Below are 72,089 nucleotides of genomic sequence, written 5' to 3'. Positions count from 1 at the left end.
TTATTATTGCGCAAAGACCTATTTTCATTATTTTTTTCCTTTTATTAATCTGGCATCTGTTGACTTTCCTGTGATTCTGATATCACAATAAACTCCTAGAAACTTGGACTTCCTAAAGTCCTTTGATATTGTACTAAGTGCTAAAGGAAATGGTAGTCATGTTTTTGGCTATTTTCCTTTTCATTGTCAGATGCTTTATATAAACCTCACATGAAGCAGTTGTTTGCCAAATCTGGCCATTAACGTTCAGAAAACTTCAGGCGAGGACTGCACATTTAAGTTTTTGGCTAAATAAATTAGGTATTAGAAAATGAATAAATGTTGTGACTGTGCTAAGCTGGTAGCTAAGAACATTGTAGAACATCAGCTATGAAATCTGTGCCTTTGACAAAGATTGAAGCTAAGGTAGCTCTAGAAAATAATGGCCAATTCTAATTCCCTGGTATCAAAAAAAAATTCAACTTTTTGTTTTGTTTTGTTTTGTTTTGTTTTGTTTTTTTTGAGACAGGGTTTCTCTGTGTAGCCCTGGCTGTCCTGGAACTCACTCTGTAGACCAGGCTGGCCTCGAAATCAGAAATCCGCCTGCCTCTGCCTCCCAGAGTGCTGGGATTACAGGCGTGCGCCACCACCGCCTAGCAATAATTCAACTCTTATATCCTCATGGATTGGATGGATCGTGTACTGGCAACATGCAGAGGAATTGCTTTTCTTGGCCTGATACTTCAAGTTCACACCTGACATTGATCTACCTAAATGGTAGAAAGAGAGTGGACCCGCACAAGCTGTTCTCTAATCCTGACATGCATTCTATGGTGTGACCCCAATATCACAATAAATTAAAACATGGTAAAAAAAATTTTTTAGCCAAAGAATAAGACAACACGGTTTTTAGGGGGGATAAAACCACAAAATAACAAAAAAAACAAAACCCCCAAAACAAAACAGAAACCAACCCCTCCCAAGCCAAATCCCAAACCAATATCAATCTTCTTCACAGGACAGGAAGATACAATCATAATACTTGTGTGGAAGTAAAGTCAGTCTGCTGAAGAGCCATCTGGCTAGGAGGTGTTAGCGCATACCTTTGATCCCAGCGCAAAAGCAGGCAGAGCTCTGTAAGCTGTAGGTCAGCCTGATTTACAGAGAACATTTCTGGACAGCAAAGGACACACAGTGAAACAAACAAAAACACAAACACACACACACAAACAAACCACTTGCATTCTCTTGTTCATTATAGGATCATCACAGTAATTTAAAAAAAAAAAAAAACAAAAACCCAAAACCCCAAAACCCTCTGTTGGGGCTGGAGACATGGCCCAGCTGTTAAAAACAGCAGTGGTTACTTTTCGAAGACCAAGTTTAATTCCCAGCACCATATGGCAGTTCCAGAGACTGTGAATGGAATCCTTCAGTACCAAGAACGTATATGTCACAGGTATACATTTTTGCAAAACAAAACCAAACAAACCCAATGTGTGGCGGTTCATGTCTATATTTCAGCATTTGGGAGAAGAATGAAGGAATATTACAAATTTAGGCTTATCCTCACATAAAGATAGCAAGTTCAAATACGTCAAAACAAAAACAAATGACCAACACAAACAAACAAAAGAGTAGGGAAAAAACAAATCTTAAGAATAAAATAAATGCTGCCGGGCAGTGGAAGGATATAATATCAGAAAGTGGGAGGCAGAGGCAGGGAGGTATTTGAGAGTTTGAGGCCAGCCTGGTCTACAGAGAATTCCAGTATAGCCATGGAGAAACCCTGGCTTGAAAAAAGAACAAGAATCATAACAAAAGCTATAGATCAAAACATTACAACAAAATGAAAATTGCCTTTCATAAGCTTATTAGCACGCACACACACGCACATATTGTGAGAGAGAGACAGACAGACAGACAGACAGAGAGAGAGAGAGAGAGAGAGAGAGAGAGAGAGAGAGAAGAGATTGAAAGAGATAAGAACAACCAGAGAATATATACACATATAATGAGATAGCTAGGAAGAGAGGAGAGAAAAGCAAAAGAAATATTTTTCCAATTCATGTCAGATCCAGGAGTCTCACAAAACCCGGCACGGTTTAAAAAGGATTCAAAATACAAAATGAAATAGTAAATAAAAACATTCATTATATTCAAATTAAAGAAAGCAAAAGAAAAATCTAGAAAGAACCTTGGCTGGGGCTAGGGGACAGCTACAGAGGAGCCTCTCCTTAGCAACCCTTTCAGCAAGGACAAGATGGAGCGGCATGTTAAGTGCTCAGTGTGAGCAGGGAGTTCATGGGTGCAACAGTGAGCTAGCCTTTACCCATCCCGTGGAGACTAACCTAACAACCACAGTCTAGAGGCAAACTGTACTCAGGATTCCTGTGTAGCCTTGGCTATCCTGGAACTCACTATGTACACCAGGCTGGCCTTGAGCTCACAGCGATCTGCCTGCCTCTCTCTCCTGAGTGTTGCGATTAAAGATGAGCTACCATGCAATGCATGCATGGTTTCGGGTGTGCATGGACATTTATATGGAGCAGAAGAGCATTTCACTTTTCCGAAACCATCAAGTCCCTCACGCTGGGGCAATTGGACAGAAAGAAACTTGGGGGGGCTTGATAAGTGTCCTAGGAGGAATGCAGAATCAAAGCATTCACCACTCTCTTCAGCCTATTGACGGAGAACCTGATGAAGTCTTCAGTGACCCTTCACTCCCAGCATTAGGAGGATAGATAATGGCGAGTCAGACCACGAGGACAATGAAGAGCACAGGGGAGGAATGGCGGCTCTCAGCAGCCAAGCCTGTCCTCAGCCAGAAGTGCGGACCTCAGCTGGTAGCTGAGAGTTGAGGAAGACAGAGTGTGCATATCTCCATCTTATCCAAATTCACCTCGAGAGAACAGCAGCTGATCCCGAGCTCACCAAAGAGCAGTTTTCAGTCTACAGTGCTACGCTTGGCAGTGAGCCCGGCTTTCAGTGAATGGCATGGCCTTCCCCAGCCTCTGTTGCTCCCTGCAGATGGCGTGAAGCTGCACAGTGGGCAACTGTCTTAGGGACACGGTTCAGGCAGAGGGAGGCCCCACATGATTATGACAACGCTCCCTCAGGAGGGAAGAGAACTCGAGACACTTTCGTCATCACCTTTTCATCTCAGGGAAGCGACCTGGCACAAAACACTTAGAACGGTAATGTGGAATTGGCAAAAGACACCCGATTACATTTCCTCACAATGGAAAGGTGTGACAGACAGACGGACGGACACACACACACACACACACACACACACAGGCAGTTTGACAAATTTCAGAAAATCTTTAAAAATTTCTGTTTTCTGTGTTTGCAGACATTAGTGTAGTATGCGTGCGCAGCACATTTGTACAGCTGAATGTAAAAGTCGAAAGCTGCATCAAGATCCCTGACCGTGGAGTTCTAGATGGTTGGGAGCCACCTTGTGGGTCCTTTACAGCTCCTCGTTCTAGAAATGGTTTTAAGGCTGATTAAGGATTCTTTTTTTCCTGTGCCAAAACAAGATTACAAGAGGAGGCTGCTTCTCCAAATGGACAGTTGCCCATGGAAGGCTACAAGAAACAGTCAGGAAAAACATGAAATTATCAGAGTCACAAGTTAAACTCCCAGCACCCCCAGAGCGTGCAGGTTTATGTATTATTTACCACCTGTGAAGAATTCAGAATAGCCATCTTAAAGAAGCTCTGTCAGCTGTAGGAAGACAGAGAAAATAATGAAGTCAAGAAAATGGTCACCCGGATGACCAGTCAGACACAGTTCATCGTCAATAGAATGGCTTCCTATAAGCTGGCTGGCAGCGCACTCAGAAATTTGGATTTATAATGAATGTCATTAGCACAGGGTTTCTGAAGGCAGTGCCCACATCAGAGAACCTTGCTATGCAGCTGCAGGGAGGTGCACAGAAGCAAGCCATTTAACAGAACCTAAAATTAGTACCTTTCTGGAGGGGACTCCGAACAAATAGGCAGTTAACAGAAGGAAAATTAGCTAGGGCATCTTGACCTAGGGTTCCCGGATTAATGGTAATTTTCCATCGGATTCTCCATTGAGGATTTTGCCTTGTCATAAATCAAATGAAAAGTTCAAAATTCTGAACAGCAAATGAATTATGACAATGTTAACTGAACTGGAAACCTTCAACTGTAGGCTTGATCATTCGACTCGAACTTCAGTTGAAATTATAGTCAGAGAAGAAAAAAGAAAAAGAAAAACAAAACCCAACAACAAAACTGGAATATGGATGTAGCTCTGTGGAGACTGGAGAAAGTCTTAAGTGAATTTCCAAGTGAAATGTGCATTGTTGGCACTGAAGGTTGCCACCAAAACAGGAGACGAATGACCACAGCTTCAGACCCATGGAAAAATGACAGAGCCTTCTCTGCAGGACTTGTCTAACCATTCCAGTGTGTGCAGAAAATGTTGACCTCTATAGAGAATATTGCTATTGAGATTAGGAAAATTCATCCAAGGTGGTGGTGGCGCACACCTTTAATCCCAGCACTTGGGAGGCAGAGGCAGGCGGATTTCAAGGCTAGCCTGGTCTACAGAGTGAGTTCAGGACAGCCAGGGCTACACAGAGAAACCCCGTCTCGAAAAAAAAAAAATCCAAAAAACAAAAACAAAAGAAACAAAAATTCAGTCTGGGAGTCCATAATATCCTTGGACTGTCAGAAAACAGGATGTAGAACCTGAAGCTACAAAATATGGCTGCTGTGAATATAGTAGAACACGTTTCCATGGTGTATGGTGGGTCATCTTTTGTGTATATGCCCAGGAGCTGGGTCTTTAGGTGGAATTATTTCCAGTTTTCTGAGGAACTGCCAGATTGATTTTCCAGAGTGGTTTCACAAATTTACAACCCTACCAGTAATGAAGGTGTGTTCCCCTTCACATCGACAGCATGTGCTGCGACTTGAGTTTTTTACCTTAGCCATTCTGATTCCCATTCCCTGGTGACTACAGATGTGGATCATTTAAGTTCTCAGCCATTTGGGCTTTCTCTCTTATTAAAAAAATAACTTTTATCTGCATTTATTTTATGCTGGATTTATTCCTATGACATAAGTTTTTGATTCTTCAGTTTATTCTGTGCAACCTCGTTCTTTGCCTTTGGAACAATTCCAGTGAGGATTATCTTGTTGCAGCAGGGGAATGTCATGCATGGTGAATCCGCAATGAGCTCTGTAAGGACGTCTGTACATCTTAGGAGTTTTTGTTCACGGGCTGTGTTCAATCACTAGAGAATCTATACCTAGACCCTATGTTCAGCATTAGTATCTGCATTTTTAAGCATGTACACCAGGGAAGGGAGACTCTGGGGGCAGCGAGTTCTTGTTGAGAGCCTAACACAGGACGTGTGCTAGAAGGCCACATTTAGGTGAGCTACATAGTGAGTTTCAGGACAGCTAAGGGTGAAAAACCAACGACAACTAAAACAGCAAGAAACAAAGAGAAACAAATGAATTTTAGACAAATACTAAGGTTTTATTGCCAATTATATTAAATATAAATATTTGAGGTTACACATATTCTGAAGATGGAAAAAGATACTTGACATAAATGGTAAATAAAAGCAAGGAGTTATGTCAGCATTATCACAAGAGACAAAGAAGGAGTTAATCAGGATACAGTAAATGCCTGTACTTCCAAGAAGATATAAGCACACAATGCAAGTAGATGTCACTTTCACCAGTGGATAGGGCAGAGTCAGGAAATTAGCAAGGAAATACGAAAAGAACAAGACAAGTGCCAATGAACTGAAAGCATCCAGAATATTCCGCCAGTAAAAAGCATACACACTGTATCAAACACATACAAAAATTGTTGCAGCTCACATTCAAGACCACCCACAGTCTTGCCAAATTTTGGAAAATTGAAATAATTTAAAGTAATGCCTCTGACCTTAAAGTGATTAAATAAGAAATCATAACAGGAAGAAGTTTAGAAAACTTACAAATACAAGGAAATGACACAACATACCCCTGAACAATCACTGGGTCACAGAAGTAATCAAAAGGGAAGCTAAAACTATCTGGAGACAAATCACAATGTAAACACAACACATTTCAGGCTTTGAAACATAGGAAAAGTAATTCTAAAAGGGAAGCTTACAGCAATAAACTCCAACATCAAAAAGAGAGCAGAAGCAAACTGCAAACCTCATGGCATTAGACAAAGGAACAAACTATGTACAAATCTACTAGTTGATGGGAAATAATAAACAGAGAGCATAAATAAAAGATTTCCCTTTGACCACCAAAATTGTTTTCTCAGTAATGACTGAAATTTGACATTCTTGGGATACATACACACAGACACATAGACACAGACACACACATATTAACATTTTTAAGAAAGAGTGTCATATATTCAAGGCTTCAACTGGCTATGAACTTGAGAACGACCTGAACTGCTATTCTTTCTGCTATTCTCTGAGTGCTGGGGATACAGATTTGTACAATGATGACACATCACTGAATGCTAGACAACCACACATCCAGGGTATGTCTTCTAAATGAAGAAAAGCTCAGGACCATTTATTTTCACTGGTGAATTCTACCATATAAAAGAAAGGAATCCATCCAAGCACAGTCTGTGAATATGCAAAATACTGTCCTTGAATTAAAATACTTTTACTGTTCTCAGTATAATACTTGCAAACTAAACTCAAGACAATGAAAAGACAACAGAACATAATCAATTGTCTTCATTTAAAAGATGGTTTCATAATACAATAAATGAAATATATCACATATGTAGAATCAAGGCCATAAAAATCACACGATCATCTTAATAGATGCTGACAATGCCTTCTTTAAGAAGAATATTAGCGGTGTGGAAGCCGGCTCAGCGCTGTGGAGGTCCGCTGTCACCATGGGCCAGGGGTTTGGGAACCTGACGCAGATATGGCACGAGATCTCCTACAGCTTGTCGCCCTTTGAGCAGTGCGCCTTCCTGAGCTATTTCAGCAAAGGCATCCCCAACATTCTGCTCCGCACTCGAGAGTGCATCCTGTGCGTGGTGCCGCCATTTGTAGTGGTCTACCTGATCTATACATGGGGAAACCAGGAGTCTGAGTGGTCCAAAAGAAAGAATTCAGCCATGTACAAAAATGACAAGCGAGCGACCTGAACCTGGATGACAGTTGAAAAGACCTTTGAAAGACCCTTCTCTGGGAGAGGAATCTACACTGTAGTCTTGAAGACAATAAGCTACTTATGGACTTCCAAAAAAAAAAAGAATAATAATATCATCTCAGTATAAGTGCTATACACAATGCAGAGTCAACACAATGCTGAACGAAGTCTACCTCGAACTGTTTTCTCAGCAATGAAGAATGACATAGATAGGGCTGCCCCACCCTCATACTATTTAGTCAATATAGTTTTGAATTCTTAACTACAGAAATGAGACACATACCATTGCCACCTGCAGCTTTTCTGTAAGCAAATATTAAACACGAGAACTAAGAATTTCATGCATAAGAGATTTAAAAATATCTAACAAGTGTAAATGAATCCAACCAAGACCGCAGAAATGAAAACTGTAAACCAGATTAATACACTAGACACTGCCAACACTAAACACAGAATAAGTCATATTAATTGATGTCATCTACAAATTAAGTGAGATCCACATGAAAATTTGAATGATATCAGAAAACTAGTGTAAAATCTTACAATTCATATGAAAAGAGCCAAGGCAATCCTCAGACCAACAAGTAATACCAATAACAGATTTCAGATTAAATTACAAGGATGCAGAAAACCTTTTAAAAATATTAGCGTTATGATTGGTATTGTCTTATGCATATAGATGGTCTATCTATATGTGTTTGTCTCTACACCATGTATGTACATACTCCATGCAGAAGCCAAAACAGGGTGCTGGGATTCCAGCCAAGGGCTTATGAGCCATCTCTCCAGCCACACACCTGAATAAATGTATTAAAATAGTTGAAACAGACATCTGCAATGGTGATTCAGCCTCCACCCCTAGCTCAATACTGACAAACTACTGTGCTTGTGAATTCTCACTGGGAAACGACCATGTCTTCGGGCCTTTACCACAAGATGTTTTGCTGTTTTTTTTTTTTTTCTCCCTGATAATTCTGAGACTTGGTAGGCATGCTCACTGGCCCTATCACTCTCAGATGGTTTTCCTTTGCATCTTGAATTCGGTAAACTGCCACATTTGGTACCTATCTAGTATGTTTGAAAGCTCCCTTACCAAAGTGGGAGCCAACTTCCGAGAGTCAGGATGGGAGCCAATGGCAGAGAGCTCAGCTGTAGACATCGAGCATGTCTCCCCGCTTTCAACAAAAGTTCCCAAAGTAAAAGTAGGATGCCCACTTGCAGAATATCTCTGCCTTTCACGATATACAAATAGTGCAAAATGGATAAAAGGCCTTAAAGGAAAGAGACAAACTACAACTTGTAAAGGAAAAATGGAGAGCACTTTGAATTAAAAGCATAGGTAACAACTCCTGAGAAGGACTTCAGCAGCTTAAGAAATAATTGCGAAGTCTGACAAATAGTATCATATGAAAGTATAAAACTTCTGTGCAGCAAAGAAAGGTCTTCTGATAGAATTAATATTTGGAATGTGGGAAGAATTAAACAACAAAAGAAAAGGAAACTCACCCATGCTGGGCAGCTTACAAATGCTGTTAACATCAGGTCCAGGCGATATCTGACACCTCTAGTGTCTGGCTACTATAATCACATAAGCTCATACACAGAACTAAGGACAATTATACGTAAAAGTACCTATGAACTTTGCTCATTAACTGTTAGAAGCAGATCTCACATGTTAAATAACTAGAGAAGGTCTAATGTGCATCAGCAATTACACTTAGGAAGTGAAAGCAGCCAGACTCCAAATTCCAAACACTGTATATTAGCTATGGATATTGATATTGATTAGTTGTTCCCATGCATAGGGGTCAAAAGGGACTGAAGAGAGAAGACGTCCTACTGCTCAGCATGATGGCACATACTCGATTCCACTACACAACTCAAGAAAAGGCAGGGAGGGCAACACAGACCCTCTCCAGGAAACAAACCCCAGCTCCAAAAGCATTCTGCATGAGCTGAAGATATGCCACTCCATAGTTTTGAAAATCTAGAGAACTGCACATCAGATATTAGCAGAATGCTGTATTTCAATTGTTTAATGAAATATCCACATTTATTAAGTACAGGCTGGAAGTTGTACAAGTATATTGAGAATACCTCAACAGCACCTTTATGATATCCCAAGAATTCAAATAAAAACTATTGGTAGAAATCCTAAAGAAACAAGACATGTAAATATTAATGTACTAGGTATGTTACACTATATAAAAAAATTGGGAAAGTCCAAATTGTACAGTAATATGGTATGATCTAAATAAATCAAGTACATACTTGATGTAGATATTATATTGTACTAATCAAATGATATGACACAGAAATATACTTTTTAAAACTTGAAATTAAGATATATCCAGTATGATGGCTATTCTTCTGTGAAATTATGTTGCATCCATATTCAGATTTTATAAGTAATTATTTTGTGGCTTGTAGAACTATGCTTGTTTATAACTTTCAAAATCTTGATCATATTACTTTCACTGAGGGAAAATTTCCTGTTTCAATAGAATGAAAAAAGCCCAGTCCAATTGAATCAAGTCTTTTTAATGGTCTTCAGTCAACAGGTCGTATTCTTGTCAACTGGGTATTGGTTCTCTTGCTCCTTCAGGTATTGGACTAAGTCATGAGATGATAACATTTTAAGTTCAACATGCCTAGTGAGCTGAAAGTGGGATGAGCCTTCAGAATTACCTGAAGAGGAAGATCTATAATGTAAGTCCACAGGGAGCTTCCCTGGGCGAAACCTCTTCCATGACAAAAATTATACTCCTTCCCTGAATTAGCTCTTACTTGTCTGTTGGATATTCTACCATGTATTTTAGAAAGACAAGCATTATGTACAGATTGTCCTTTCATGCTAAGGCAGCTCTAAGGATATCTGGAGCCTTTCTGTCTACTGGATAAAAACTGTACTTTTTAACTCTTTTAATTAACACTTCTTGTGATATCCCTTGTCCTTAATTCTGATAACACCTGTATCAGAATTAAATGAAAACCTTTTTCAGGTATTTTTGACAATTGGGTAAATAGAAATCTTGAAACAAGGAGTAACATGTAAAAAGCGACAAGACTTTGAGAAGCAGTCTATGAATCCCTCCCAAAAGAAAGATATCTCATTCACTCTATTTTTCTCTCACTTTGCTTCTATGGAAAACTATCGCCCAGAACATCCGCATTTGTTATTTGGCCACAGCATTTCATAACTTCCCTCTCCATCTTCCTGGGGCGCCTCTCCTGTCCTTCCGTCCACACAGGTCCACTTCGCACACTCCCTGAGTTTTCATTCACGATGCAGCTTTTCACAGATCTGGCTCTGGGCAGGAAGAGAAGATTGCTGAAAGACATTCGGGTTGGGCAGACAGAGGTAGGCGTTAAGGAGGCCACACCAGGATGAGCAGGCAAGATGAAGGACTTGACTCAAAGATGTTCTGGGAACTTAATGGAGAACTGAACGTCAAGACTTTTCACACCTATGTTCTACCCTAGCCATCCCAAGAGCCTTAACCAAGACCGTCATGATGAGGCTGGTGTATGAGGCTTTGTGCAGCTGTAGTTAACTCACACACCATTTTCCATTTTTCTCCCTTGTCTAAGCGCCAGGGTAAGTATAGAGCAGCCCAGACATAAGAACTATGACTATTAAATCAGCGTTGAAATACTGACACCAGGGACCTTTCCCTAGCCCCTTCTCTACTGGGTCAGTAGAGAAGTAGTATGAGGACGAACTGTGAAATCCAGCCAGGCTCTGTCAGCATCTAAGACTTTCTTGTGCGTTTTACTTTCTAAAAACTCAATTCCTCTCTCCGTTGTCCCAAACAGCCAATGGAAATTCTACATGAGTCAGTAAATTGGATGTTTCCTGACCTATCAGTGATGGCGTAACAAACTAATCTTCCTTCCTCTATATATTTAATATATCTTAGATGAATTAGAAAACAGTGCAATATTTTCTAATGAACATGTGCCCATGTCTATAATCCTAATAGTTGGGAGGCAGAAGCAGGAATGCTACAAGATTGGGGCCTTCTAGATCTTTGTAGGGATTTTCTAGACAGCCAGGACTACCTAGCAAGAAACAAAAACTGAGAACCACAAGTCTTGTTCATAAGTGTTGCTTGGAGTCTATGCCAAACCTCAAATCCTTCCACAACCACTTCAAATTGTCTTCTCTGCCTGCTCCAGTGAAGAGGGAGATTCTTTCATAGAAAGCTATGTTTTATCAGGGTGTGCATTCTGCCCCCTGTGGTGGTCTGAAGGAGCAATGTGGCCCTAGCTCATGTATTTGAACACTTGTATCCCAGTGGGTGGGAATATTTGGGAATGTAATGGGACCTTTCGGCAGGAGAACGTTGCTTGAGGTATGTCACTAGGGGCAAGACTGGGATTTTCTACCCTGGCTTCACCTCCTGTTCTCGCTTAGCTTACCACACAGAGGCCATGTTACTACATTCTTCTAGAGCTATGAGCAGCAATAAAGTTTATAAATGGAGGTACAGGGAAAGCAGGTAAAGGAAGAAATGAATACCAACCATGACAGCACACCCCAGATTTTATAGATGAAGCTCCTACTCAATGATCACTGTGGTCCAACCTAGGGAGTAATTGGTAGCAATTATAACAACAACAACAACAGAGATGCAACAATTACAAGCAGGCAATTGCAAACCACAGGCATAAATACAGTATTTCATCGAAAATATTACATTTATGGCACATGAGCTACTATCCCGTCACACCCTCAGTATAGAAAAGAACTGGATTTGGAATCCTTTATATTAAACACAGTCGAGGCACACATTATCAAGCAATTAGAACTGGTTCCAAAGATCAAGTGATTACACTACACAGAACACAGGAATGAGCTTCAGAAGTAAGCACGCTGTAGAGAGCTTGGACGTCGAAGGCGACTGGCAGGAACGAGCTGAGCCCATGGAGATCACAGAGCAGGCGCCCAATTAATGTCTGTTGATGATTCATTTTTTCATTCAACAAACATTTAATGAGGCCTACAATGTGCACCGGCTTAGGCACTGTGAACAGAGTCAGCATCCTCCACCTTAAGGATGAGTCTGATTGACGAGAGCCACAACCTCGGACGATGATAATACAACCTGCTAAGTGCTGGGACACTTAGCAGGTTGTATTATATCCACCCGAGTAGGATTTCTTCAGAGGAACACCACTCCAGGTTGCTGCTGGGTCCATGAGGTTCTCCTGAGCACCAAGGCCAGCTGTTGTTGCGTGCTCTCCTGGGTTGACGGTCGCAAGAATGAACGAATTAACATAGCTAGCTACCGGTTAGAATTCAGCTTCAGGTCAGCTGTGACCACTCACTTCCCAAACAGCCTTTCCTGTGTTTGTACAAAAACTTTTATTCAGCTATAACACAACTTTTCAACAGCTTTTAACTTAGAACAAAGAATAAAGGCAATAGATTACTAATCAAGAGCATGAACAGAAGAATCATCATCGAGTTTCCTACATGGACTGATGTCGTGTTAGTGAATCACTGAAAACATACCGTCCCACAACACCACTGATCATTCAAAAGGCATAATAGCAATTATCTCTCTTCTTTTAATTCTTGGCATTACCAGCTCAATCATTAACAGCAACAATAACTAAGTGAGCATTTAGTGGAAGCAATCACCAAACAGGCCACCTAATGCCAAGGCCCAAACCCCAGAGTCACTGTGAGCATGCACACTTCAGAGCTTCCTTTCCAAAATCTTCCTGTAATGTCCTCCAAGTTACTTAAATAAAATTCTCCTCACTATAAATGCATTATTTGAATAGTTAAGATCAATACTATAGGTTTAAATAGAAAACATGTTCATGGATTTTATTGTGTGTTACAGTCAGGGACTTGTTTTGAAACACAGACTGCCCTCAAAGTCAAGATGGTTTTCCTGTAAAAGGACCCTGAATGCTGGGATTCTAGGCATGTGCCGACATGCCCTGCATTATAATGCTTGGCGATCAGAAACACAAGAATGGATATAATACATACTTGATGTTTCCAAGTAAAGTAATGAATATTTCAAGTCTCTAAATACTTCAAAAGTCACTTCAAAAGTGTTATTTCGAAGAAAAATAAAGTCCAGGAGAAAGTCAGCCTGTGAAAGAAGGATATTTCGGATAAGAAGGATAGGGCCATAGCAGTGCTGCTACCTCAGTGTCTCACTGAGGATCGGCATGTCCTAGATATGGCTCTTCAAGAACTGAATGTCTTCTATTGAGAAGCAACTAAACATACATCTAGGGAACGAGAGGATGGCAGCCATCCGTGACAGAAAAATCCTTCCCTGTGAAACTCTCCTCCACTATATATCCCATTTCAAGCCTCTTAATGAGCAAATAGTCAGCCGTCAAGGTTTATCACATAGACCTGGTCATCTGTCATCTCCAGGAAACGATTTTCCTCTAAACCATAAAGCATTTTATACATATCGTCCTTCAAGAGTATATAAATCAAATTTCTGTAAATATCTATTTAAATGCTGATCTAGGACTAATTCAATATCCCAACTACTGAAAGAACTAAATAATAACAATAATAAATGACTTCATTTGTAGAAAAACATTTAGGTCAACATGAGAAAGTGATTTGAGAGGGAAAGAGACTCTTAAAAAAAAGCCCCTTGCAGCCCAACCAAAAGTTACTCATGCATTAAAAGCCAGTTGTTGGCGGCATTATCAATAATCTCAGGCTGGGGTTTTAGATTATAGGGTAATAAGTAACTTGAAATAGAAGACCCAGCCGGGCGGTGGTGGTGCACCCCTTTAATCCCAGCACTTGGGAGGCAGAGGCAGGTGGATTTGTGAGTTCGAGGCCAGCCTGGTCTACAGAGTGAGCTCCAGGACAGCCAGGGCTACACAGAGAAACTCTGTCTCCAAAAAACCAAATCCAAAAAAAAAAAAAAAAAAAAAAAAAAAAAGACACTTCAGGTCTATCTATACTGAAAACTTAAACCTTCAGAACCATTAACGTTTGCAAAAATGATATATTACTTAACATAATAAGAGAGTATCAATATCTTTCCTTCATTCTTTTTTTTTCCCTGTTGAGTCATGGTTGCTCTGTGTACCCTTGACTGTTCAAGAACTGGCTTTGTAGACAAGGCTGGCCTTAGATTATTTCAAGGTAGACAAAGGGAATGTATCCCTGATTTGATCTTCTCATTATATAGATTATGTTTATAAAATACTGGTTGTAATTTTCATAGTCAGCTGTTCTAAAAACAAAATGTTCAGGTATGAGTGAACAATATTTTTTTTGTGTGCTATGTAATGATTAAGTCCTGTGCAATCACACATGGGGAAATGGTCTACTACTGAGTACACTACAGGAACAGCCTCCAGAATTCTTTGCCCCATATACCCAGGGTTCCTGAGCTTGTTTTCTACATATAAATTAGATATACAGTGGTAGAGTATAGTCTTCCTGATGCACCAAATTCTTATAACTCTGCTTTGCTGTTAGATAATTGCCTATGAAACAAACCCAGTCTGGGGTGCCTCCGAAGGCTGTGGTGATGATCATTAAAAGGGAACATGCCAAGTAGGGAAACAAAGTTTCACTAGCTAACTGGGACGACGATCGAAGAGGTTAGTGAGTAAAGGTGAGTTTTAAGATAGGGTGTGCAAGAACAGGACTTGCCAGCATGTGCAATGTCCTGGGTTAAAAACTGAGCACGTTAAACCACAAAACACTCAAGGCAGATGAAAAAACCGCACTGCACTATGTATTCATTGACTCGAAGATGCTCAAATGGAAAATCTTCAACATCAATTATGACAAAAAGACAATTATTGGTGAAATATAGGTTATAATCCAACATACATAGCAAATAACACTCGTAATAAGTCTTAAGCATTGTATAAAAAATGAAGGTGTCTTAGAAGACTACTATAGTTAGGATACATAATAATGGAAGTCCCAAAAGGAGAGCAAATGGGAAAGCTTAAAAACAAGAAGTCAACCCATGAATGAACAACGTATGGCAAAACAAGTTAAACTCTGACATCCAAATCTACTTATGACAGTAAGGTGACACAGTCTAAGATATTGAAAATATAATCCTACAAAAAATGCAATGAGCAACAAGTTATTTTTGATGGGTTTTCAATAAGATAATGAGCTGATTCTCATGACACATCACACACACTACAAAAGTAGGATAAACCGATTCAGGACACGACAGAGCAATAGAAAGACACATGAAGGATAAAAAGCATCAGCGAAATGCATAACATCAGTATCACAGACTAAATTAATTGCCTTATCATGGTTCATTCAAGTACAACTGCTTAATGGAATTAACTGAAATCCCATGTGCCTAGTATATACAGACGGTTTTTTTGCTTTTTGGTTTTGTTTATGAGACAGCATTTCCCTGTTCAGCCCAGGCTGTCCTAGAAGAAGCCCTGTAGATCAGGCTGCCCTTGAACTCACAGATCCACCAGCCACTGCCTTTAGAGTGATGGGATTAAAGGCAGGCGCCACAACTTCAGGTGGATGTTTTTGAGTAGCAAGATAAGAAGTCACGCGTCCTCCTTTATCACACCCCAGACCCCAAAGGCATGAAGCTCCCTTTCCAAGCAGGAAGTAGAGACAAAAAATGATGCCCACACCCTTTATATACAAAGATATTGAACCAAACACTGCAATCCCCAAAACTAAGCTCAAAGTTCTAGGAAGGCAGGTATCTGGAATAATAATGTAGTTTCCCCTTACCAAGACATCTGGTGGTTACAAAGAGACAACAGACACCGCCATGTTGGCTTGGGTAAAGAAATTACCCATTTGGTTCCTAATAAAATTCCACTCACTATCCTGAGAGGGAAACAAAACAAAACAAAACAAAACAAAAAAACTAACAAAAACAAAAACCCCAATTTAACAAACAACTAAAGGAAAACAATCAGTTTGAAGCAGGTAATCAGCACTCTCTAGCAATTTGTTCACTAAGTATCTGGATCTTGTAACCTGTTCAGTGTTCCTAGAAATCTCTACAGCACAGATCTGGCATTAAATAAAGCCTGCTGGAGCTGTGTGAGACTGTCTAAATCTCCAATTTTATTACTCCTATAAAGTTAATTCTTCCATATCCTGAAAATATTGCTAGTGAATACAAGCAAAACTAACACTGTTTACCAATTCATAAAAAAAAACATTTTGGATTCAAAGGCTAGCAATACACAGGCCCATTGAGAAAGCAGAGCACATGAACAGTATATTGTGATCATTTGCTTTTTGTATGAAACCTAAATTTCAAAGACTTTAAGATATCCTTATACCATGAACAAGAAAAGCAGTTCCACAATTACCATCAAAGGGTTTTGGTACTAACACCTATTAAAGCAGTCAAATTAATCCAATGCCATTAATGAGAAACTACTAAAAAAGCTTAGCTGTACATTGGAACTCTATTTAACTACATGTTCAAAGCTTGATAGTACAATTCAATATATCATTATAAGACCTTACACCATAAACTAATGGGCAAAATAAAACATAGCTTATTACTGGAAGTGTACCACCTGTTGACTAATGCAAATGATGCTGGTTTTACAGCTATTACTAACCTCACCTTGATCATTTGTAAAAGATAAGAGGACCTTGAGACTTATCAATGGAGGAACTGGTACTTGCAAAAGGTCAAGGACACTGCATATCAAAGAGAATTTTATCTGACTTTCCTAGATAACAACAAACCCCTAAAAGATAGGCAGGGCCCAAAATTTTAAGGACTGTTTTGCATTTTGTGATAAAATGATAAGGCTTTTTTTTTGCTGTCTACTTGACCTTTGTCCAACTTTACATATCATTAGACAATTCTGATTGCTCATTGGTTGTAATCGAAAAATATTCTGTGTAAAAATGGGGGACTTACATATTACGGAGGCAATATTTCATGTGCTAGAATTAAAATTAAGAAGGCAGCAACCCACTGGCCTCAGTGACTTGAATGCAGAGGTAATGGGAATGTTCCATTTATTAATTATTAATCTGACTGTGTGGTATCTGAATGCATATGCACACACACCACAATTAGGATGTGAGCCAGAGGAAAACTTGGAGGAATCAGATTTTTCCTTCCTCCACACATTGTTACTTCTGAATCTCAAATGCAAACAAATCACTCTTTTTGTGAATGCTTTTTATATGCAGTGATACTGGGATTTGAGTAAGTACAAAGAAAGCATTCAGGACAATAAAAAATTGGCATATCTAAGTACCTCATGTCCAAGGTCAAAATTGAATATTGTGTGCAGCCATTATACATGACAGCTAGAAAAAACGTCGTCAACCTTTCACGGTAGACAAAGAACACTACTACATTCAGGTTCATCCCTCCTCCTGATGACAAGGTTTTCTTTTCATTACAAGTCTTTCAACATTCTTGGGGTTAAGCTGCTTGCTGGCAACAAAGCCTGCATTATCACAGTATTATGTCCATAAATGAAGGCAAAGCTCAAACCCTGGCTGCATACTAGAACACTAATTTAAAAGGCAGAAGACAGGCAGTCTTGAAAAGAAACAGCTAACAGCATCTACATGGACACCTCTGGTCTTACTCTAGTGAAAATGACAGCAAAGCAGAGGGACCTTCTGTAGTTTCTTAGTAAGAAAACTGTAATGTCACTAGGACCCAGAGGTACTAATGAGTTTCATTACATAGCACTTTACTCCCAAGGAACAAGTAAAGTACTAGTTTTGCTAGCATTCAAATTTTCTCTGGAGAAAACCGGATTCCTTGGCAAGGGGAGTATAGACCTGATATCAAGGAAACCCTTCATACATCAACTTTTGAAAATGATATCCTTAAGTGTAAAGAGAAAGAAAATAAGTGCTTAGTCATGTTGCTAGGCTGTGAGTGATGGCTACCAAGTTTAATCCCAACACTTCACAAGTGGGCCTGTGCTAAATGACTTCTGGAATAGTCTAGGTTTGGCTACTTTTTCTTAAAGTTGCTGAAGCAGATGGTTTCTAATGGCTGCATTTATATCTGTTGTTTAAATGTTCTATATTTTAAACACTCAGGAGGGAGAAGCATAAAAAATTTAGGTCAGACTGATCTACATAGTTCCAGGTCAAAAGGAAAGAAAAAAAATGATCAGAATCCGCTGATAAGACATAAGCTGGTCAGGTTGGGGATTTAGCTCAGTGGTAGAGCGCTTGCCTAGCAAGCGCAAGGCCCTGGGTTCGGTCCTCAGCTCTGGAAAAAAAAAGGCATAAGCTGGTAAACCCCAATATGGCACTAACAGCTGCAGACATGATAGAAAACAAACAAATAAACAATAATGCTGGCTAACATAATATGTTAAGACTTATGTATAAAAAGGTCTTCTTTTTAAAAAAAATTGGGGCAGTGTGCTCTGAGAATTGAATCTCAAAAAGGGAAGGGGGTAATAAAAAGAGGAGGGCCCATAAGTGTGCTAAACAGGCTACAAGTTAAAGAAACAGGGAGATTGCACAGTTTTGGTTAGTGAGGAAGTCATTTTTATCAATTACTACAGTGGCTAGAGAGATGACCTATAAATTTTTCAAACACCCACGATACCTGGGCAACTTGGGTTACAAAACCATTTTCCTACTCATGTTAAGAGAATGTTTGAAGCGAGGTGTGGCACACACACCTTTAATCAGGAGGCACGGCAAGGCAGAAGCTTGTAGATTTTAGGAGAGCCAAAGCCACACATGGAAAACCTGGCTTAACAAAAAAATTCTTGGGGCTGGTGAGATGGCTCAGTGCTTAAGAGCACTTGGGAAGGTTCTGAGTTCAAATCCCAACAACCACATGGTGGCTCACAACCATCTGTAATGAGATCTGATGCCCTCTTCTGGGGTGTCTGAAGACAGCTGCAGTGTACTTACATATATAATAAATAAATTAAAAAAAATTCATTGGTCTAGGCCCCGTGAAAGCATAGGCTTAGGCCACAGAAAAACTTTTCAGCATTGTTCAGGGGTTCAAGGGATTCTCTTGCAACACTTAAATTCAGCCTTAAAATATGTAGGACACACAATAATTCCAAATAGGAGGAGCCAGAATTCGAGTGAGCTGGGGAGCAGGTAAAGCATTGTGCCGTCAGTAAACTGAAACAGACCTGGTGTTATTACCAACTTACAAACATGCTCTCTGGACTGCTAGCACCCGGAAGGACTATGCAGCGTTAAAAAAAATATATCAACAGGTCAGGCTGATCTACATAGTTCTAGACCAAAAGGAAAGATGTTCTTTCATTCTTGTCCTAAACCAACACATATATCTGTATCACCCATATCCATCCAACATTTCCTATTACACTCCTAGGATTTCCATTACTCCTTAATAACAAGACAAGCTAGAGGGGGGTCATGCACTTCCCTTTAGTTTTGAATCAGCTCACTACCCTACAGAAGGAGCCTCAATAACACATTTTAATGCTCACATATAAAAATCAACAGGGCCTAATCAGTGAACCTTTAATATAAGGATCTGTATTCCTCATCTTAAATGACTTACCCTAAGACTCTGAGGGATAGCAGCAGGCATAAAGGATACCGATTTTCTAATGAGCCAGCATACCTTCCAAAGAGACAGCAGGTCACCTTTGCAAATCTAATTCCAAGTGGACATTTGTACCTTGTAATTAAAGGAATCTCTTAGATTCTGCTCAAGTTTTCCTGTGGGAGCACATTAAAACAATCAAACGGAAGAGTGAAAATGATCATAAGTCTTATATTTCGAATGGCTCAGGGGCCAGGTTAATCCAAGTGACCTTAGGGACATAATAACTTCCATAAGGTTCCATAGAGCAGTGGCTCTCAACCTTCCCAATGCTGTGACCCTTTAAGACAGCTTCTCATATTGTGGTGAGCCCCCAACCATAAAATTATTCTCATTGCTACTTCATATGTGTAATTTTCTACTGGTATGAATATATTGTCACAGACAACTGCTGAAGGGGTCAAGACTCACAGGTTGAGATCTACCGCCATAAGGAAAGTTGGGACCTGAAAGAGATAAATGGAGGTTGAAAACCTCGAGCTTGAGCTACAGAGCACTAGGCCTGGGGAGACCAAGCGGCGGAGGGCAGGACTGATAGTACCTGCCTCCCAGGAGCCTTTGCTCATCTTTATAGTTCTGTAAAGGACCAAAGGGCAATCCCCGACAAAGAAAAAGCGATCTACCCAAAAGCAAGGAGCAAGGCTCTCTCCCTCATGACGGCTGAAACACAAGGGATCGGGCCACAGAAGTCAGTAACCGAAGGGAATGGTCATATTTTTAAAAATACTGGGCTGGTAAGATAGTTCATTATGTAAAGATGAGTACTGCCAAGTTTGACCCAGTTTGGTGGAGAGAACTGAGAGCTGTCAACTCTGACTCTGATGTACATGCTCCCTATGCACAAACAAATAATTCTAATTGTTTAAATGTATAAGGAAACAACTTGTTCTCTAGAAATGCTTGGCTCTTTGCAAAGGAGAGTTCTCTATTTGGAAATAAATATACTACTTTGGAAAGAGTACCATTTTTAAGTGTGGTAGAATGTAAGTTATTAAGAAAGACTGAGACTGATCACAGGGAAAAAAATACCAAAAACATCAAGACTATCTATGAAGTTAAAAAAGACAATACTAGAAAATATGCAATACCACTAGCATGGTAGGCTACTGTTCGGTTAGATTCCGAGAAGGTACTTTTTGAGCAAATTTTCAGCTTCACTAGTTGGATGACTTGTCTATAAAGTATAATGAAAATAGTAGTAGAAATGTTACAGCAGTAGTATAGAAGGCACATTAAGGAAGTCTGTTATCTACCAGCAGGAAGAACGGAATTTACCTCTGGGTGCAGGCATGCCATTGTCTCCTCCCTTACAAATTAATCCAGTTGGGCTGAGTGAGTCATGTGTTTGGCTAAGGGACAATCGCTCAGGAAGGTGGGCTCAACTTAAGCCACACTAAAGTGATAGTGATGGGAGTAATAATTAGTCCTTTAAGAAGATAGCATAATTATCTTTTGCAGAGTCTGTACTCCCTAGGGTTGTCCCAAGTCCTCATGAGGTTTTGTTGAATCTGCCTGCTGTTGTGGGGCATATTCAGTTTCTCTATTAGACAGGTACAGCAGCATATCTTTTTGTTGTTGTTGTTTGTTTGTTTGTTTTTTTGAGACAAGGTTTCTCTGTGTAGCCTTGGCTGTCCTGGAACTCACTCTGTAGACCAGGCTGGCCTTGAACTCAGAAATCTGCCTGCCTCTGCCTCCCAAGTGCTGGGATTACAGGCGTGCGCCGCCGCCACCACCACCACCTGGCTACAGCAGCATATCTTAACAGCACATTGTAGTTTTCCATCCTTCTTTTACTAATATCCCAAAAATGTCCACTGGACCTCACTATTATTTCCAGTTTTACCATGAGTAACAAGAATAAGACTGTCGGGCTGGAGAGCTGGCTCAGTGGTTAAGAGCACTGACTGCTCTTCCTGAAGTTCTGAGTTCAAATCCCAGCAACCACATGGTGGCTCACAACCATCTGTGATGGGATCTGATGCCCTCTTCTGGTGTGTCTGAAGTCAGGTGCAGTGCACTCATATACATTAAATAAATAAATCTTTGAAAAAAAAGAAAAGAAAGAAAAGGTTTAAAAAAACTTAAGACTGTCCTTTACTCTGGGATATTTGAGAGTAATAATTCTGAGTATCACTAATCAATTGCCAAATTAGAATAAGCTATATTACAATTTAGTTTCTAAAGGCTATAAGACGCTCTGACCATAGGTGAATAATATACCACAAAAAATGTTACCCACTACTGTTTTAGAAATACTGTATACCTATTGCTGAAGACAATCATTTAAACAAATCAAAGATTTTCACAAGTGCTCAGGTTACAGTCTCTCTGTGAGTTGGAGGGCAGCCTGGGCTACAGTGAGCTCTAGGACACCAGAGCTACATGAGACTCTTTCCTTCACCCTAATGTTCTAAAACTTCTGTTAAATTTATAGAAACCAGCATATATACTTCTATAACTTTATAATTTCTACATACTAAATTTAAAATGATTTTATATAATCCTCAACAGGAAATATTTTTTAAAGAAGAGAAAAAGGAAAGCATATTTGTGAAGTGGAGGACCAACTGAACTGCAAACGAAGCCCAATCCTGCCTGTACCTTCATATTTAAGAGTCGACTGGAAGGACTTTACAGTAAGATGTAAAGAATCCTGTCAAGCATTCCTGTACCTTCCTATAGCGAAAAGCCATGAGCACACTCCCGAGTGCCCGCTCGCTGTACACAGCCCAAGAACAAGATGTAGTAGCGTAAAGAGTTAAAGGAACGAAATGAATGGGCCTGCAAAATGGCATGTGCATACAATGCAATACTGCTCAAACACACAAAAGCAAGATGCATGGACATGAATCTGTGCTAAGTGAAGTATGCCAGACACAAAAGGAAAATATTGCATAATTACAACTATAACACAGATTTAAGCCTACAAAAATGTCACAAATTACTATACTGAAAAACCTGAGTGTCACAAATACACTATACCAAAACCACCTAATATATGCTAATATTTAGAGAATGATGAACTTGTTTATTATAGCAAGTGTTCTTCTGTCGACAATATCCCAGGTAGGAAAGCAGATAAGAAATGACTGCACTATAAATTAAGACAACGTTGGTGAGGAACATGGCGGGGCACACGTGTCAACTGAGGACCCAGGAGGCTGGAACAGGAGAGCTGCTGTGAGTTTCAGGCCAGGTTAGTTAGTTTCAGGTCAATTAGGAATACGTAAGAGAAACCTAACTTAGTACTTCTTAGAATAGCAATGTAGAGGACATTTTGAAAAATTGTACAAAGAGTTGAGATCATCCTTGGCTATATTTTAATTTGAGGCAGAGAAGGTGTACATTAGGATTAGACCCTGTCTAAAAAACACAACAAACAGACTAAACTAATAAAATACATAAACAAATGTGGTAAGCCAGATAGTTGAATTCAGATATATGAAAATGGCAGACTGAGAAGATAGACACATACCTTTTCTTACAAAAAATTTTATTTTCATTTATGAGTGTGTGTCTGCTTGTCTACAGGTTCACCAATGCAAAATAAATTCTAATATATGTACTCTAATGAAAGAGCATAGTTGTTTTTCGTTTGTTTTAATAACAATCACTTAGAATTTCTTTTGCTAAAAAGCCATGGCTCCTCTCCTTAGCTAGGTCTTCAAGGTCACTCCTCTCCTTACCAAGGTCTACAAGGTCACTCCTCTCCTTACCAAGGTCTACAAGGTCACTCCTCTCCTTACCTAGGCCTATAAGGTCACTCCTCTCCTTACCAAGGTCTACAAGGTCACTGAAACAAGGACAAAAGCCTAAAACATCTGCCTTTAGTTTCGGGTTACTTCTTTTGGATCAGAGGCCGGATGTTAATTATTCAAGGTCTATCTACCTAAAAACTGCAGATGCCTAAGCTATCTTATCTTCTGGGCTGAAAGCACAAAGATAAACCTAAGGAATTTCATTGTCACCTTTTACAATGCTCTTTGCCAGACCCCACATTGGTGCCAGAAAGTCTGCCTCAGGTCTTTTATCCTAGGATCCAGAAGGCAGGTGACCTCCAGCCATCTCGTAAGAGGCAACTCAAGGAATCAGCAGTCCCTCCAAACATTTGACGGTTAAGAAATCCAAGGACTCATAAGGCCTTCGGAGACACCCAGCAGAACCAGGACTAAGATTAAGATCAGCAGGATCCCACACGATTTGATCCACAGGCATGGTAGGAATGAAGGTATTTAGAGACATTCTTTCCTTCAGACTATGAAACTATCCACAAGCCCAAAGAATATAAATTTTATTACAATCTCATGCTGAGGTACCTGTGCTAGACCACCGGAAGGGATCTCACAGCTATGACAAAATTTCCATCAATATATGCACATTCTATAATCTTTGTTTTATCCTTTCTTTATGGCTTTTTTTTTTTTTGAGACATGGTCTCAGGTATTAATAGTAGGCCTACGTTGGTAAGCTAGGCTTGCCCCCTTGGACTTCCACATGGACTGAGTGCTGGTATTACAAAGCCCAACCCCAGGGCTCTACCAAGTGAGCTATTGTTCTCAGCCTTTGCTTGTTTTTTTTTTTCCTATAAAATTGTATCATTACTATAGAATAGAGGAGGATTAGTACCAGCCCGTCTCTCCCTGCTCTGGCCAAACTTTAAATACATTCATTTCCCCCTACTGATTTCTTCCTAATTTCTTTAAAGATCACTAATCAAAAGCAAAAACAATACATGGGTGAAAATTGTATAACAAAAACCAATACTTTGTATGTTAATTAGAAAAATCTAATTTAAAAAAGATATGGCAGCTTCTGGCTTTAGGAATTTAAGTGCTGTCTAAAAACAGTCTACCCCAAACTGAGTACATGAGACCCATCCTTTTGATGTCAGAATTTAAATATAGGAAGAAATAGCAATAAAACCTAAATTACTACTACCTTGAATGGCCAGTTTTATCAAAATCCCATCCTTCCTTTCCAAGCTACTTTTTGGGGGGGGCTGGGGTAGAGGGTTGGGGGTGTTGGGGGGGAGTGAAATTTGAAAAGGTAGGACCAAAGTAGTCAGGCCTATATAGCCTAGAACTTGGTTTATATTTTCACTCCTAACCATCTTATGAATACAGTAGTATTAAAATATATCCATGTGGCCAACTGGTGGCCACAAGGTAAAGGCATGTGGATCTCTGTGAGTTCAAGGCCAATCTGGTCTATCTATAGAGCTTCTAGGATGGCCCCTAAAAATCCACAAAGAAACCCTATCTTGAAAATAATAAAAACAAACCAAAACCCAAAAATGATTGCTATACAACCATTCTGCAGAATGTTTTTCACTTTGTAAACCTGGTAAACACTAAACATCCAGTAACAACTTACCATTTCCCCTTCCCTGCGCCTGTAGAGAATGATATTCTACCAGTGTTTATGAGTTGCTGTCATCCACCTCTCCTACATAATTTCTCCAGATGTCAAATGCTTTGGAAAGTCAAGTGTTACACACTTTTTTATGAATTTAGACTAAGTTGGAGATTCTATATGCAAAATCAGCACTATCAAATGTAGGTTTAGGTTATTTATGACACACACAGGATCTCTCTTTCGATGTCTCTCTCTCTCTCTCTCTCTCTCTCTCTCTCTCTCTCTCTCTCTCTCTCTCTCTCTCTCTCTGTCTTTCTCTCTCCGGCCATCAACCTTTTGTTTTTTGGAGGCAGGGTCTCTCTACTGATGCCCAGGCTGGCCTCAAACTCACAGATACAGCCAGCCTCTGCTGAGTGCTGGGATTAAAGGCCTGCACCACTATGCCCATCTTTTAAAAAACAAACAAAAATCTTATTTCAAAATTGTCCTACTCAGTACATAAGCCACAGAAGGCATTTCTTTCAGCACAAGCTCAAACAAAAACATGGAGTAAGCATATCATATAACCTGAAGTGAGTATCTAAGCAGAAATCAGTGAGGTAAATGAAGGGTTTCGGTTTTTTGTTTTTCTCATTCCCAGGAAATCTGAAGCAGAAAACAAAGAATCATGCTTACCAAAGCCATGTGGAAAAGTTTTCTTAAAAGGCATAAGTGATTTAGGGCCAAACTGCTTAGAAGCAGAAACTAGTCAAAACCATTAGAAGAAGGTAGAAAAAAAGATAAGATGAATGAAATCTGATCACTGGCAAAGATCTAAAGTTTTTTATCCAGAACAGTTAAAATCCTTAGCTGATACTGTAAAATGTCTCATGCAAGGACTTGATAAACAAGAAAAAGGAACAAGAATTTGTCAATGAGTTTTAACTCATAAAAACTCCTTAGAATTTGATATAAAATTCTCAAAGGTATAAAATAAGTAAACCAACTCAAATACTTTTGTTAAAAATTAAACATGAGAGTGTGAGAATCAACTATTGACATTCAGAGGGAATGCAGCCAGAGAAATACACTATCAGTGTTCAGTATAAAGAGAAATCAGGTCTTCGGTGCATAACAAAGAACAATTAGACACCAAGCAATGTGGAAAGCTCAGGGCGAGAAGCAGCTAAAACAGTTTAGGACCTCTACCACAAGACTTCAACAGCATGGCAACTTCGAAATCTTCTGAAAACACTGAGCCCCAAATCAGTGGCCGCATACAATGGACTTAGAGAAAACTTTTTGAGGGAGGGTAAAGACTTGAGGAACTTCTCAAACTTCCCTATCTTTTTCTATCTGTGAGACAACTGATGGTCAACTTCTAGTTAAACTCTTGTAAAATAGCATGCACTTAAAATTACTGAATTGATTTAGCCTTAGCAAACCTATACTCCTATTTTTCTGAATGAGACCACATGACTGTGTTCTACGCTAGCCTGAGCTACACAATTTGAGCCTAGCTTGTCTCAATAAAAAGGACTGGGGAGTGAACTGATAGTGTAGGCCAATGATTCTAGCTACTCAGATGGCTGAAGCAGGAACATAAAAGCCACCACAGAAGAAAATTAAAGGGCATGGCTCAAAGATAGAGCACTTACCCAGAATATCCAGTGGCGCTCAATGCACGTAGCTCAGTCAATAGTAGAATGTTTTTGTCTAGCACTCACATGTTCCTGGGTTCCATTCCTAGCACCGCAAGAGGGGACAAAAAACACGCCCCCTCCCACCCCCAAACAACAAACGGGTCCCAGTAACATGGCTCAGAAGGTAAATGCACCAGCCACAATGCTGATACCTCGAGTTCAACCACAAGGACAGAGATGGTAGAGAGAACAGACTCTAGTGCCCTCTGACCTCCAGGAGACTGCTGCGGCCTTCCACACGTGCTCACACAGAACAGTACTTCCATATCTCTCACTGCATCCTCTCCTTCTCTCCTTTCTACTAAATAAATGGAGGGCGATGGTAACTTGGGGCTCAAGAGATGGCTCAGTTAGCTAAGTATCTACTGGTAAAATGTAAGCACCCAGGTTAGGGTCCCCAGCACAGGCTGAATGCCAGTGAGGGTGGACATGACCACCGATTTGCAATCCCTATGCTTAAAAGCTGGAAACAGGGATTCTCCAGAGCAAGCTGTCTCACTGAGAGACTCTGCTTCAGTATGTAAGTTGTTAATTACCGGAGGAAAACAACTAGTCATCAATAAACATCCCACACCCCACAGACACACACAGACATAAAGACACACACCAAAGAAAAAGTTAAAAGCTCTAAATAGCTGGGTAAGTAACATTAAAAAGTCAAACAGCTTAGCATACAATGTGGTAAATTCTAAATGTTCTCTTAAAATGGCGCCGCTTTGGCTCGGTCTCAGTAGAAGTGGCCTGTAAGACGTACCTTTTCTAGCTTACTCCACATCCTCTACTGTCTTGAAATGACCCAAGGCAAAATATAGTGGCCAAATACTCAACTAATTGAAACAGTTCTCTGGAAATTTAGACCTGCTTTCTGATAGTTCAGAAGAACATTAAAAAACAAAAAACAGCCTGGCAGTGGTGGCGCACGCCTTTAATCCCAGCACTTGGGAGGCAGAGGCAGGCGGATTTCTGAGTTTGAGGCTGGCCTAGTCTACAGAGTGAGTTCCAGGACAGCCAGGGCTACACAGAGAAACCCTGTCTTGAAAAACAAAAAACAACAAACAAACAAACCCCAAGATTCTGCCAGGCATAATGGCTAATGCATATAATCCCAGCTCTCCATCCCTAAACAGACAAACCAGCATTTTTCTTTGCTACTGTTTCTGCTTTTCTATATGTATAAAAACCTATTTTTTCCTAGATTATTTCATCCTAAGTTACATAGATAGATGTATCCACATTGTGGTCCAGTTCTAAACTCTGCCCAAAGGAAAGTAGCAGGGCTGATCTAAGTAGAACAGAAGTGTCCCACATACCCTTGGTTAAAAGCAAAAGAACACAGTTAACGTCACAGTAATACAACTGCAAATAGACAGAGACTGTAAGATTATTAAAGCATTTATGGACATACTCTTCTATTGTGTGAGGTATGAAAAGCAATAAAAACTTTGAAGCTCCTCAAGTTTCCCTTGTAGTGAACCAGAAGTCCTGGCAATCCTGGATTTACCTTTCCAGACAATTAGCAGCAGCCAAGTAGTAGCCTTTCTCTTAGATGCATTGTGCATATTAAACTGGTCAGGGTCTCAAATACTCTCCCATCCCCTTAGATCCATCACTTGTCGAGAGAGAGAGGGAAAGAGGAAGAGAGGGAGGGGGAGAGAGAGAGAGAATATGAAAGAGAGAGAATATGAAAATACCAGGAACCATCTCACACATGTACCCCATCAGGATCCTGCAGGCATTTGCACCTGAAACCCCTGAAACAGAGGATGGAAGAAGTCAGTTGTTAACTATACATTTTAACTGTGCATTAGAAACCATAAGAAATAAGCAGAGCAAAAGCACAGGCAGCGTCATAATAACCGAAAGGCGTAACACCAAAGATCTCCAAAGTGTTCTCACTGATCTAGAACGGGACAGGTCTAGCAATGAATTCTCAATTACTGGAATGGGGTTAATCATAGGAAGCAGTAAAGGGAGGTAAAGGAGAAAGATACATGGAAAGCCAACACGCAAAACAAAGATGAGGTTATGAGGGCTGAAACTAAGAGGAAAGCATAAGCAAGCAAAACTTAAGGGAAAGATGAAGCAATACAAAAGCTATCTAAATATGTGAACTAGAAAAAAAGGCAAAGCTGGTACCTAACAGAGGATGAAAAGCACAAACACTAAGTACGGAGACAAGGTAGCTGGGCTAGGTAATCTATGCATGGCACAGGCCATAGCATCAACATATACTTCTGCTACTCCATTTCGTACAGTGTCTCCAGTCCAAATTACCAATCGTAAGTGATGCTACCATATCCAGCTCCCTTTACACCTGGAACTACATGTCATCACAGCCACCATTACCTCCCTACAGCAGGGGGGCCAAAACCATGCAGTTTATATTATTATCTTATATTATTGAGGTTATTATAGGAATCCATGGAAGAAGAATAGCAAGGGCTCGTAGTGGCTCGTGTCTAATCCCAACACTGAGGAGTCAGAAGCAGCTGTATTAATTATCCTCAGTTTCAGATCAGCCCAAGTGATAGAGTAAGACTCCAACAAACAAATCAAAGATAAACAAAGCACAGCAGCCTCCCAGTGGGAGCAGGGTTTAAAGAAGTGGATAAAGAAAGCATCCTCTTTTTTTCTGACAATTTGGTAAGCCACAGCCACGAAGGTGTGCACGGTGTCATAGATGTATAATCCCAGCTCCCAGAGAGCAGGGGCAGCATGATTGAGAGGTGGAGGCCAGCAGGATGTAGGGAGTTAAGTTCCAGGCCAAACAGAGACATGCCAACGAGGCCTTAGAAAGAGAAAAAGAAAACAAGAGGAAAAGGAAAGAAAAAATGGCAAGAGGCAAAGCAAAGGAGAAGACACACCGTCTAAAACATTCATGCCCTGCCTTGTGCCACCCTGTAAGCCCAACAGCGATGGATTCCTCGGAGGTCTTCACAGAGACCAGGCAAGTGCTCTACCAGCTGAGCTACAGTCCTTCTCAGCAAAAAAGTAGGACTCATTCTCTGATATTTCTAAAGAACATTTAAAGAAGAAGAAAAAAAAACACCCTAGATTTTGTCAGGGGAGAAGGGGAACCAAGGAAGTCAATGGGGTTAGCATTACTTATCGGGAGCCCAGAGAGGACTTATAGTCAACTGGAAGTCTGCATTCTGCTGGGTCTCTACCCAAGTTTTTGGGCACCCCGGGACAGTGAGAGTCCAGAGTACAAGGTTTCTGAAGGTTAAAAAAAAACCCCCAATATATCCAGGCATTTTAATTGGCAGTTGGGGGAAGCGGAATCACAAGAAGAAAACCCTTTAACATAACAGACACTTAGATGAGCAGTTACCTGGAGGGTGTTCTGCATTTGCAGGCAGCTTAAGAGAAACTGAGATAAGTTAGCAGGAGGGGCTCCTGCACAAAGAGGCAACTTACCAGAAGTTAAGGTAAGTTAGGTAGGACATTCTGACCTTGGGTTCCAAGAATTCTCATAAGATTCTCTATTGTGGAGAGGAAATTCTAGCTAAACATGCAATGGCCTTGGTAAGACTATAAGATGGAGGAAGCGCTGCATGGCCTTGTCCTGTAACACATGGTGGTACAGGTCTATGACGGCAGCATCCCAGCACTCAGGAGACCAAGGCTAGCTAAGACTTTAGCTAGGGGGAAAAAAACCAAACTATATTCCAAACAAAACAAGCAACAACTTCCGCCCACTAGAATGTAAATCTTTGAGAGACTTGAAAGTTACTGCAATGTAAAGTTTTAATTCAGTCTAATCAGTTTTAAGTCAATTCAAAATTTAAAAAAAAAAATAGTATCTGTGCTCCCCATGTCCAATATCTAAGGAAACTTGAAAAAACAATAAAATATTCTTGCGTCTAAGTATGTATCCTCCCAAGCCAGGGTCAGGTTGTCCCACTACCAGCAGCACCACACACAACAAAAAGATCAGAATCAAGGACATGGATCCATAAGTGGGTCAAGCTCTAAGACTTGTTTTGCCGCAAAAGTTTTCCTCAAACAAGGGCAAAGTGAAAAATTCTATATAATTTAAAATATCAAACAAAACACAGCGAGTTGGACTATAGCTCCAGGATAACACATGCCTACTGTGAGTGAGACCCTAGGTTCAATCCCCAGTACCCATTAAATAAATACAAACAAAGTAGGTATGGTGACGTATACATGTAATCTCATATTTGGGAGGCAGAGATATCATGGTTAAAATGGAAGACTAGCCTCACCTACTATAGGAACTTTGATGCCAGCTACAGGATGCTACCTTTCAAAAATAAAATAGAAAAAAAACAACAAAGAAACAAAAATCAGCGAATGGGGTAAATGGAAATATGAAAATACTATAGTCCGTAGAATAAGCAAAAGAGCTAAAATCAAGTTGTGAACCAATGTGCAAAGGAATGACTCAAGAGCCATGAACGAACAGAACCCTTCATCCACGGTAGGTAGGCAGGATGGGGGAAGTCCGTTAGCAGCAGGGAGAAAGCAAGACGATGCTAAGAGAACGGGGTTTCAGAATTACCTGTGTGATGGGCAAGGTCCAAAGCTAGTTGGATATGATACCACTCCAGGGCTGAGTTGCTTTTAGGGTTTTACAGTAACTGAATAATCGCGATTATATTTACATTAGCTGATTGTTTGGAGCTGAAGCAATTTGGACTTTATGTATTACATAAAGAGAAAATCCATTCACATATAATGAGCAATAGTAGAAAATGTCCTAGGACCTGACAAATAGGATCTGCTACACCTACGTTCACAGGAATATAACAAGCCAAGAGGAATGAGATTTAACAACTAGTGACACTAGAGAGCAATGAGAGCTACAGCACAGTTTGTATAGAGAAAGGTGCAGGGAGCAAGAAGGCCATGCCCACAGAGCACAAACGCTTAAGGGAGGAGTGAAACAAAGACTGAAGTCAATAGGAGGTAAAGGCTACATTATGAGGACACCCATATCCAGCAGAAGCAAGGTGACATGCACAGAGACCCAGATAGAAGCTGAAGCAGTCACGATACTCTAGAGACAAGCTCCAGGCACGTAAGCCTATTCCTATAATGAAATATGGTTCAAGAGGAACACCCTCTCAAATGGTGACAGCTAATTTCGCTTTGTATCATACCTGGGAAGGGAAAAACCTCAACTGAAGAATTGTCTCCATTATAATGACCTGTGCTTAGTGCCACTTCTCAGCAGGAGGGCCTGGGCTGTGTGACAAAGATAGCTTGAGCAATGCAGGGGGACAAGGCAGTCAGCATGGTTTATGCTCTCTTCATTTCCTACCTCCAGGTTCATGACTTGGCTTCCCTCTGACATATAAGTTAGATCAGCGCTTTCCTTCCCCACGTGTTTTCGGTCAGTGTTTTATCACTGTAAGCTAGAATAAAAGGAAGGCAGCTACTTGGAATTATACTAACGTAACAAAACACTTTTATAACCCAGCTAATGAAAGAGGAAGCCCCTACGTTAGCTAAGTTTGTTCTTTGAAAAAAACAAAACAAAACAAAGCCTGTTAAGGAAACCCGTTATCAGCAAAAAACTGGAGTGAACCAGCTGAATCGATAGATAGCCATTCCAGTCGACTGTAGTAGCACCTCTAGGTCCAGTCGAGTCATGAGGATCACTGTAGGTAGGAAGCTAAACTGAGCTACACAGTGAGTTCCAGGCCTGGACTACAGAGCCAGAGCCTCAGAAAAGAAAACAAGCAACAATTAAAACACACACACACACACACACACACACACACACACACACAAACTTCCAGTAATTTACAAAGGAGGGGCTGGAGACATGGCTCAGCAGTTAGGAGCACCTCCTGTTCTTAGAGAGGACCCAGGTTCTGTAACTCTGGTTCTCAGCATCTAACACCCATCTTCTAACATCTGTGGGTACTGTCGGCATGGGATGCACTTACACACACAAGATTATAGCAGAGGATCAGATGCACGGACATTGGAAATATAAATACAAAGGGTACAAGGTGCAAACTGTAACAAAGCAGGTACTGGTCACAAATACAGCTCACACACTTTTTATCAAATCGTTTTCCTGGAACACAAACGAACTTGTGTCTATGCATTGACTATATTTGTCTACATGCTACAACTGCAGAACCCATATGGCCCATGAAACCTAATCTACTGTCGTTCCCTATATGAAAACTCAAAGATCTCTATGAGAGCATAAAGCCTGTGTTAGTTAGCAAAGCTGAGCTGATATCAGAGAGGGACGTTCTTTTCCATCAGGTTAGAAGCGAACACTGGAAACTCAGTACTAGATCTTCAGTGTTAGCACACCCCCAGGTTGAATGTGCTGACATGAACACTAGCTACAGTGGGGGCAAGAGCACTGGCAAGCAGAGGCCATCCCCAGCATCCACGCGGAGGCTCACAACCATCTATAGCTACAGTCGCAAGGATCCAATGCCCTTGTCAGATCTTCATAGGTACCAGGCATACATGAGGTCTACAAACATACTCAGGCAGGCAAGCCACTCATACATATAAATTGAAAATATACATATTGTATGCAAGAAATAAGTCACAAATCATGGCGCACATTTATAACTGCAGGCATTGGGGTGTGGAATTGAGTCTAAGTCAGGAGGATCACAAGTTCGAGACTGCGCAGGCTATAGAGGAGTGAGTTGAGTTTAATTATTGCCTGGGCAACTCAGTGAGATCTAAAAATAAAATGTTAAAAAATAGAGAAGGAAATGATACAGCTCAGTGGTACACTGCTACTTACTTTGGTAGCATGTACAAGCCCAGAGTTCACGGAAGACAAGCTATGATAAGAACTTTGTGAAGGCTAGGGATATACCTAAGTAGGTAGCATGTTTGCCTAGTGTATACTGAGGCTCTGTTGATAAAAATATCATTAAAAATAATTCAAAACAAAAATATATAATAAGTGCATTATAAACTATGGGAAATTATACTTATGCTCATCTCATGAAAAATAAATACAAATTAGGCATATTGGTGACATGTGCCAGTAATCCTAGTCCCTAGAGGTTATGATAAGGATTCTGAATTTGAGGCTGGACTTGACTATACAACAAAACACTGTGTCAACGAAAAACAAAAAGAAACAAAAAACTATTGTCACAAAGAATGCTTAAGCTACAAAAATAGTTGTAGGCTAGGCCAGACAAACTATCTGAAACATAAGATAAAAGCTAATGATTCAAGCTTTAACCCTAAAACAAAAGAACTTCTGAGTTTGTGACTAGCCTGGAATACATAATTAGATTCAAGTCACCCTAACCCTAGGCTATGCACCCTGTCTCTAAAAACAACCAAAGAAACCAAATCGAAACAATTATCTCCGAAAGTGATCTTTTCCATCCATTAAACCCCAATAAAAGTCAAATTCACAAAAGTATATTAACCAAACAAACAGAATATCGACTCAGAATTTGAATTCTAATTGCCTTACACTTGAGACTATACACTGCACAGGAGGTGAAGAAAGCTGGGGAGATGGCTCAGCGGGAAGGGGCTAATCATGTAAAAAGATGGATTTTACCGGTCCAAGCCACCTGTAACCCAGCACCCCTACAGAACTAACTGCTTTGAAGCTCCCAGGCAAACTAGCCTCGAGTGCAGCGGTAAAAATGAGGACCAGCAATCTTGGAGCATGAACAGTGTAGCTGGAGAAGAAGACACACTCTCAATGAGACAGGAGAAAGGCAGTTCTCGAAAGATGCTCTGCTGTCTCCACACGTGGGCACTTGCACTCAGTCATTCACAGATACAAACAATAATGTTGTAAAAAATCAAATGGAGGAAAGCTCAAAATCAAGAGCCAAGAAACACTTTGGCCTGTTTTATTTAATTAGGAATCAAGGAAACACAAAGTAAAACACTAAAGGAGATCATGTTCCGCTTTCACAACTAGTGAAGCGACATTGCTCTTTCCTTGAATTTGCATTTTGGATCATAGGATCAGACAGGGTAGTATGCTAGCCTCCATTTTGTAGCATCAGCCTTCCAAATGCAGGGATTACAGATATGAGCCCCTACATTCAGCTTGCAATCTGTGAGTGTTAAAAAAATCTTAATAAAGTCTCCAGGTATCAACGTAGAAATATGGCTGCTCTCACATCCAATTTAAGAAATAATTACTGTATGTTGCTTTATGTAAATACATTGAAGAGCAGTTTGGACTGGGGTGCAGCGCAGTGCAAGTATCTTGCCTAGCTGGTAAGTCTTGAATTCTGTCTCCAGGTCATGAGAACAGAGGTATAGAAGGGAGAACCGCAACTGTGATGAGTGTAAATAGAAATGCAAATTAATGTCCTCTAACCATGGGGGGGGGGATACTGTGCATCAGTTCTAAAATTATGCCACTAAATGATATTTAATGACACGATGTATGTTTGAGATCTCCTTAGTTTGAAACAGGCAAGAACCATTAATGATTTCATCCAAAAAATGACAAACTGTCAATCATTTCCCACTGTATTTCAATTTGAACATAGAAATAGCCGGGCGGTGGACGCCTGTAAGCCCAGCACTTGGGAGGCAGACGCAGGCAGATTTCTGAGTTCGAGGCCAGCCTGGTCTACAGAGTGAGTTCCAGGACAGCCAGAGCTACACAGAGAAACCCTGTCTCAAAAAAAAAAAAAAAAAAAAAACAGAGAGAGAAAGAAAGAGAGAGAGAGAACACTAATGATATAAACAACAACAAAAAAAACAAGTTAAAAAAAAAACAGCAAAGTTAACAAATTGAATTCAGAATCCCTGGGAAGTAGGGAGCTTTTCTGGAAATGTAAGGCTGGCTCAGGCTTAGAAAAGCAAATAAGTACAACAAATGCCATACAACCAACAGCCAAAAAAAAAAAAAAAGGTAAGTTTGCTTGCCCTTTCTTTTCTAGTGAAAAGTCTTGCTATGCAACCCTGCCTGGGTCCTCCTGGCTCATCGTCAAGGGGTGGCGGTACAGGCATGAACCACACGACACCAGTAAATGATTCCAGCCATAGGCATCAGTCACTCACCTGCAGGAGTGAGCTACCTGTTCCTTTGTCCACCTCTCCTTCCGAGATAGTCATGGAAACATTAACTCCTCAGATTCCTGAAAGTTAAATGGAAAGACTGACATAGCAAATCATCCGGAACTTAATTATTGGGACAGTGTTATAAACAAAAAAAACCCGGTGATTTGGTGAGAGTGATGATGTCTATGGAATCTTTGGGACTTATATAGTGAAAGAAGAAAACCAACTCACACATTTGCTTACATACAAATTAAATAAAAAATAACATAAAAAAACCCTCCTCCCTTAAAAGTGTTTCTGTCATATAGTATCAAAGGGGTAAAACAAAGCAAGCAGTAAGGAAACTCAAAACTTTAAGGCCAGCCTGGGCTACTGAAAAACTGCCTCAAAACCAAAAAGCAACATAGGTCTGGGAATGAGGCTGTGGATTCAATCCCTAATACCAAGAGAGTGGGATGGGATCAGGAAACAAAATCTTATCTTTACAGAAAAATTAAGCAAGTACATTTAGGGCTAGAAAAATGGCTCAGCGGTTCAAACCACTTGCTAGTCTAAAGGACCCAGTTTAGAATCTCAACACTCACATGGCAGCCACCAACCATCTGTAAACAGAGTTCAGGAGATCTAAGGCCATCTTCAGGTCTCATCACGCACTGCATACATGTGGTACACAGCTAATGCATGCAGGCAAAACACCCATAAACATAAAGTAAAAAGGAAGATAGACAGACAGGAAGGAAGGAAAGAAGGAAGGGAGGGAGGTAAGGAGGAAGGGAGGGAGGGAGGAAGGAAAGAAGGGAGGAAGGGAGGGAGGAAGGGAGGAAGGGAGGGAGGGAGGGAGGGAGGAAGGGAAGCAAGCAGAGGAAAACTCACAGGGCCCCAACCCTACAGAAAGAACTGCAAGCATCTAAGGGGATCCCTCAAGTGGGAGTTAAGTCTTCACTAGGGAAGGACACACTAACTGGTTATCTAAGACCAAATGGTCAGTTCTGAAAACATCCATGAGCCTGTGGTATTTAGGAACACACACACACACACACACACACACACACACACACACAGTAACAAAAAAGCCAGGCATTACAGAGCATAGGTGTGTCTATAATTCTCACACTGGGGAGATGAAGGCCTGATGATGATGAGTTAAAGCCAGCCTACGACATAGAGTAAGACACTGTCTTTAAAAAAAAAAAAAAAGAAAAGAAAAGAAAAGGTCTGGAGAGATGGCTCAGTGGTTAAGAGCACTGGCTGCTCTTCCAGAGGTCCTGAGTTCAAATCCCAGCAACCACATGGTGACTCACAACCATCTGTAATGAGATCTGACACCTTCTTCTGGAGTGTCTGAAGACAGCTACAGTGTACTCACATATAATAAATAAATAAATCTTTAAAAAAAACTCTTTGGGGGTCACCAAAGACCAATAAAAAACATTAAAAATAATGGGGTCTCAAAGTCCATCTGGCTACATTATATAGTTAGACAATGTCTTAAGCAAACCAAAAAGGTGAGAATCCCAAAGACAACAAGGACTCTCATTATATTTTCTTGAGGCAAGATATAGTTCCATGTATCCACTTGCCTTAAGTACAAGCACCGACTGTACTCTTTCAGTTGAAAAAGCCAATGCTGAGTATTATCCCTGATGTTAAATAAGGGTATCTCAATCAAGAAAGCTATGTGGGGCTGGAGAGATGGCTCAGCAGTTAAGTGCACAGCTGCTCTTCTAGAGGACCCGAGTTCAATTCCCAGCAACCACATGGTGGCTCACAACCATCTATAACAGGATCAGATGTCCTCTTCTGCTGTGTCTGAAGACAGCTACACTGTACTCATATACATAAAATAAATAAAACTTAAAAAAAATAAAAATAAAAGAAAGCTATGCAGGCCTAACATGGTGGCTTAAACAAATAATCCCAGCACTTGGAAAGCTGATCCAGAGCTGGGTGGTGGTGGCACATACCTGTAATCCCAGCACTTGGGAGGCAGAGGCAGGCAGATTTCAGAGTTCGAGGCCAGCCTGGTCTACAGAGTGAGTTCCAGGACAGCCAGGGCTATACAGAGAAACCCTGTCTTGGAAAAAACAAAACAAAACAACAACAAAACAAAAACAAAAACAAAATACAAAAACAAAGAAAAGAAAAGAAAAAAGCTGAGCCAGAAAGATAAGAGCAGGGCTAGGGCGATGGCTTGGTGGTAAAAGCGCTCGCTGGGCAAGCATGAGCACCTGAGTCTGAATCCCAGGTCCCCAGTACAAAGTGGGCACATCTATCTGTAAGCCAGTGCCCCTATGAGGAGACGGACATAGAGGCAGAACCATTCCTGGAAGCTGAACGCTCAGTTAGCTTGGTGTATTGTATACAGTGGTATACAAAAAAGAGATCTGGTCTCAAACAAGGTAGAAGACGGCACTCCATATTGACCTCTGACCTCCATGTATGCACACATGGACACATAGAAAACATAACAGTGAGGGAAACGCAATTCTAGAGATGGGGTAAGAAGAGAGGATTTAAAATCATTTTCTAGCAAGAGGCTGAGGCAATGTGGGTAAGTTTGAGGCCAATCTGATCAACAGTGAAACTCTATTTCTCACCAAGCTACAAAATCAAATATACAAATGAAAAGTTTTGCAAAGACTCAGATAGCTAACTTTTTTTTTTAATAATCCAAAAACCTGCAAGTAGTCTTAAAAGTTCTTCCAGTGCCATGCTTGTCTTAAACCTATAAGGTATTCTTCTTTTACAAGGCCTTTTTATGACTCATTTCTTGATAGGAGGCTACGCTTCAACAGTCTCAAATTATATTTTCTTGTATCAGTGGGTGTCCCATGTGCTGCAGTGTGGCGGATGGCAAAAGATAACTTGTGGAAGCCGGCTTTCTCCTTCAGTTGGGTAGTTTTCAGGGGCTTGAACCCAGCTTGTCACTTTGTTGGGTGACAAGCACCATCACCCACTGACTCACCCTATGGGAGGCCATTGAATTTTAAGATCTTGCTAGGGAGAAAACAGTCACACCCAGTGCAAGGGCACAATGGCTTCTACCCTTACACTGGCATACTGTCAGTGAAAAGTCCTCTCTCTACTTTTTCGAGACAGGGTTTCTCTGTATAACCCTGGCTGTCCTGTAACTCACTCTGTAGACCAGGCTGGCCTTGAACTCAGAAATCCGCCTGCCTCTGCCTCCCAGAGTGCTGGGATTACAGGTGTGCGTCACCACCACCCGGCTTCTACGGCTATTTTTAAGACAAGGTCTTACTTTGGCTCTCCAGCTGGCCTGGAAATTGCTATGTAAAGCAGACTCAAATTCAGAGCTCCACCTGCCTCTGATCTCCAGTACAGGGTCTAAAGGTGTGTGCCACCAGGTCTAGGCAGTAATGACTGTTGACTAGTTCTCGTCTGGTACTTACTCTCACCTCACTTCCAAACGTCAGAGGCATGTACCCATAGGCCCAGTTAACCGGAAAACCAAAGCAGTAGGATTGCTTCAGGCTAACGATTCAAGGCTAACCTATGCAATAAACCTGCACCCCCCCAATCTAAAATGTGAACAGAACTTTCAAAATTTCCTACAATTGAATACCAGTCATCCTAATACTATTAGCTATTAAAATAATACCTAATAGCTAATACCTAATAGCTATTAAAACAAAAACAGAAAATAGGATAAGAAGGGGAAATATTCTTTTTTTTAAAAAAAAGATTTATTTATTTATTTTATGTAAGTACACTGTAGCTGTCTTCAGATACATGAGAAGAGGGTGTCTCATTAAACATAGTTGTGAGCCACCATGTGATTACTGGGATTTGAACTCAGGACCTCTGAAACTCAGGACTTCCAAAAGAGCAGTCAGTGTTCTTAACAGCTGAGCCATCTCTCCAGCCCGGGGTAGTGGTGGGACAGTCCTAATCTGTTCTGTTTGTGCATAAATATGTTTTTGTTGTTTTTTTTGTTTTTGTTTTCGAGATAGGGTTTCGCTGAGTAGCCCTGGCTATCCTGGAACTTACTCTATAGACCAGGCTGGCCTGTTCCCTATCTTCAGAAGATTAGGATAGGGAGCTGGAGCATTGGCTCAGCTAGTAAAGGCACTTAGTGCTTTTCCCTGAAAACCTAGGTTCAATGCCCCAGACCTATGTGCCTGCTTACAACTGCCTGCAAGCTGTTTCAGGGGATTTGACATCCTCTGCTAACCTCCTTGGAAATAAGGCACATGCACAGCACATACACATACCTACATGCAGGCAAAACACTCATGCACATAAAGCTAAATAAATAACTCTTTGAAAAGAGAGGAAAGATAAGGAAAGGAAGAAAAGTATTAGGAAGTGTGTACATAGCTGCCCTCGACAGAAAGTACTACAGAGGAGAAAATGCTATGAACGATGGTAGCTACAACATCACCGGGTTCATCACTTCTGTTCACTGAGACTATGGAAGGGATAGTCATTCCGACAGACAGACAGACAGACAGATGGATGGATGGATGGACGGATGGGTGGACAGACAGACAGACAGACAGATAGCATGATATGCCTGGGAAGAACAAAGGTAGTTAGATAGGAGCATATCAAAATTGGCTTTCTCATTCCAGTTAGCAGCTATGGATTTCTGAATAATTCAATTTTGCTACACACACACACACACACACACACACACACACACACACACACGCGCGCGCGCGCATATATATATATGTATGTATGTAATGTACCTACACATATATGCATTCATGGGAACGTTTGTGTAGAGGCCAGAGGACCAAGAGCCCTACTCTATCACTACCTACTTAATTCTTGTGACACAGGGTCTCTTACTGAACCTGGAGCTAGACTTAGTGGCAGCAAGGCCCAATGCTCCTCATGTCTCTCAGCTACCTCCCTGGGGTTACATGTACTCGTGCTCATGCCAGGCTTTGATTTTTAGGGTTTCAGTTGATGTGTATCCGTGTGGGTGAGTCCATGGAGGCCAGATCCTACTGGATCCCCTGGAGCTGGAGTTCTAGGGAACTTGACCTGAACTCTTACCCACTGCCTGAGCAGCAGGCCTTTTTTATTCTGCTGAGCCGTCTTTGTAGTCTTTGTACCTTTTGTGTAGGTGTTGAAACTGAAACTGAGGTCCTCATGTTTGCATAACAAGTGCCCTGACCCACTAGGTTTTTAAAAATTAACAATAGGGTTGGTGTCCAGGGGTAGACTGCTGGTCCCTAAGGTCCTAGGTCCCTATGCCAGCAGTGTCAAGCCTGGTAACAAAGGCTCGTAATTGCCTGTAATTCCAGCTACTTGGGAGGCCGAGGCAGGAAAAACAAAAATATAAGGTTGCCTGAACTACAGAGTGGATTCAATGGCAGCCCGGGCAGATGGGTGGGGGAGCAGCAGGAGAGTATTTGCTTAGCATGCAGAAGACCCCACGGTCAATCTCTAACACCACAAAACACTCCCCCAAACTTCTACTATATCTTCCTCTTCTTTTTTTGTTTTTTGTTTTGTTTTGTTTTTGTTTGTTTGTTTTTTGGATTTGGTTTTTTGAGACAGGGTTTCTCTGTATAGCCCTTGTTGTCCTGGAACTCACTCTGTAGACCAGGCTGGCCTCGAACTCAGAAATCTGCCTGCCTCTGCCTCCCAAGTGCTGGGATTAAAGGCATCCGCCACCACCACCCAGCTTCTTCTAGATTTATTTATTTTATGTATATGAGTACACTGTCACTGTCTTCAGACACACCAGAAGAGGGCATCAGATCCCATTACAGATGGTTGTGAGCCCCCATGTGGTTGCTGGGATTTGAACTCAGGACCTCTGGAAGAGCAGTCAGTGCTCCTAACTGCTGAGCCATCTTTCCAGCCCCCACTCAAAAACTTCAAATAGTTACATAAAAAATGTAGCAGAGCGGGGGTGGTGTTGCTGGAAAGATGGCTCAGTACTTAAGAGCACTGTCCATTCCTCCTGGGGACTTTTTTCCCTCCTCTGGACTCTACTATCCATGCATGTGATGCAGACATCAATATAGGCAAAATACACACACACACATAAAATAACAACTTAAAAATGTTTTTAAAGAAACGAGAGGCTAGAGCTCACTGGTTAAGCATGCACAAGGACATTCTGGGATGGTAGAGTGGGCTTTGAACATTTGCCTAGCGTGTGTGGCACCCTAGGTTCAACTTGTAGAATGGCAGGTGCGAAAGCGGCTGTGGACATAGGTCAGTGTTAAGAGCAAGCTGCTTACTAGGACGTCCCGTGTTAAATCAGCATGGGAGTGAAGGGAAGAGAGAAAGCGGCAATTTTAATTATGCTTTTACCATCTAATGGTACCCCTTATGGGGTATGCTTCTACCCGTAACTAGAAACCTCGCTATGGCTAGCAACCTTACTGTCTCTATGACAATTTCCCAGAGACAAACAGCTTAAAAGGAGGTGAATTTTCCTTTGACTCACAGTTTCAAAAGTTTCAGTCCATGGACAACTGGCTCTGTTCCTTTCAACCTACAGCAAAAAGAAATAATCATGGCAAAGAAAACAAGGCAGAGAGCTGCTCGTGAAGAAAACAGGGGGATGGGGGTCACAGCCACAGTGCCCCCTTCAAGGCTACTTCCTCAACTTCCTAGCCAAACTAAATAAATAAATAAGTAAAAAATAAATAAAAAATAAAATAAAAGAAGAAAAAAGCCATCTCCAAAGGATCCCTGTGTCACAGAAGGAAAAAAAGCCTCAAATAAATGAACTTTCAAAGGAAAAATAATAGGAATGGAATTTTTATCCCACAAGAGGCATAGGTAGGCAGAGCTCTGTGAATCCAGTGCCAGCCTGTTCTACACAGTGAGGTCTGAGATAGGCAGGATGAGAAATAGAAAGAAACCACCTCTCAAAAGAAACAAAACAACAATAAAAATTTCATTCCTATTATTCCAGTGTTGTACACTAAAAGCCACAATAACTTGAACTCAGGAATTTAAGACCAGTCTGGACAATATAGCACAATATCATCGGAAGATTAAAACCAAGAGGAAAAAGAAAGAAAGAAAGAAAGAAAGAAAGAAAGAAAGAAAGAAAGAAAGAAAGAAAGAAAGAAAGAAAGAAAAAGAAAATCCAAACCTTATAGCAGTGGTTTAGGGTAAAGTTATGTATGTTTGAAAAACTCATTTTGGAGAATGGAAGTGGCAACTCTTCCAGGTTTTGGTCAAATTTCAGAAGAGTTACATGTCAGCTGGGCGGTGGTGGCGCATGCCTTTAATCCCAGCACTTGGGAGGCAGAGGCAGGCGGATTTCTGAGTTCGAGGCCAGCCTGGTTTACAGAGTGAGTTCCAGGACAACCGGGGCTGTACAGAGAAACCCTGTCTCGAGAAAAAACAAACAAACAAACAAACAAACAAACAAACAAACAAACAGAAGAGTTACATGTCTAAGTCTTATAGTAGATGCTTGATAAATGGCACCGAGTAATAAAAAGCTCAACTATCACATTACATGTCCATGTACACACGTTACAGTAATTTCTTAATTCTTTTAAAAACCACATAAGGCTGTGTGTGATGGTGCACACGTGTAATCCTGGCACTCAGGTGGCAAGAGGGAGGCGAATCTCTGAGACTAGACAGTTTACATAGCAAATTGCAGTCAGCTAAGGCTATGTAATATAACAAGGTCTCAAAACCAAAAGCACACAAACAAGAACTGGATTTTCAGCCGGGCGGTGGTGGCGCACAGCTGTAATCCCAGCACTCCGGGAGGCAGAGGCAGGTGGATTTCTAAGTTCGAGGCCAGCCTGGTCTACAGTGTGAGTTCCAGGACAGCCAGGGCTACACAGAGAAGCCCTGTCTCAAAAAACCAAAATAACTGGATTTTCAAAGGCATCTATGAAAAGATAAAAGAAAGGGGAGAGCCATTTAGAACAAATTACTTGGCTACCAGGAGCATAGAAAAGAGCTCCTTCTGTTTTCACAGTCAGTCTGAAAAGGACTTTGCATTTTTTTTCAGATTGTCTCATGTTACTGAGGCCTTGTTCTCCTGCTCTTCAGGATGTCAGTCCCCAAATGCTGAGATCACAGGAGGGCACCACCAGAGCCTGCTGTGTCAATATACACCCCCCTTTCTTGTAAAGAGTTCTTTATTTGATTTTACTTTGTATATAGTGCTGTGCCATCATGTATGCCTGCATGCCAGAATAGGGCACCAGATCTCCTTATAGATGGTTGTGAGCCACCATGTGGTTGCTGGGATTTGAACTCAGGACCACTGAAAGAGCAGTCACTGCTCTTAACCACTGAGCCAGCTCTCCAGCCCCCAAAGTACAATCTTAATCTTCATTTTTCCGGGAAGAAATTCAGGAAGAAACTGATTTCAATTTGTAGAATCAGTTACAATGGCAAATACCATGGGAATAAAATAAAATGGGAAAAGGACTTAACTTACCCTGGCAATGGCCAAACGTCCTAAAAAGGCCAAATGGTAATACTTGAGGCTCTACAGGCCACATAGCTGGTACAACCACTCAGTTATGCAGTAGCACAGGTGGCGCACGCCTGTAATCCCAGCACTCTGGAAGGCAGAGGCAGGCGGATTTCTGAGTTCGAGGCCAGCCTAGTCTACAGAGTGCGTTCCAGGACAGCCAGGACTACACAGAGAAACCCTGTCTCGACAAAATCAAATCCAAAAAAAAAAAAAAAAGAAAGAGAGAGAGAAAATGACTGAAATGAAATGAAAATGGGGGCTTGTGGGATAACTCAATGACAGAGCACAAACAGGAACTAGGTACACCCTCAACTCAAAAGCAAAACAACCCAGGAGCTTCCTGCACCCAGCTTATTTTCCTTGGGAGTCATTTTAGCTCTTGTGGCCCTGAGCTTGGTGATCAGGTTGGGAAGCATGCGATCTACCCAAACCATCTGAGAAGGATATATGTAGTGTCAGATGACTTGTGCTTAGAGATGGCCCTTCTAAGAGTCTCCCCGAGAAAAAGGGAGGTCAACATTAGCCTGGATTTTCCTACTTACCTTGCTGACTGGGTTACCGATTCCATTGAGGAGTACCCTCCTCTTATCGTTTGAGGTCCCTCACTCATAGGATCTGGCAAACTCTAAACCATTTTTCCAAAGTATCTTCCCTAAAGCCAGAGATACAGTTCAGGGGTAGAGGAATTGTTTAGTATGTCCAAAACCCTGTGTAGCACACACAAAAAAAAAAAAGCTGTTTGTAGTCTACTCAAAAGAGGGACAACGAAAAGATGTCTTTAGACCACCACCTGTTCTTTTCCCACTCACCTAGGTCAGCCATCATTTCGTGAGGAGGCGACAGTAGCTGCTATTAGTGGCAGAGATGAGCATGTTGGTGCATACGTGTGGTCCCAGTACTCAGGAGCTGTGCTGGCAGGAAATGACCGACTTTGTGAACATGCTGCACTAATGCTCCAGGCTACAAGGACAGTGAAGTCTAAAAAATAAACAGAAACCATAGTAGAAAGAAGAGAGGAAAACAGAAGACACTGCTTCAGTTATTAACTCAGGTGTCTGCTGCTGTTGTTTTGAGACAGGAGATTACTATGTAGACTATGATAGCCTCAAACTGATAACCTTCCTACTTCAGGCATGAGCCACTATGCTTGGCTAACTCTATGCGGTGTAATTTTTCATATCATAAAGGGGAAAACAATATGTATATATGTATATATACACACACATATATACATATATATAACATATATATTATATATATATAATATAGCATATACATATATATGGTAATCATACACTTAGTATTTATCTCTTTTTTTCACCCCACAAAAAAGAAAAGTTCCATAAGGGCACGGTTTTCTTTTTCTTTTTTAAAGATTTATTTATTTATTTATTTATTTATTTATTTATTTATTTATTTAATGTATACGAGTACTCTGTCTGCATGTACACCTGTGTGCTGGAAGATGGCATCAGATCGCTTATATATAGATGGTTGTGAGCCACCATATGGTTGCTAGGAATTAAACTGAGGACGTCTGGACGAACAGCCAGTGGTCTTAACCGCTGAGCCATCTCTCCAGCCCCATGAGCAGGGCTTTCTTAACACCTAAAATAATCTCAAGTAAGCACATACTATGTATTGAAGAAGGCTGGAAATGCCACATGTGACCACTTTCCTTTAGTTACAGAGTAAGAAACCTCAACCCAGAGTATTAACAGCTTACCCAGGCTTTCAACTGCCTCCAAGGGTGGCCATGGAAACAATGATTATCCTGGCGTGTTGCTGAATCTGAGCAGAAAGTCACAGTGTAAGTAAGGAACAGACTTGACAAATGACAAAATTCTGACTTCCCAGCAATCTGTGTATTGAAAAAGCATCCTAGATGACATGTTATGTAATAAATAATATTTTATACAACGGTAATTACCATCATCAGGAAAAGTATGTTCTCAGAATCTATTATACTCCAAGAGTGTTAGGTCATGCTTTTACCAGGGATAAGGAGACCGAGGCAGAAGGACTGCTATGTCTTAGACCAGCCTGCGCTACATATTGATATCCTAACACACACACACACACACACACACACACACACACACACACACAATCTTTAATAAAAAAATCTTTTAGCAGGGAATGCATCATTTCTAGATTAAATTCAAATCTATCTTCTACTAGACAATTTCCAATTTCAACACCTCTAAACACGGAAGGTGAGGAAAGGGCAGTCAAGGTATTTCAGTGTGTTTTCAACAGTGAGTAACTGGAGTAACTGATGCTTAGTTAAGATCAACTTTCTGGTCTGCTCTCATTACCTGAGCAAGCCAAGTAGAGTCACTGAGTCACTTACCAAGATTTTACTGTGATTTGAAAATTATATTGTTTAATAAGCTCACAGAATCAAAAGGGTTCAGTTTATATCTTCACAAGCAGCATGACTTCTGACAGCATCATCTGGAGCAAGGGAAAAGAAACAAATTGATAAGAATAGTCAAGGTTGAAACCCAGTGTTAGTTGCACAAGACATAAATAAATCTAAGGTTTAAAACTAAAAGCAGTATTTTTACTTTAAAAAATGATTTATTTGTGCACGGGTACACTGTAACTGTCTTCAGACACACCAGAAGAGGGTGTCGGATCTTATTACAGATGGTTGTGAGTCACCATGTGGTTGCTGGGATTTGAACTCAGGACCTTTGGAAGAGCTCTTAACCGCTGAGCCATCTCTCCAGGCCCGCATTTTTGCTGTCATTATCCCAAGTTTCTCATTAAAAAATTGTATCTTTTGCCATTTTCATGCATATATAGAATAATTTTGATCACATTCTTCAATGACCTTTTCATCTCTTCTATAGTCCCTGTACTCCTTCCCAGAGCAGCCCTTCCTCCTTTCATGTTTGTTTGTATTGTAGAGAGTATTTTGAATAGGCAAGGTGGCATAGGCCTACAATCCCAGCACTCCAGAGACTGAAGCAGGACTGTGTAGGCCAGGATGACCTACGATGTAATGCTGTCTTAATAATAATGATGATGATGATAATTTTTAAAGCCCCAAAGGCCAGAGTACTTGAGATCAGGGTAGACTGCTTACCAAGCACATGTAAGTCTTGAGCTTGACCCCCGGCACTATAAAAAGATAAAATAAGGAGTTAATTTGGGTAGAGAAGTACAAAGTAACTACACCAAACTGTCAAATGTCTCCGGACTCTAATCTTTCCTTGGAGGCTTCATTAGCCCTGTCTTTGAACAGGAGACAAGTATGAGTCCTTGGTGAGCGTTCTATAAATCTATATTCATGATGAAAACAGACCAACCACAGAACATAAAATGGTATATACATACAATTTTAATCACAGAAGACTGAGGCTCAAGGACTCAAAGTTCGAAGGCCAGCCTAAGCAACCTTATCTCAGGAACAAAAAGACTCCCTACAAGGTAATCAAACCTTCATTTTGTTATCATTAGACAGTTTGTGATTCACAAGACAGGGCTCTGGACCACGTACTACCATTCACAAGTCCATCACCTTGGCAGTTATAGAGTAAGTGGGAAACCAGCAGCTGCTGCTATCAACAGTGGCTAGGAGCCTACGTCTGTGACTGCTGATGGAATAACTGGAAGGTGAGACATCACAGGAAAAGCCAAAGAACCTCACACGTACCCATGAGTCTATGAAGGCATCATATTGTTTGTATGTTTACAGCAGCTTTTCAGCAGCTTAACATAAAAAGTAACCCGCAAATCCAGCAATTCAACAATGACCCAAGCAGCGTGGTGGTGGCGACGCACGCCTGTAATCCCAGCACACTGAGAGGCAGAGGAGGCGGATTTCTGAGTTCGAGGTCAGCCTGGTCTACAGAGTGAGTTCCAGGACTGCCAGGGCTACACAGAGAAACCTTGTCTCGAAAAAACAAAAAACAACAACAACAACAAAAAAAAATCAAACAAACAACAACAAAAAAATCAAAACAAAACAATGATCCAAACCCCAGGCTATTAACCTGCTATAGCTGTTGGTAGCACCAGCTGAAACTGCTAGGTTTTCTTTTTCTCCATGAGAGGAAAGCTATTCTCAGCTTAAACCTCGGGAAGGACAAGAAGCAGATTCCCAGGGCTGAAGCTGCCATGCGCCATCCACCATTCACCCCACACATAGCTAGCTGCTCTCTAATCTACTAGTGGGAACCAAAGCTCAAGTCAAAGCTCTCTCACCATAGGCAGAGAAAGTCTGGAGCTTATTTACAAGAGCAGGGTCTATGTAGCTCAAGCAGCTGCTGCCACCCCTGTCCCTGTTTAATCTGGACAGCCAAGGGTGAGAGAAAGAATGTGGACATGACCTCACAGGGCAATGAATGTTAAGTATAAACTGTAGTCTGTAAAATGCCCACCCTTGCCTACTGGGCAGTGCCTGTCTCTGAAAGCTTCTTTCCACCACTCCCTTCTGTCATGCGCAGAGCCAGCTCTTTTCCAAACTAATTTTGTCAGCTTCTAGGTTCCGCCATCACCTCTGTTTACTCCACTTCTGTTGAGGTCTCTGCATTGAAGACTAAGAGCCTTAAGTTAGATACAAGAATGCTAAAGTCTTAACCACTGCCTCATGGTACAGATCTGTATACTTGAGTCCCCCAGAGTGCAGGGCCCCCAGTTAAGAAGATACCTAGTACCATCCTACCAAATCATAATAAAACCTCACCGCAGTGGGAGTATTATCTGAGGACCTGGGTCAGAGTACCATGCTGAAGGTATATAGAGTCTTGCTCAAGTCCTTGTAAAATATGACAAAATAGATCACAACTCTATTAATAAAGGACAAAACCAAAGCCATCCAAAAAGTCCACATCATGGAGCATATTTTTCCTAACTACTTTCATGTATAAGTACAGATAGGAGCTCTGATTCTATAAAAATTATATAAACTCTGTTTATTAGTCTATAGTCATTTCCTTAAATTACTAGAATGTAATCTATGTCACTATTCGTCTATGAGACATTTCCTTTGTTTGGACATGGTCTTAGGGAACCCAGATTAGCCTTAAACTCCGTGTGTAGCTGCGTTCCCACCCCGCCAGAGCTGGGATCCCAGGCGTGGGCCGCCGGGCTCTGATTGCCCTTGTTAATCTATTTTGTTATAGAAATAACACCCTTTTCTCAGTGAGAGATCACTTCATATACTTTGAGGAAAAGCTCTTTAATACCACGTGTGTGGTTCTGACTAATGCTCAAAAAGAAGGACATCGGTACAGGGAGGAAGTTTCTGAACAAAACACCAATAGCGTATGCTCTAAGATCAAGAACTGACAAATGGGACCTCATAAAATTACATAGTTTCTATAAGGCAAAGGACACCATCAAGAGGACAAATCGGTAACCAACAAATTGGGAAAAGATCTTCACCAATCCTACATCAGATAGAGGGCTAATATCCAATATATATAAAGAACTCAAGAAGTTAGACTCCAGAAAACCAAACAACCCTATTAAAATGGGGTACAGAGTTAAAAAAAGAATTCTCACCTGAAGAACTTCGGATGGCGGAGAAGCATCTTAAAAAATGCTCAACTTCATTAGTCATTAGGGAAATGCAAATCAAAACAACCCTGAGATTTCATCTTACACCAGTCAGAATGGCTAAGATTAAAAATTCAGGAGACAGCAGGTGTTGGAGAGGGTGTGGAGAAAGAGGAACACTCCTCCACTGCTGGTGGGGTTGCAAATTGGTACAACCACTCTGGAAATCAGTCTGGCGGTTCCTCCGAAAACTGGGCACCTCACTTCCAGAAGATCCTGCTATACCACTCCTGGGCATATACCCAGAGGATTACCCACCATGTAATAAGGATACATGCTCTACTATGTTCATAGCAGCCCTATTTATAATTGCCAGATGCTGGAAAGAACCCAGGTATCCCTCAACAGAAGAGTGGATGCAAAAAATGTGGTATATCTACACAATGGAGTACTATTCAGCCATTAGAAACAATGAATTCATGAAATTCTTAGGCAAATGGATGGAGCTGGAGAACATCATACTAAGTGAGGTAACCCAGACTCAAAAGGTGAATCATGGTATGCACTCACTAATAAGTGGATATTAACCTAGAAAACTGGAATACCCAAAACATAATCCACACATCAAATGAGGTACAAGAAGAAAGGAGGAGTGGCCCCTGGTTCTGGAAAGACTCAGTGAAACAGTATTCGGCAAAACCAGAACGGGGAAGTGGGAAGGGGTGGGTGGGAGGACAGGGGAAGAGAAGGGGGCTTACGGGACTTTTGGGGAGTGGGGGGCTAGAAAAGGGGAAATCATTTGAAATGTAAATAAAAAATTATATCGAATAAAAAAGAAAAAAAATTAAAAAAAAAGAAAAGAAAAAGGTATAGCCACCTCAAACTTTTTATGTTCCAGAGGCCAGGTCATACTTTGAACAATAATCAGAAACTGGACTTTCAATCTGGCCACTGCAATAGATGAGAGATTTTTTACAAAGCAACGACAGCGCCAGAATTATTTCTGGTTTTTTGTTTGTTTTTTCCTTCTTTTGGTTTCGTTCAGGCTGGCCTCAAACTCAAGAGATCCGCATGCCTTGCCTCCTCAGTGCTGGGATTTAAGCCATGTGCCACCACGACCAGGCTAGCCAAAATTATTTAAGCACACCAGTGCTGTTCTTTTCAAATAGCTGTTACCCAGGGCGATCTTCTCATCTGGCATGATTATGCTCCTTTTCCCTGCCCCCAAGAAACCGAAGAACTTTATAGCAAGCCAGGACTTAACATTGGTTGCGATCCTGGACTGCCCCCTTGGAGTGGCTAGAGGAATATTCCCTGGAAATGGGCTTGATGGCTGTTTTTAAGACAATGTTGTCTCCTTTTGTTATGTGAATGGTCCTAAAGGGGGGTCAATCGTGGCGGATAAACATTTACACCCCAACATTCTAAATGCTTATTTCTAAATGGCCCACGCAGAGCTTTAGAAGCGACCTCCGTTCGCTAATTCTACTTTTTGTGATGAGATGTCCCCTAAGCAAATCTAACAGCAAACCCTTTATAACATTAGCTTTATTGATTTTAGATTTTCTCCCCCCTCCTCTTTCATTTTTGAGACAGAGTCTCACTAATATAGTCTGGATCTTGCTACATAGGCCGCACTGGCCTTGACCTTCTAAAGATTTATCTGCTTCTGCCTCCCGAGTGTTGGGAATTTTTTATTTTCAGTGGCTTTTTATTGTGCACGAATACACAAGTTTTACTTAATAGATTTCCTTCCTACTCGTGAACAGATTTTTGCATTATTTACTGCTATCAAAACTGTGAACATGCATATCCTTAAAACTTTTTATAGCCGGGTGGTGGTGGCATACGCCTGTAATTCCAGCACTTGGGAGGCAGAGGCAGGCGGATTTCTGAGTTTGAGGCCAGCCTGGTCTACAGAGTGAGTTCCAGGACAGCCAGGGCTACAGACAAACCTTGTCTCAAAAAACAAACAAACAAACAAACAAACAAACCCCTCCCCCAAAAAAGCTTTTTATATATTCCCAAATGTATGCTTTGGCATATATACCCAGCAATGAAAATAAATGTTTATTGCTAAGGGAAATAAAGACGGGACTATGACATGGTTTCTGCCCTTCCATGTAAATTAAGGTAACACAGAGGTAACCAGAGTTCAAGATAAAAATAGTGGTCTTCCTTGTGCTTTGTTTGTGCTTCTCTGGGTAGCCCCAAACCATTCTGCCTGGAAAGCCCATGGTGACCCCCTACCTGGGTGTAAAGAGGCCACCACCCTGATTTTGTCCTTTTCTAACTTATCCAATTGTTTAAAGGGAAAATACTAGCAGTGTGAATTTAATGTCCCATCAGTAGAATTTCAAAGTTATGCTAATGCTAATTCTACCTTCATTAGCATTTCAACATTTCCTTTTGTTGTAGACACTTACACAGCACAAAGTACTGAGGCAGAGAGAGGCCTGCCTTGTGCAAAGTACTAGGCCTGGCTTTACACTTTCCCTTCCTCTTAGGATTTTCCGCAAATAATGTGCAGAAATCCTTCTTTCTTTTTTTTGTTGTTGTTTTTTGTTTGTTTTTTCTTTTTGGTTTTCCGAGACAGAGTTTCTCTGTGTAGCCCTGGCTGGCCTCCAGAAACCCGACTGCTTCTGCCTCCCAAGTACTGGGATTAAAGGCATGTGCCACCACAGCCTGGCTCAAAAGTTATTCTTTCAAAAGCTAAGTGGTTGCTTACCACCATTCCTTCCTGGGTGAATTTGCTTATGTTTTTAGCTAGGCTGTGTTAATTAGTATTCATCTCGGTGTGGAAAATACACGAGAAAGAATAAAAAAGCTATTTTTCTGCACCCTGATAAATCACGTACAAACGAAATTAAAATAAAACTTGTTTTTAAAAGCTCAACAATCAGGAATGAATAAGATAAAGCAAAATAGTAAAATTACCCCTAAAAATCTAGGAATTAGGAATTCTACATGGGTACTTAAAGCTTGAAAAATAAAACTGGGGCTGGAGAGATGGCTCAGTGGTTAAGAGCACTGACTGCTCTTCTAGAGGTCCTGAGTTCAAATCCCAGCAACCACATGGTGGCTCACAACCATCTGTAATGAGATCTGATACCTCTTTTCTTTTGTCTCAAGAGAGCAACAGTGTACTTATATACATAAAATAAATAAATACATCTTTAAAAAAAAGGAAAGAAAAATAAAACTGTAAGGTCCGTCCCATTTCATCTGCAGAATGAGCTCATCCCGTAAGTAAGGCTAAGCAATGCCCCTCCATTTTAGGTTTCTCTTGGTGCAGGGAATGAGATTATGGCCCTTAAGCTAACGCTGGCCCAGATCTTAGCTCCAAACCCCATTAGGGTGGGGTTTTGTTGGTTCTAATGCTTGCTTTGGTGATAGGGTAGGCAACAAACTATGGACCTTGGACTGTACTCTGAGTTTTATCTTATTTCATTTTTTAAAAACCTTTCTTGCGTCTTTACTTTTCAGTGTAGTAAAATGAATCACAACAAACTCTTAGATTGACTACAAAACAGTGCTTTTGCTCTTGGGTCAGGGGTGGACTCTGAAGTCTTAGTACTATTCCAGCTGGCTAGCAGAATAAATCTGAGTAAATGAGTAACTTCATACTCCTGCTTTCTCTGGTTAAAAATTAGAAGCTTTGATCAGGCCTTCTCCTAACATACCAGCTCCGGTCTCTCTTCCGTCTCCTAACTGCTGCCTCCACTTCCAGAGAGCTCCAACTGCTCCTGGGCCACAGATGAATCCTGTTCTTGCACCAGCTCCTCCACAACCATTTCTAAAACATGCAACTGCCATTAAATGTTGACTTGATTTAAAAAGAAATTAGTGCATTAAAAAAGTTAGGGGCAGCCAGACAGCGGTGGCGCACGCCTTTAATCCCAGCACTTAGGAGGCAGAGGCAGGCAGATTTCTGAGTTTGAGGCCAGCCTGGTCTACAGAGTGAATTCCAGGACAGCCAGGGCTACACAAAGAAAACATCACAAAGCAAAACAAAATTCAAAAAGTTAGGAGCTGGAGAGATAGATGGCTTTGGCAGTTAGGAGCAGTGGCTGCTCTTCCCAGCACAGACATAGTGGCTCATAACCTACTTAACTCCAGTTCCAGGGGATTCCGTATATTTTCTGGTGTCATCAGGCACTTCACAAACACAGCTATAGGCAGAACACCAGTACACATAAAAATAAAGGTTAAAAAAACAACATTAGTATTAATTAATTAGTAGTAATTAATGGCCCATGTCTGCAATCCCAGCACCTTAGATTCCCAAGCTGAGACAGGAGGATCAGGAGTTTGATTCAAAGGCAGACTGGCCTCCATCAGACACTAGCTCAAAAAAGTAAATTCTTTTTTAAAAGGGAGCGGAGAGTGATAACGTAGGAGTAGGTAAACTGTTCATTTAACATTCAGGAAGCACTAGATTGCATCCGTGGCACTAAGGTCTGATCTGAAGAGTGAGTTCCAGAACAGCCGAGGCTACACAGAGAAACCGTGTCTGGAAAAAAAAACCAAACAACAACAACAAAACCCTTTCAAAAATAATAAGGAGCTTCTTTCTTTTTCCTTTTGGATAGGGGGTGGGAGGTGTGGATGGACGGTTTACTCTATGTATCCCAGGCTAGCTTCAAACCCATGGTGATCCTCCAGCTTCAACTTTCCAGTGCTGATTACCCTATGCTGCTTCAAAAGTTTCTAAATGGTAAAAGGATCCCTGGTTAATGAAGTGAGTGAATGCAAAAGTTTTGCCAAAGCAGTCTGAGACGAAAATGTTAAGGAATGAGATTAGCTGTATTATAACAGAAAAGTAGTTACAAAAATAAGGGTCCCTGGGGGCTAAATGGCTTTATATATTTAAAGGGTGGCTCCAGTAGTGGTGGAGGTGGCATAGGTTGAATAAGAAATAAAAACAACGAAAAAGAGCCATATGGCAAACACTGGGCCGTGAGGATGAGTTGAGATCTAGCTTCTAGGCCCCATCATGAAAGTAAATGTTGTTCAACACTAGCCGGTAGGAACTTCACGCGCGGGGTGTAGCACGACCGGGGAGGCAAGGAGGGCAGCAGGTGCGCTGCGAGGCCTAGCGGCGCTGCGAGGCCTAACTGCGCTCCAAAGCCTATCTGCGCTGCGAGGTCTAGCTGCGCTCCGAGGTCTAGCTGCGCTCCGAAGCCTATCTGCGCTGCGAGGCCTAGCTGAGCTCCGAGGCCTAGCTGCGCTCGGAGGTCTAGCTGCGCTGCGAGGCCTAGCTGCGCTCCAAAGCCTATCTGCGCTGCGAGGCCTAGCTGCGCTCCAAAGCCTATCTGCGCTGCGAGGCTTATCTGCGCTCCAAAGCCTAGCTGCGCTGCGAGACCTAGCTGCGCTCCAAAGCCTATCTGCGCTGCGAGGTCTAGCTGCGCTCCGAGGTCTAGCTGCGCTCCAAAGCCTATCTGCGCTGCGAGGCCTAGCTGAGCTCCGAGGCCTAGCTGCGCTCGGAGGTCTAGCTGCGCTGCGAGGCCTAGCTGCGCTCCAAAGCCTATCTGCGCTGCGAGGCTTATCTGCGCTCCAAAGCCTAGCTGCGCTGCGAGGTCTAGCTGCACTCCGAGGTCTAGCTGCGCTCCAAAGCCTATCTGCGCTGCGAGGCCTAGCTGAGCTCCGAGGCCTAGCTGCGCTCGGAGGTCTAGCTGCGCTGTGAGGCCTAGCTGCGCTCCAAAGCCTATCTGCGCTGCGAGGCTTATCTGCGCTCCAAAGCCTAGCTGCGCTGCGAGACCTAGCTGCGCTCCAAAGCCTAGCTGCGCTGTGAGGTCTAGCTGCGCTCCAAAGCCTAGCTGCGCTGTGGGGTCTTGCTGCGCTGCGAGGTCTAGCTGCGCTGCGAGGCTTAGCTGCGCTCGGAGGTCTAGCTGCGCTGCGAGGCCTATCTGCGCTCCGAAGCCTATCTGAGCTCCGAGGCCTATCTGCGCTCGGAGGTCTAGCTGCGCTGCGAAGCCTATCTGAGCTCCGAGGCCTATCTGAGCTCGGAGGTCTAGCTGCGCTGCGAGGCCTATCTGCGCTGCAAGGCCTAGCTGCGTTGCAAGGCCTAGCTGCGCTCCGAGGCCTAGCTGCGCTCCAAAGCCTAGCTGAGCTCCGAGGTCTAGCTGCGCTGCGAGGCCTAGGTGCGTTGCAAGACCTAGCTGCGCTGCGAGGTCTAGGTGCGCTGCGAGGCCTAGCTGCGCTCGGAGGTCTAGCTGCGCTGCGAGGCCTAGCTGCACTCCGAAGCCTAGCTGCGCTGCAAGGAGTAGCTGCGCTCCGAGGCCTAGCTGCACTGCGAGGTCTAGCTGCGCTCATGATGCGCGGACTGCAGTTCCCCGTGGACTGCGTTCACAGATTGCTGTGCATGGGCAATTGCGAAGAGCGCATGGGCACGGAAGCGCCTGCGTACCTGGCCGCGGCGCAGGTACTGATGCAGGGATCTTGGAGCTACTGGGCAATGCGGCGTGTGAAAAGAAGATGCGCATCAGCCCGTGCCACCTGCAGGTGCCCATCCACCTCAAGGAGGAGTTCAAGAAGACGCTGGGTGTGTTTGGAGCCAATAAAATCCGTGAAAAGTGAGTTTAAAAAAAAGAAGAAAAGAAAACGAAAGTGAATGTGGGGCGGTGGTGGCACACGCCTGTAATCCCAGCACTCTGGGAGGCAGGGGCAGATGGATTTCTGAGTTCCGAGGCCAGCCTGGTCTACAGAGTGAGTTCCAGGTCAGCTAGGGCTACACAGAGAAACCCTGTCTTGAAACAAACAAACAAACAAACAAACAAACAAACAGAAAGAAAGAAAGTAGATGTTACCCGTACCAACAATGGAAGTGCGCAAACACCAAGGCCAGAGATTCAGACACGAAAACAGAATTGTCTCTTGAAAATCCCCGACAAAATAAATAACTAGAAAGAAGTGGAAAGTGTCTGACCATTTTGAATAGACCATTGACATTCAAGAACCTGTAGAGGTGACTTTACCAGGCACCCAGATGCTTGCTGATTGACTAATTACTCATGCAATAAAGATTTACTGAGGTCAACTAATATACCAGAATGCGCATTGGAAATGAAACTTTCCCTGCCCTACTGCCCAGACAAAAGACAGGCCGACTAAATGCAGACTCTATTATACTGGCTGATTTCTCCCCGGGCTGTAACAATTGGAGACAGGAAAAAATAAAGGGTTAAATGCTTTTTAAAATTTTTTTAAAAGCCACTTCAAATTATTCCAAATTTCCCTTAATTTTGGGTCTCCTAGTTATATTGAAGATGCAGATGCTAGCGTGGGATGCTTAAGACAAGCACAGAGCTCAAAAAAAAAAAAAAAAAAAAAAAAAAAAAAAAAAGCCGGGCATGGTGGCGCATGCCTCTAATCCCAGCACTTGGGAGGGAGAGGCAGGCGGATTTCTGAGTTCGAGGCCAGCCTGGTCTACAGAGTGAGTTCCAGGACAGCCAGGACTACACAGAGAAACCCTGACTCAAAAAACCAAAAAAAAAAAAAAAAAAAAAAAAAGCTTTCCATCAATAAAAAGCATGGCCCCACCCCAGTTGCTCAGTATATCCAAGCCCACTCCACACAAGCCTCATTTAATACTGTCTGCAGCTAGAGAAATACTGAAAAATAGGAAGAAGGTACAGCTAACTAGGTTAAAGGCAGTGTAAGGATGTAGTTGAAAGCAGCTAAACTCACCTGGCACCTTTAACCCCCCAAATGTACAGCCTACTTCGATTTTTAAAAAGGTCCATTTGCTAGGTCTATAATCCTAGTATGTGGGAATCTGAGGCAGAACGATCCCCACAACTGGCAGCAAGCCTGCAGTAACTAGGACATCCGAGCAGCCTAAGCCAGGTTAAGTGAGACTGAGAAATATGTAAAAGCAGGGGGAAAAAAAATCTGATGTAGCAATGCCACGCTCAATCCCAGCACTGGAGAAGTGGAGACAGTGGGAGCAGACATCGGTCATGTTAAACTGCGTAAAATAAGGCGCGCGCGCGCACGCACACACACACACACACACACACACACACACACACACACACGGACGGACGGACGGACGGACATAAGGCGCGCGCGCACAAGGAGAAAGACTAAGAAATACAAAATAGATTAAGCATACAACATACGGAATAAAAATAAGTTAGACCACTGTATGTAGTAAACCTAGCTAAACAAAGCGTATATGGATCAGGAGCAACTACTTTCAGGAGTCAAAGAATACTGGTCGCCCTTCCCACAAACTCTGAGACCATCTGATTCACTTGCATTTTAAAAACCAGAATGAAACAAGCAAGTAACACATTTTCACTCCCTTTTCAAAACTGGGCATCAGTAATAGTCTCTTTAAGGACAGATTACCACTGTAAAAAGTTATTTGTGAGTCCCAACATCTGGCACAGCCACAGGAGCATGTGCTGCAAGGAGCGCCCCAGCTCCGGGAGGCCCCCCCTGCTCCAAGTCCCGGCCTTACCGCGGTGCGTCACTTCCTTCTCTGCCACCCGCGCTCGCGCGATGCGCGGGAAAAGAAGCTTCCTCCAGGCGGCGGCGGCGGCTGGGGGAGGGCGCGGGGGGGGGGCATGCTGGCTCAGCCCGCGTACTACCCGACACTACATTTCCCGAGAGGCCGTAGATGCGATGTCACCCGGAAATGGATCCTAGCCCTTGCACGCGCGTGTGAGGCCAACAAAATGGTTGAGCACCCCACCAGAGGAGTTCTTTAGGGCCAATCAGAGTTTGCTAGTAGAGCAAGTTTCCGACTTTAAACCAGAATCAAATGAGCACAGCATTTAAGATGCGAAAACCTTAAGATCAAGCTTTGTCCTAGCGTGCATAGGAAGAGGGATGTCAGCCCCGGAGACTTCAGCAGCCCTACCCTTATAACCTCAAAGGAGAGCGCGCGCCCGCGCGGGGGGGGGGGGAGGGAGGGGGGGGAGAGGCCAGAGAACAAAGCGTTACTTTCACGTGGTTCACTTACTGACCCTCAGAATTCCATCTTTGGGGAAGAAACTTTAAACTTGAACCGATCCAGAATAACTAGTGGCAGCATCTGACATGTATTTCCGGACCAAATTTGTCTATTTTAATATAGACAAGTTGAGGGTTATATTTAAGCATTTTGAAAGATCAGCAGTATTGCACACCCATAGCTCTGCAGTTTTTTAAAAAATGCTCCTAACCCAGAGGATCCATCCGCAAAAAGATGTATCATCTAGACTTTTGCACAACTTTTAAAGCAATGGCTCTGCTTTTATTGAATTTACTAACTTTGCCTATCGTGGTTTAAGGATAAAACATCGTCAATAAAGGAAATTGTCAGGGATGATGGGTCGTTCACTTTGGGATGTTTGTTGTTGAGGGGAAAGGTACTTTGTAATTGTTCGGCCTCCTTTCTTCCCTATCTGGTGCTCTAGTTGTGTGCTTTAAAAGCATTCCACCAGGTCTTTACAGTATTCTCTCTGTGGGCAGCTCAAAGTACGGAATAGTGCAGACAGAAGCAAGTATGACTCCAACTGGAATATTAAACGCCATAGCCTTTACTGTCAAGTGCAGATTCCTCCCTTCAAAAACAACCAAAATCTGGTAATGATTCTGGACAACTTGTCTGAAACAGCAAATCTTTTGTAGTCATTTTTTTTGTTATTCTGAAACAAACAAACAAAAAAGTTTTCTGTGTCCCACAGAGAGGTTTTTTTTTTTGGGGGGGGGTCTTTTTTGTTGTTTTTATGAGACAAGGTTTTCCTCACACAGCAACCCTCTTGCCTCTCGTTCTCTAGAGTGCTAGGGTTAGAGGCACCTGACACCACGCTTCATTGCAGCACTCTTTCTTTTAAGGAAGGAGTGCATGCACTTCAAGTTAGGCTTAAATGAATTATGTAGTCAAGCATGGTCTTGAACTCCTAATCCTTACGTTTGCTTCCTGGATGATGAGACTACAATCATTTGTACCATATCTGACTTTATGCTGTGCTGGGGAGTGAACCCTTCCTTCGCTTTGCTCAGACTAGGCAAGTACTCCTCCAATTGAGTGAGCTGTCTTCCCACCCTCCACACCACTTTTTATTATCACTGTTGCATTTATTTGTGTGCATGTAGGTAGGTGGGTGCATGTGGAGATCGGAATCTCAGGAGTTGGCTCTCATCCAGCCCTGTGGAGCTAGCTTTGAACTCAAGTGCTCAGGCTTTAGCTCCTGAGCACCTTTAGCTACTGAGCTGAAGGTCTAGGCTTGTTCTAACAGACAACAATAATAGATTGCAGGCAGTTTAACCCACCGAGACCCGGGTTTGGGGACCCACTCTATCTATTAGTTCATTATTTCATTTTAAAACAAGAACTGGGACTAGTGGTATACATTTCTAATGAAAGAGGAAGGTATGGAGATCAGTATTTTATATCATCCTCACCTACATTATCCATATGATGCCAGCCCCAGTATATGTAAGACCCTGTGTCCAAACAAAATACATACATTTTTTTCCAAAATATTTTTTACATAACATTCTTTTACATATTAAGTGAAAAAAATTAAGTACTTAAATGATTAGGGGCAAAATATGACATAATTTTCTGGAAATTATCACCAATATTTATTGCAACCTTTAATGAGTAATTCTAATTCTGGACCTTGATGAAGAAAGAGAAAAAAACAGGGCAAACTTAATCAGGCAAAGGTGCCTGCCACACAACACAGGCCTAGTGACCAACCTGAGTTCAGTTCCTGGCACCCGCATAGTGGCGTAAGACACCAGCTTCAATATTGACATATGACCGCCAAGTATCTTGGCACATATGCCCCACCCCAGAAGCAGAAATAAAAGGTGAATAAAAACTAAAAGACTTTCATTAAATAATTTACTAAAAATTGCATAAAATACACATATGAAACCATTGAATGACAAATGTGGAAATATGCACATAATGTTAAACAGAAAATATAATATGAAATACATCAACTATACAGAAGAGTAAAAAAACAGAAAACTAGTGAACAATCTAGTTTAGGTAACAAAGCCACAGTGAGTATTTAATTGGAGACCTATTCGAATGTGAAGAAAGAAAAAAAAAAACTGACACATGGTATCAAATCTGCATTACCCCAAAATGTAAAAAGATGAGATGTCAAATAATAATAACATGTAGTTATTTATCCATGTTATAGAAATCTGCATAGTAAAACACTAAGGGGCAATAAACAATAAAAGTTAAGACTTCAACAGATATTGATATGAAATATCATATGAATAAAAATAAAACTGGGAAAAATACAAAGAAATTTATTTTCACCAATTAAAAACAAGGAAAAAAAGATGCTTCTTTTTGTTTTGTTTTGTTTTGTTTTTTACACAATTTATCTAAAGCCATCAGGCAGTCCTTCTGGCAACACTGGCACAAGCTTTTGGGGAAGAATTTGGCAATTATTTTTGATCAAGTGATAAAATGTTCAATAATTTTAACTAGCAGTTTTCTTATATTATCAACAAAAGCAATCTTTACCATTAGACGAATCGACATAAGACATTATCAATAAGAGATTTAAAAAAAAATCTGTGTGCAGCAAATGTGATTGCCTTAATGCCTTGGACTATATTACAAATCAAGCAAAAACAAGAGTGTGTCGTCCAGCATCCTGCAGTCAGCCATTTTATACCCTCTGCAAAACCAAAAAATATAGAAAAGAACTGTGCATTAAGGAGAACCACCCTCCACAGGATCTATATTAGTAATTCACTTTTTATCTCCCATTTGGCTAACCAAATTCCCTACTACGCACTGAGGTAAAAGCAGTAAACAATCTCCTTTCTTAATGCTTTTGATAAGGTTTATTATGGTTTGAGATAAAAATAGAAATAACTCTTAACTATGTCTCTTCAATATAAGGGATAAGGCATGTTTAAGAACACAGAATTATGGAGCAATAAAACCCTGGAGAAATACTCAGCCTCAGCCATTCAATTGACTATAAAACCTTAGACAAATTAATCTGTCTACCTCAAAGCTCTCATCTGTAATAAAATGAGTAATACTTTAGCTATTCCATAGGATTATAGAGGTACGAAATAAATTAATGTTAGCACATTATGTAAAACCTTTATATTGGTCTCTTGTGCTAGTAAGTAGTATAGTACCTGTACATGAATTATTTGATAAACGGGCCCAGAGAATGAAACTGGACAGGAAAAGATTGGCAGGATTAATAGAAAAGACATTTTAAACTTCTGTACCCTTTCCTATATCTAAATGCTAAATTACTAGTTTTAAGCAATTAATTAACTATTGTGGATTTTCACTAGCGATCCTCAAAGGCACAACAGCAGCCAAACAAACCAAACAATCTCCAATCTCCAAGACCTCAGACCAAATCATGCAGAAAGTTCTACAGAAGAGGCGGGAAGTGCGGGGGCGACACAGGTAAGCCCTGGACACTTTCATATCACCACTGCCTTTACTTTTCAGTATGACAATGACATGACTCTGCATGTCTGAGTTTCAGGAGGTGGTTTGCTCAGATCTTAGGTTTCAACCAATATAATAAGCACTTAGAAACACAGCGAAATCCTCTCCCCTATGCTCTGTAGGGGAGAAAACCCCAAGTGCTTGGGACAGGCATACAGTAGCAATGTACTTCACTGTGGTCACTGCCGTTCTGCTACTGTGGTGAGATGAGTCTGTGGAGAGCCGAGATCGGCCAGGATCGTTCAGGAGTCTTTTTGTCTGAATGTGGTCGGACTCTAAGCGCAACGTACTGCGGAAGCAACGTTTCATAGTCTATCTCCTCTGCATTTTAAAATTCCCATTATCAGACTGACAAGGGAGAGAGAGACTAAGATTCTGGAGTGATTTTTTTTTTCAGTGCGTTTGGCCACACCCTGCACTCAGACTAGAATGGTAGAATTGCTTCTCTACAGGTCCTCCCAGCCTAAAATGGCGATTTGGGCGAAGAGCAACTTACCGAACCCCTCGCTATTTCGCAATCATAATTACCAGAACGTTCGGCGCCTCCCTCCCTCCCAGCCAAGCCACTGGCAGCACGCACGCGCAGTTTTCAATCGCTACTGTAAAACTCAAACCGGCAACACGCTTCCATTTGCGCGTGCGCATTTTGATTCCCGCGCAGAAGACTTTTGGCTTGCAGTGAGCATGCGTGATTTCACCTTCTCCCTTCGCTGCCCCACCCTCGCCTAAGGGTCCACGATCTCCCGTGCTAGCGGAGCCCGACCCTTCATATCACGCCTTCTCAAGAGTACTTGAGCGCCACCACCTGGTGGTATGGTTCCTCTTTTGGGATCTACGCAAAGCGCGCCGATCTTTACTATCTCTCCTCCCGTGTACGATACATGTTTATATAAACCTCTGTGGCCACTGCATTCTGCTATTCTGGTGAGATGAGTCTGTGAAAAACATATATACACATATGCATATATATATATATATATACACACACACACACAGATATTCATGCCAGGTGAGTCTGCACGTGGTGTTTCTTGCCAAAGTTGTGCTCCGGAGTCTAAGCCATATCGTTAACAACATTCCTTAAAAAGATTAACCTTAAAAAGATTAACTAAGTTACATATGGGATTAAAATGATGTCGTAGGTGATAAAGCATATCCCAAATCCAGATGGAATCTGTCAGCAACCTAAGGGAGCAGCTACATGGTACACGGATTTCTTAATACAGTTAAAACCCCTCCAACCTTAAACCACGGAATCAGAGCTCGCCGTGGTGACTTAGGCCTGTAATCCCAGCTTTAGCAGGAGAACCACCGCGAGTTCGAGGCCTGCTGCCGGCACTCTCAAAACTACATTCACTCACCCCCAAGGTAAACAAAAAGAGCATGAAGTCTAATCCTAAAGACTCATCCTTTAAATTCACGCCTAGCAAATGATGAGGAACTCGAAAGGTTTTTTGATTTGTTTTAAATGGGAAATGTCAAATAAAACAGTGATGCTCAGGTGCCTTAAGCCTGCTTACAGAGTCTAAAAATCTTTCATAGTATTAAGGAATTGTCAGCATCCTTTTTGGAGGGCTGGGGATTCGTATTGGCCTCCAGTTCTCCCTCCCCTCAAAGGAGAAAATGCACAAATTAAGGATCTCCCTGACCCAAGTTCCCTCCTCCGCCCTCCATGTTACATTTTTTTGCCCTTCGTCGTTCCTTTACCTCCTGCTGAAGCGAGTGTCGTAGCAAAAAATTCGTAGGGCCGGCCGTGCCGAGAGGGCGGAGGGAGCGGCGGGACCGAGAGCCGTGCCTGGGTGGCAGCAGCGATGACTTATACGGCGATGAACCCCAGGTAGGAAACCTGCTATACTTGCGGCCGCGGCGCGGATGCCACGAACCCACAGCCTCTCCAGGAGCGCCGCACGGTGCTGCAACGCATGCGCCGCGCTCCTCCCTCTCCCCAGAGCGCCCCTCTACAGCCTACTGCAGCCCACTGAGCCCCCTTCACCGTTTGCCCAGAACTCAGGTCCCTAGCCCACCCTGTTCCGACCTCTGCTCACACCAGCGTCCACCAGCCCCCTCCTCAGCCCCTTCTGTCATCAATACGACCCCATCCTTTTTCCTTCACCGTCAAGTCTCACTACTGTTCTTACTCCCTTTCTGGTCCGCCCCACAATTCTTGGCCTTCTCTGAGTCTCTGGAGCTCTGCTAGGCCTCTTCGTGTTTCCTGTTGTACCTAATATTCTAACTGTTTTGAAAACAAAACAAAACAAAAACAAAAACAAACAACAGCAACAACAAACCCACTGGCATGGTGATGAGTACCTGTAATTCCAGCGATTTATAGACAGCCTCACCTACATGACGAATTCTAGGCCAACATGGGCCACAAAAGATTCTGGAGGGGGAATAAAAAGTCTCTGGGTGAGGGGGGGCGGCGGGATGGAAATATATGTATGTAAACTTAATTGTGGGCCCAAGTAACAGAGCCTAAGGAATAAGTCTTTTTCTAATTCCTGGAACCAGAGCTTTCGGGGCAGGCTATTTTCACTGCCAGCCGTGTTGTTTCCTGTGGGGAATCTTGGTTTTTAAGGGTCTCCTTATAAGATCCACACCCTCTTCTTATTCATCCCTGGATCTTGACAGATCATCCGACTGGCGCCTGTCGATCTATCACTACATTGAAATATGGATTTTCATGTAGCGTACAAAAAGCATATAAGTAAAAAAGGAGCGGGGGGGGGCAGGGAGGAGGAGAGGAGGAGAAGGAAGAAAGACGAGAAGGAGGAGGAGGAAGAGGAAGAGGAAGAAGGGGGGGAGGAAAGGAAAAGCAGTCGCATACCTGCCTCTGAATGAAACAAATTTGAGCAGAATAGAAGTCGAAGGCAGGGTCATTAAATATCTTGCGCCACCTAGTGGGCAGATAGGTAACATGCATTAAAAAAACTCCTCTGATGTTTCAGCTTTAGTAAGACATCTCCACTTTGACAATTCCCTCCCTTGTTTCTGAAAGAGCTTTTTCTTTGAGTGGGAGGGGAGTGTGATGGAAAAGCTCTTTTGAGCCACATTTGAGCAATAGAAGAAGCCTTTAAGCTAAGTTTACCTGGAGTCCACTGCAAAAGTGTTAGCTAGCATCTCAGAACAAAAGTTGTCCTCACGCAGAATAAACAGACTTTTACAAAAGTTCCAACTAGGGCTGGAGAGATGGTTCAGAGGTTAAGAGCATTGACTGCTCTTCCAGAGGTCCTGAGTTTGATTCCCAGCAACCACGTAGTGGTTGTGGTGGAATCCGATGCACTCTTCTGGTGTGTGTCTGAAGACAGACAGCTACAGTGTACTCATGTAGGTGACAGTAACAAAGTTCAAACTCAAATTTTCTTCTAAAACTAGCTTAGTTCTGTCTCAAGATTCCATGTAAGAGAATTTTTCTTGATTGCCATGAGAGGAAACAACATATTTTCACACCTGACAAACTGTAAACATAAATAGAAATGTTAGAAATCATCTCTAAATTGCCAAGATATCGCTTTCCTAGATTTTAATTTCTCTGATATTTTTAATTATAAGGGATTTGAACAATTGTAGTTTAGGGTGTGAGGGTGTGGCGCAGCTATTTTCCTGGACATAGCTCCGGCTTCGCATCCTCAGCACTCTAAACCTAATGTGGCGGCACACAGCTGTAATGTCAGCATCCAGGAAATAGAGAATGATCAGAATTCAAGTTCATCTTCAGCTACATAGAAAGTTCAAGGCCAGCCTGAGATATGTAACACCCTGACCAGAAAAAGAAAGGAAGGAAGGAAGAGAGAAAAAAAGGAAAGAAGGAGGGAAAGAAGGAGAAAACAAAGACACAAATGATAGCTTTAGGGCTGGGGATGTAGCACTAAAACTCAGAAGCTGAAAGGCAGCTTGTGTTTGTGACCCTGTAATCCCAGCACTTGGGAAATGAGGCCAAAGGATCAATGATTTGAAGTCAACTTAGGCTGCATAGTAAATTTCATGCCAGCCTGAGGTATAGAATGAAACCCTGTTTTAAAAAGAAAGAAGAAGAAGATGAAGAAGAAGAAGAAGAAGAAGAAGAAGAAGAAGAAGAAGAAGAAGAAGAAGAAGCAGCAGCCATGGGCTGGAGAGATGGCTCAGCGGTTAAGAGCACTGACTGCTTTTCCAAAGGTCCTGAGTTCAAATCCCACAACCACATGGTGGCTCACAACCATCTGTAACGAGATCCGATGCATTTTTCTGGTGTGTCTGAAGACAGCTACAGTGTACTTACATATAATAAATAAATAAATCAAACAAGAAGAAGGAGACGGAGAAGCCGCCATGTGCACTACCATTGCAGGCCTTTAATCCTAGCACTCAGGAGGCAGAGGCAGGAGGCAGGTGACCTCTGTGAGTTGAGGTCAGCCTGGTCTACAGAGTGAGTTACAGGATAGCCAGGGCTACACAATAAGGCTCTGTCTCAAAAAGAAGGAAAGAAAGAAAGAGGAAGGAAGGAAAAATTTAAAAGTTAATGTTCATACATTTGACATTTATAGATTATCAACATTTTTGACCAATTAATATCATACTAATATCTGTATTTCAGACAAATTGTGGCCACTATGCACAAACCAAAGCACATTGATTAAAATTATAACAGATCTTGGATGAGAAAAGCATAAAAGTTTTGTTTCCAACTTTTTAAGATTTTCAGCATATACTTTTAAAAAATTATCCTTTCTTTTTTCCTCTGGTGAAGGGGATCTAATGTAGGGCCTTGTGTAAAATAAACAGTGTTCTACCACTAACTTACATCCCTAGCCTCAGCAAATATATTTAAATTATAATTTGCGTGTTTATATGTGCATACAGGTGTGTGCGTGTGGTTACATACATTCATGTGTGCGTGTGCGTGTGTTGTGTGTAGAAATCAGACTTTGACTTTAGATGTATCCTTCAACAACTTTTCACTTCATTTTTTTTTTTCAGACACGGCCACTCACTAAACCTAAAGCTCATTGATTTGGCTAAACTGGCTATCTGGTGCCTAACCAGAAATCTGCGTGGCTTAGGCCCAGTTCTCGGCCAGCCCTGGGATCACAGGCATTCTCCTTTGGGCATCCTTGGCTTGGAGGATTTTTTGTTTTTGTTTTTGTTTTTGTTTTGTTTTTGGTAAATTAGTGGTTCCAAGTGCTATAATCAACTCCTTTGGATAAGAGACAATAACCAAGTCAAAAGAATAAACACTTGTTAATTATCAGAAAAGTCTGTGGCCATCTGGCATGCTGATAGAGCGCAGAGAACAATTTTTATAACGCTAATGCAAGAAACCCTTCCTCTCCTTCTTCTCAGGCTAAGTCTAAGGGAGGGACAATCTTGCGTGTCATGGAGGTCTCATCTTTCTCTCTGCTGCTGACATTTGTCTTTTCTCAACAACGACAACAAAATCTGTGAGTTGGTTCATCTCTGTTTTTTTTTTTAAGATATATTTATTGTTATATGTAAGTACACTGTAGCTGTCTTCAGACACACCAGAAGAGGGCATCCAATCTCATTATGGACGGTTGTGAGCCACCAAGTGGCTGGGATTTGAACTCAGGACCTTCAGAAGAGCAGTCATTGCTCTTATGAGCCATCTCTCCAGCCCTTCATATCTGTTTTATATCCTGGCTATTTTCAAGTTTATCAGGCAAACCTAGCTGTTAGTAATTTGCACTGTAAAGTTTTTTTTATGCTTAGTAAATTGTTAGTGGATATTTTATTTATTTACATTTCAAATGTTCTCCCCTTTCCCTATTTCCCCCCAGAAACCCCTATCTTCTCCCCTCCCCTGCTTCTATGAGGGTACCCCCACCCACCCACTCCTGCCTCCCCACCCTTGCATCCCCCTACACTGGGACTTTGAGCCTTCCCAGGACCAAAGGTCTCTCCTCCCTTTGATGTCTGAAATGGTCATCCTCCGCTACATATGTGGCTGGAGCCATGGGTCTCTCCATGTGTGTGTTCTTTGGTTGGTGGTTTAGTCCCTGGGAGCTCTGGGGGGTCTGGTTGGTTCATATTGTTGTTCTTCCTATGGGGTTGCAAACCCTTTCAGCTCCTTCAGTCCTTTCTCTAACTCCTCCATTGGGGACACTGTGCTCAGTCCAATGGTTGGCTGTGAGCATCCGCCTCTGTATTTGTCAGGCTCTGGCAGAGGCTCTCAGGAGACAGCTCTATCAGGTTCCTGTCAGCATGCACTTGCACTCTAACTGTTTAGTTGGGAAGCTGCTGCTTAGACTAGCAGAAATTGGGGGAGGGTAACTAGCTTAAGCAGGCTCCAATCCCTAGGGACCCAGTGTTTCCTGTTCCTTTCTAGTTCTACCAAAGCTGACTGTCTTGAGGAGTTATTTTGAAAATGAACCATCAGATATTATTTCTTACACATTCATGCATACATACACACATGTATGCATACATACAATAAAGAAGGTCAAGAAGGGAGAGTGCCCTTGGAGAGAGGCTGGGGCAGAAGGAGCGTTTAAACCTAGACCTAGCTACACACTCTAGTAAAACACTATTAAAATAAAGAAAGGAGAGGGACTATCAGGCTGGGGATATAACCCACTGGTAGAGTGCTTTCCTAACCTGTGTAAGACCTAGTTAGGCCTCCAGTATTGCACACACACACAGACATTCACGCAAAGTTGAGTGTGGTATCACATGCCTATAACCCAGGCCTGGGAGGCCGCAATGAGAGAATAAAGCCAAAGGCCTCCTTCACCTACATGAAACCTTGACTCAAAAACCAACCAACCAGGCTGGAGAGATGGCTCAGGGGTTAAGAGCACTGACTGCTCTTCTGAAGGTCCTGAGTTCAAATCCCAGCAACCACATGGTGGCTCACAACCATCCATAATGAGATCTGATACCCTCTTCTGGTGTGTGTCTAAGGACAGCTGCAGTGTACTCATATAAATAAAAATAAATAGATCTTTTTTAAAAAAATCAAACAATAAAAGAGAAAAATTAAAAGATGGCTAATTTCTTAGCCCTGGTACTTACATATTTGTTTAAGTGTACATGTCCATATATAAGGTATAAACAGTCCGGAAAACACCTATGAGAAAAGAAAGCCAGTATTTGAATGCGTTTATATTTTGTCTTTTTGGGGATCAAACCCATGGCCGAACCAAAGAGGTGAGCTATATTCCGACTCCTTTTAATTGCATATATTTTTCCAAGCAATAACATTGGTTTTCTACTGAATGTTACAATTTTGTTCTTTACTAACCAAAATAGTGCATTGATGTCAAAAGTTAAGTTTGCAAGTGAGGCATGGCAGCCCACTTGTGTCATCCTAGGACTTAGAAGTAGAGGCAGGAGGATCAGAAGTTCATCCTCAGTTACTTGAAGGCAAGCTGGGTTATTTGAAAAGCCGTCATTCCCTTGTGGAGTTCTTATTTTTATGAACATATCTTTTTGTTTTGTTTTGTTTTTTGGGTTTTTTTGGATTTGGTTTTTTTTGAGACAGGGTTTCTCTGTGTAGCCCTGGCTGTCCTGGAACTCACTCTGTAGACCAGGCTGGCCTCGAACTCAGAAATCCACCTGCCTCTGCCTCCCAGAGTGCTGGGATTACAGGCATGTGCCACCATTGCCCGGCTATGAACATATCTTATTTAAGAACAAACACAAGTTGTCAAAGCTGGGCATACTTCACTAGACCCAGCACTCAAGAGGCTAAGGCCTGAAGATTCCTGCAGGTTTGAGGCCAGCCTATGGTACATAGCGAGTCCCAGGTAATACAGGGCTACCTGGCAAGACCCTGCCTCAAATTAATTAATTAAGCTAACATAAAAAGTATGCAAACGGGTTTCTTTGTGATCTAGGAAGTAATCAAGTTTTCTTTTTCTTTTTGTTTTTCCGAGACAGGGTTTTGTCTGTGTAGCCCTGGCTGTCCTGGAATTCACTCTGTAGACCAGGTTGGCCTCAAACTCAGAAATCCGCCTGTCTCTGCCTCCCAAGTGCTGGGATTAAAGGTGTACGTCGCCACCGCCTGGCTTCAAGCTTTCTTGTTTTGTTTTTGTTTTTTTTTGGGGGGGGGTGTCGAGACAGGGTTTTTCTGTATAGCCCTGACTGTCCTGGAACTCACTCTGTAGACCAGGCTGGCCTGGAACTCAGAAATCTGCCTGTCTCTGCCTCCCAAGTGCTGGGATTAAAGGTGTACGCCACCACCGTCCGGCTTCAAGCTTTCTTGTTTTGTTTTTGTTTTTGTTTTTGTTTTTCCGAGACAGGGTTTCTCTGTGTAGCCCTGGCTGTCCTGGAACTCAGTCTGTAGACCAGGCTGGCCTCAAACTCAGAAATCTGCCTGCCTCTGCCTCCCTAGTGCTGGGATTATAGGCGTGCGCCACCACCGACCGGCTTCAAGTTTTCTTGTTTTTTTTTTGGGGGGGGGTCGAGACAGGGTTTTGTCTGTGTAGCCCTGGCTGTCCTGGAACTCACTCTGTAGACCAGGCTGGCCTCGAACTCAGAAATCCGCCTGTCTCTGCCTCCCAAGTGCTGGGATTAAAGGCGTACGCCGCGCCACCGCCTGGCTTCAAGCTTTCTTGTTTTGTTTTTGTTTTTTTTTTTTTGGGGGGGGTGTCGAGACAGGGTTTCTCTGTGTAGCCCTGGCTGTCCTGGAACTCACTCTGTAGACCAGGCTGGCCTGGAACTCAGAAATCCGCCTGTGTCTGCCTCCCAAGTGCTGGGATTACAGGCGTGCGCCACTACCGCCCGGCTCGCTCCAGTTTTCTTGTTTTGTACCAAACGTTAAGGTTGTGTAGGCCTGTCGAGCCTGGGATCACAGGCCTGTACCACCGCATCTAAAGAGACTACCTGAATTAGGAAACATTCTACAGGTCTTTCTGTAGATTCAAACCCAAATTTAATAAGTAAAGTGTTGAAAACCAACCCACAAAAAGGTAGGCTTGTGTAATGGTACATATGTGTAGCCGTAGCACTCATGAGGCCCGGGCAAAAGGATCTTGAGTTCAAGACGAAGCTAGAGTAGGTGGTGAGATGATTTTGGAATGTCTGGGAAAACGAAAACTAAACCAACCTAAACTAAACTAAATTTTTAAAAAAAGTTGGAAAAAAAAAAAGCCCCAAGCTTGTGACGCGGCCATTGAGGCCGTGTGCAAAGCTCATGAAACGTCATAGAGGCCTGTCAGGGGAAGTTGTCATTTCCATCTAAGCCATCCTAGGGAGGTAGCCTCGGGGCTCCGTGGCAGCGGTGCGTGGGCCTGCTCACCTGAAGATCTCACCGTACCCATGAGCGGTAAAAGTTGCTTCAAGTGTGGACGCTCTGGCCACTGGGCCCGGGAGTGTCCTAAGGGAGGAACTCGAGGGCGAACAGCAAGAGGTCGTACCAGAGGTCCCCAGTGCAGCTCCGCCAGCCAGTCCGATGTTTGTTATCGCTGTGGTGAAACCGGTCACTACGCCAAGGACTGCGATCTTCTCCAAGACACCTGCTACAACTGCGGGAGAAGAGGCCATATAGCAAAGGACTGTACCCAGGCGAAACGAGAGCGGGAGCAGTGCTGTTACATCTGTAGCCGACCTGGTCATCTGGCTCGGGACTGCGACCGGCAAGAAGAACAGAAATGCTACACTTGTGGTGAATTTGGGCACATCCAGAAAGACTGTACCCAAATCAAGTGCTACAGATGTGGTGAGAACGGCCACATGGCGGTGAACTGCAGCAAGACAAGCGAAATCAGCTGCTACCGCTGTGGCGAGTCTGGACATCTGGCCCGGGAATGCCCCATTGAGGCTACCGCTTAGTACCCTCCCTTAAATCCTCTCCTTTACTCTTAGTTACGCTATTTCTAACATTTCTTTACTAACCAAAAAGGTGATAGATGGAAAGTTACTCCTATGCCATTATAATTACCATCGTAAAACAGGAAAAGACTTTGGGGGAGGGAGGGGAGCAGCCCGTCAAAAATG

The 72,089-nt window shown here is 42.1% G+C and overlaps 2 protein-coding genes and 1 long non-coding RNA gene across 3 annotated transcripts in view; 2 read left to right on the top strand and 1 right to left on the bottom strand.

Moving 5' to 3' along the window:
• Nucleotides 1–6,866: 6,866 nt before the first annotated feature.
• Nucleotides 6,867–7,149, top strand: LOC127676178 (cytochrome b-c1 complex subunit 8-like). Its single transcript, XM_052172132.1, has one exon. The coding sequence runs from the start codon at nt 6,892–6,894 to the stop codon at nt 7,147–7,149; it is 258 nt and encodes an 85-aa protein (XP_052028092.1). The 5' UTR covers nt 6,867–6,891.
• A 20,793-nt stretch (nt 7,150–27,942) lies between these two features.
• LOC127676184 (uncharacterized) lies at nt 27,943–64,139 on the bottom strand. Its single transcript, XR_007975700.1, has 10 exons — nt 63,864–64,139; nt 47,292–47,326; nt 46,551–46,654; nt 45,924–45,988; nt 45,007–45,175; nt 44,740–44,904; nt 42,185–42,232; nt 35,752–35,828; nt 32,033–32,126; nt 27,943–28,496 (listed from the first exon to the last, which is right to left on the bottom strand). It is a non-coding gene; the product is annotated as an uncharacterized LOC127676184 (long non-coding RNA).
• Nucleotides 64,140–71,272: 7,133 nt separating this feature from the next.
• LOC127676180 (CCHC-type zinc finger nucleic acid binding protein-like) overlaps nt 71,273–72,089 on the top strand; it is a 1,027-nt gene continuing 210 nt past the window's right edge. Inside the window, exon 1 of the mRNA XM_052172133.1 lies at nt 71,273–72,089. This exon is cut by the window's right edge and continues 210 nt beyond it. Coding sequence (XP_052028093.1) covers nt 71,412–71,924 — 513 coding nt within the window. The 5' untranslated portion in view covers nt 71,273–71,411 and the 3' untranslated portion in view covers nt 71,925–72,089.

Source organism: Apodemus sylvaticus, unplaced genomic scaffold, assembly GCF_947179515.1.
Source record: "Apodemus sylvaticus unplaced genomic scaffold, mApoSyl1.1 scaffold_325, whole genome shotgun sequence".
Taxonomy (NCBI): domain Eukaryota; kingdom Metazoa; phylum Chordata; class Mammalia; order Rodentia; family Muridae; genus Apodemus; species Apodemus sylvaticus.
This window is presented reverse-complemented; position numbering and strand designations above follow the sequence as displayed.

What these genes read in the sequence shown, in the direction of transcription:
- LOC127676178 (XM_052172132.1), top strand. Translation starts at nt 6,892, where the DNA reads ATGGGCCAGGGGTTTGGGAACCTGACGCAGATATGGCACGAGATCTCC.